This window comes from Hyperolius riggenbachi, chromosome 1, assembly GCF_040937935.1.
Source record: "Hyperolius riggenbachi isolate aHypRig1 chromosome 1, aHypRig1.pri, whole genome shotgun sequence".
Lineage (NCBI taxonomy): Eukaryota > Metazoa > Chordata > Amphibia > Anura > Hyperoliidae > Hyperolius > Hyperolius riggenbachi.
In genome coordinates this window covers 683,396,108-683,468,196 of record NC_090646.1, presented here as the reverse complement: position 1 = coordinate 683,468,196, position 72,089 = coordinate 683,396,108, and the positions used below count along the sequence as shown (strand labels likewise).

At 48.2% G+C, this 72,089-nt stretch overlaps 1 protein-coding gene across 1 annotated transcript; it reads right to left on the bottom strand.

Moving 5' to 3' along the window:
* Window positions 1-18,908: 18,908 nt before the first annotated feature.
* Window positions 18,909-70,035, bottom strand: LOC137544636 (tyrosinase-like). The gene is made up of 4 exons (XM_068265734.1): window positions 69,217-70,035; window positions 62,911-63,118; window positions 23,953-24,094; window positions 18,909-19,089 (listed from the first exon to the last, which is right to left on the bottom strand). Exons 1-4 carry the CDS (start codon window positions 70,033-70,035, stop codon window positions 18,924-18,926), a joined length of 1,335 nt encoding a protein of 444 aa, XP_068121835.1. The 3' UTR covers window positions 18,909-18,923.
* Between the last annotated feature and the right edge of the window lie 2,054 nt (window positions 70,036-72,089).

The following is a 72,089-nucleotide window of genomic DNA, read 5'->3' as shown; positions in this document are numbered from 1 at the left end:
ATCATTACTTTCACCACTCAACTTTCCTCAAATATCTGCTCCCACCACACCTGTGATTGTAACCCTAATATCTGGCCTCCAAGAAAGCACAGATTTACCATTAAATAAGCATTTCAATGACCACGGGAAGCTGTATCACTGCAATAATGGGATGCGTTTCCCTCAGAAGACAATAGAGCCCCCATCAGTACTGCCCCTGTGTGGCGTCATTGCTGAAACTTTGAGGAGGTTTTGGCGTACTTGAGGCTAGTGGGAGTTAAGGGCTCCCCTTGATGTGAGGTAGCAGGATTGGGAAGGTTGTTATGTTTCTGTCCCTATTGGAGAGATTTTGCCTTAATCCTTGTCCCTTGCAGCACTACGGAGCTGTCTCAGGAACAGGAAATGAGGATTGTCAGGATGGGGGATTCCAACTCTTCTCTCTTCAGTGATATATTTGTTGTCTGTCTGGACAGGAAGGGATGGACATTCTCACAGGAATGACACAAGGCAGCAATAAAAACCCAAAAGAAGTTCTAGCCCCTTACTACACTCTCCAATGCCACATGATTGTTTCCCCTAGAAGTAAGCTTTAGTGAGGGGGAAGTTATGAATAGAGATGATTAATGAGCAGTGATGAGCCAAAATGTCACGATTGCATGATTACGACACAGCATTTGCAATTACAACACAAAATCATGTTTTGTAATTATCAGAAAATCTGTATTTTGTAAATTTATAATTTGTAAATTTGTGTCATAATTCTGCATTAAATTGTAATTTTGTTACAGAAATAATCATAATTACGAAAATGATATCAATTGCAAAAATGTTGTGTGTAGTCATAATAACATGAAATTTCACTTATGTTTTCATGACTATGATTTTTCCATTATAATCGTAATCATGACAATTACACAAGATTTAGCAAAACGTAATTAGATGCTGGTCATCCAAGCTTGCATGCACATTACATGCAAAGTGTAGAAGCTTGGAACTGACCCTATCACAATCATTGGGAAATTAATTTAATTGGCCCAGTTCCATGCTGTATATACTTTGCATTATATTTGAATGCAAGATGGAAACATTAGCTTGTCTGCTTGTGATGAGTAGAGTTGGGCTGAACCTCTGATTTTAGGTTCGCGAACCTGGTTCGCGAACTTCCGCGGAAGGTTCGGTTCGCGTTAAAGTTCGCGAACCGCAATAGACTTCAATGAGGATGCGAACTTTGAAAAAAAAAAAAATTATGCTGGCCACAAAAGTGATGGAAAAGATGTTTCAAGGGGTCTAACACCTGGAGGGGGGCATGGCGGAGTGGGATACACGCCAAAAGTCCCGGGGAAAAATCTGGATTTGACGCAAAGCAGCGTTTTAAGGGCAGAAATCACATTGAATGCTAAATGACAGGCCTAACGTGCTTTCAAACATCTTGCATGTGTATATATCAATCAGGTAGTGTAATTAAGGTACTGCTTCACACTGACACACCAAACTCACTGTGTAACGCACCGCAAACAGCTGTTTGTGTAGTGATGGCCGTGCTGGACTGGTGCGCACCATGGCGAGAGTGCAGGTTTTGGTGGCTTTACAGCCCATATGGTCGCCTGGCTGATGTAGCTGAATGACAGAACAGTGACTGTCCAGCTGATCAAATTTGGTCTGACCACAATGAGGCAACGACCTTATTATCGTGGGTGTGCCCCCCGAGACACTCATCTAGGCGCCGGTCATTGCTTCATTGTGATACGCAAGCCCCTTCACCACGGCAAGGTAATGATCACGAAGGGGAATGGGCGCATGTACATGCCTTTTCTTTTGTTGTTGCAGCTGCCCGCAGTGCAGCCAGAAAAATTAGGCAGTCATGTACACGCACCAGAAAAATTAGCAGCGGCCTAAAAAATTCAGCAATCCGCCTGGAGTCCCGGACCCTGTTGGTGGTGGCGGAGAAGGTAGTCAAGCGGCCTGCAGGCAGACATGCTGTGTCGAGGGACTGGGAGCGACTTAGTCTTCTTGGGGCAGGCCAGGCAGCCAGTCACACGGCGTGCAGGCAGAGATGCTGTGTGTGCGGGGACTGACTTAGTCTTGGGGCGGGCAGCAGCCCTCCGGGATCCATGCCTCATTCATTTTGATAAAGGTGAGGTACTTAACACTTTTGTGACTTAGGCGACTTCTCTTCTCTGTGACAATGCCTCCAGCTGCGCTGAAGGTCCTTTCTGACAGGACGCTTGCGGCAGGGCAGGAGAGAAGTTGGATGGCAAATTGGGACAGCTCTGGCCACAGGTCAAGCCTGCGCACCCAGTAGTTCAAGGGTTCCTCATCGCTGTTCACAGCAGTGTCTACATCCACACTTAAGGCCAGGTAGTCGGCTACCTGCCGTTCCAGGCGTTGGTGGAGGGTGGATCCGGAAGGGCTACGGCGAGGCGTTGGACTAAAGAACGTCCGCATGTCCGACATCACCATGAGATTGCTGGAGCGTCCTGTCTTTGACTGCGTGGACACGGGAGGAGGATTAGTGGCAGTGGTACCTTGCTGGCGTTGTGCCGTCACATCACCCTTAAAGGCATTGTAAAGCATAGTTGACAGCTGGTTCTGCATGTGCTGCATCCTTTCCACCTTCCGGTGAGTTGGTAACAGGTCCGCCACTTTGTGCCTGTACCGAGGGTCTAGTAGTGTGGCCACCCAGTACAGCTCATTCCCCTTGAGGTTTTTTATACGGGGGTCCCTCAACAGGCAGGACAGCATAAAAGACGACATCTGCACAAAGTCGGATCCAGTACCCTCCATCTCCTCTTGCTCTTCCTCAGTGACGTCAGGTAAGTCAACCTCCTCCCCCCAGCCGCGAACAATACCACGGGAAGGTTGAGCAGCACAAGCCCCTTGCGATGCCTGCTGAGGTTGTTCTCCTGCCGCTGTCCCCTCCTCCTCCTCCTCCTCCTCCTCCCCCAAAGAAACACCTTGCTCATCATCCTCTGAGTCTGACTCGTCTTCTGCACACGACTTCTCTTCTTCCTCCTCCTCCCCCCTCTGTGCTGCCGCAGGTGTTGAGGAAACAGCTGGGTCTGATGAAAATTGGTCCCATGCCTGTTCCTGCCGTAACGGTTCCTGGTCACGCTCATTCACAGCTTCATCCGCCACTCTACGCACAGCACGCTCCAAGAAGTAAGCGTAGGGAATTAAGTCGCTGATGGTGCCCTCACTGCGGCTCACCAGGTTGGTCACCTCCTCAAACGGCCGCATGAGCCTGCATGCATTTTCCATCAGTGTCCAGTTGTCGGGCCAGAACATCCCCATCTTCCCAGACTGTTTCATTCTACTGTAGTTGTAGAGGTAGTGGGTCACGGCTTTCTTCTGTTCTAGCAGGCGGGAGAACATGAGCAGGGTCGAGTTCCAGCGAGTCGGGCTATCGCAAATGAGGCGTCTCACCGGCATGTTGTTTTTGCGCTGAATTTCCGCAAAGCGTGCCATGGCTGTGTAAGACCGCCTCAAATGCCCACAGAACTTCCTGGCCTGCTTCAGGACATTCGCTAAGCCAGGGTACTTTGCCACAAATCTTTGAACCACTAGATTCATGACATGTGCCATGCAGGGTATGTGTGTCAGCTTCCCCATATGCAAAGCGGCAAGCAGATTGCTGCCGTTGTCGCACACCACGTTGCCTATCTCCAGGTGGTGCGGGGTCAGCCACTCATCCACCTGTTTCTTAAGAGCAGCCAGGAGAGCTGCTCCAGTGTGACTCTCCGCTTTGAGACAAGACATGTCTAAGATGGCGTGACACCGTCTTACCTGGCATGCAGCATAGGCCCTGCGGAGCTGGGGCTGTGTAGCTGGAGAGGAGAACTGCCACTCAGCCAAGGAGGAGGAGGACAGCGAAGAGCATGTAGCAGGAGGAGAGGAGGTGGCAGGAGGCCTGCCTGCAAGCCGTGGAGGTGTCACAATTTGGTCCGCTGCGCCCTGCTTGCCATCGTTCACCACCAGGTTCACCCAATGGGCTGTGTAGGTAATGTAGCGGCCCTGCCCGTGCTTGGCAGACCAGGCATCCGTGGTCAGGTGTACCCTTGACCCAACGCTCTTCGCAAGAGATGACACGACTTGCCTCTCAACTTCACGGTGCAGTTGGGGTATGGCCTTTCTCGAAAAATAAGTGCGGCCTGGCATCTTCCACTGCGGTGTTCCGATGGCCACAAATTTATGGAAGGCCTCAGAGTCCACCAGCCGGTATGGTAACAGCTGCCGAGCTAACAGTTCCGCCACGCCAGCTGTCAGACGCCGGGCAAGGGGGTGACTGGCCGAAATTGGCTTCTTCCGCTCAAACATTTCCTTCACGGACACCTGACTGCTGCTGTGGGCAGAGGAGCAGGAACCGCTCAAGGGCAGAGGCGGAGTAGAGGAGGGTGCCTGTGAAGGTGGAAGGGAGAAAGCGGCAGAAGCAGATAATGCACCTGATGGAGGAGGAAGAGGAGAAGGAGGGTGGCTTTGCTTTTGTGTGCTGCTGCTGCTTTTGCTCAGGTGGCCATCCCATTGCTGTTTGTGCCTTTTCTCCAGGTGCCTTCGTAAGGCACTTGTCCCTACGTGAGTGTTGGCCTTTCCACGGCTCAATTTTTGTTGGCAGAGCGAACAGATGGCTTTGGTCCGATCTGAGGCACACACATTAAAAAATTTCCACACCGCTGAGCCACCCTGGGATGTGGGCACTATGGGGACCGTCACCTCAGCAGCTGATGCTGAAGGGCAAGTTGGCTGGCTGTACATAGGTGGCGATACATGGTGCCGGACTCTGCCACCAGCTGTTTCTGACGAAGAGCTGCCCCAGCTTCTTTCAGCAACTTCTCTCCTCCTACTACTCTCTGACTCCCCCTCTGAACTGTCCCCCTCTTCATCTCCTCTATTGGGAACATACAGAGGATCCCTATCATCGTCATCATCGTAATCATCCTGCCCAGCTTCGCTTGCCTCAGACAAATCCAAACATGCACCATCAGTAGGTCCTTCATCCTCCTTACACGTTACATCCATAGTGTTGCCGGGTAACTCAAATATATGAGCTGGTGAAAATTCATCTGGCTGTAACAACAATGGCTGTGCATCAGTGATTTCAACACTAAATAATTCTTGCGAAGTGTCAAATGCAGCGGAAGTGGTGCTAGTAGTAGCGCTGGTGGCTGAGCAAGATGAGGTGTTCTGTGTCGCTAAATACTCAACCACGTCCTGACAATCTTGGGAGGTGATGGGACGTGCCTTCTTCCGAGCACTGTACTGTGGGCCAGGTCCACACGAAATTACATTTACACGACCTCGCGCAGATCTGCCGGGTGGCCTTCCTCTGGCTCTGGCACTACCTCTTCCTCTACCTGTTTTGTCCATATCGGGTATGCACGGAGTGGTATATCACACTGCGTGCACTCACGTAGGTAGGTGGGTTCACTTAACTGCACAGGTATGCGCACTGATGCGGTGGGTTCACTGAACAGAACAGGTATACAGTGGCGGGTTCACAGAACAGGTATGCAGTGGCAGGTTCACTGAACACAACAGGTATGCATTGGCGGGTTCACTGAACAGGTATACAGTGGCGGGTCCACTGAACAGAACAGGTATGCAGTGGCGGGTTCACTAAACAGAACAGGTATACAGTGGCGGGTTCACTAAACAGAACAGGTATACAGTGGCGGGTTCACAGAACAGGTATGCAGTGGCAGGTTCACTGAACACAACAGGTATGCAGTGGCGGGTTCACTGAACAGGTATACAGTGGCGGGTCCACTGAACAGAACAGGTATGCAGTGGCGGGTTCACTAAACAGAACAGGTATACAGTGGCGGGTTCACTAAACAGAACAGGTATACAGTGGCGGGTTCACAGAACAGGTATGCAGTGGCAGGTTCACTGAACACAACAGGTATGCAGTGGCGGGTTCACTGAACAGGTATACAGTGGCGGGTCCACTGAACAGAACAGGTATGCAGTGGCGGGTTCACTGAACAGGTATACAGTGGCGGGTCCACTGAACAAAACAGGTATGCAGTGGCGGGTTCACTAAACAGAACAGGTATACAGTGGCGGGTTCACTAAACAGAACAGGTATACAGTGGCGGGTTCACAGAACAGGTATGCAGTGGCAGGTTCACTGAACACAACAGGTATGCAGTGGCGGGTTCACTGAACAGGTATACAGTGGCGGGTCCACTGAACAGAACAGGTATGCAGTGGCGGGTTCACTGAACAGGTATACAGTGGCGGGTCCACTGAACAGAACAGGTATGCAGTGGCGGGTTCACTAAACAGAACAGGTATACAGTGGCGGGTTCACTAAACAGAACAGGTATACAGTGGCGGGTTCACAGAACAGGTATGCAGTGGCAGGTTCACTGAACACAACAGGTATGCAGTGGCGGGTTCACTGAACAGGTATACAGTGGCGGGTCCACTGAACAGAACAGGTATGCAGTGGCGGGTTCACTGAACAGGTATACAGTGGCGGGTCCACTGAACAGAACAGGTATGCAGTGGCGGGTTCACTGAACAGGTATGCAGTGGTGGGTTCACAGAACAGGTTTGCAGTGGCGGGTCCACTGAACAGAACAGGTATGCAGTGGCGGGTTCACTAAACAGAACAGGTATACAGTGGCGGGTTCACTAAACAGAACAGGTATACAGTGGCGGGTTCACAGAACAGGTATGCAGTGGCAGGTTCACTGAACACAACAGGTATGCAGTGGTGGGTTCACTGAACAGGTATACAGTGGCGGGTCCACTGAACAGAACAGGTATGCAGTGGCGGGTTCACTGAACAGGTATACAGTGGCGAGTCCACTGAACAGAACAGGTATGCAGTGGCGGGTTCACTAAACAGAACAGGTATACAGTGGCGGGTTCACTAAACAGAACAGGTATACAGTGGCGGGTTCACTAAACAGAACAGGTATACAGTGGCGGGTTCACAGAACAGGTATGCAGTGGTGGGTTCACAGCACAGGTATGCAGTGGTGGGTTCAATGAACAGGTATACAGTGGCGGGTCCACTGAACAGAACAGGTATGCAGTGGCAGGTTCACTGAACAGGTATACAGTGGCGGGTCCACTGAACAGAACAGGTATGCAGTGGCGGGTTCACTGAACAGGTATGCAGTGGTGGGTTCACAGAACAGGTTTGCAGTGGTGGGTTCACAGCACAGGTATGCAGTGGTGGGTTCAATGAACAGGTATACAGTGGCGGGTCCACTGAACAGAACAGGTATGCAGTGGCAGGTTCACTGAACAGGTATACAGTGGCGGGTTCACTGAACAGAACAGGTATGCAGTGGCGGGTGCACTGAACAGAACAGGTATGCAGTGGCAGGTTCACTGAACAGGTATGCAGTGGTGGGTTCACAGCACAGGTATGCAGTGGTGGGTTCAATGAACAGGTATACAGTGGCGGGTCCACTGAACAGAACAGGTATACAGTGGCGGGTTCACAGAACAGGTATACAGTGGCGGGTTCACTGAACAGAACAGGTATGCAGTGGCGGGTCCACTGAACAGAACAGGTATGCAGTGGCAGGTTCACTGAACAGGTATGCAGTGGTGGGTTCACAGCACAGGTATGCAGTGGTGGGTTCACAGAACAGGTATGCAGTGGTGGGTTCACAGCACAGGTATGCAGTGGTGGGTTCAATGAACAGGTATACAGTGGCGGGTCCACTGAACAGAACAGGTATGCAGTGGCAGGTTCACTGAACAGGTATGCAGTGGTGGGTTCACAGCACAGGTATGCAGTGGTGGGTTCACTGAACAGGTATGCAGTGGTGGGTTCACAGCACAGGTATGCAGTGGTGGGTTCACAGCACAGGTATGCAGTGGTGGGTTCACAGCACAGGTATGCAGTGGTGGGTTCACAGAACAGGTATGCAGCCAGACAGGAACAAGTTAAGCCTAACTAATCTTTCCCTGAGAGACAGTCTGCAGCAGCTCGCCCTACTCTCACTAACGCAGGCAGCACACGAGTGACCGTAATGGCCGCCGCTGCCTGCCTTATATAAGGGGGGGTGGGGCTCCAGGGGCTAGTGTAGCCTAATTGGCTACACTGGGCCTGCTGACTGTGATGTAGAGGGTCAAAGTTGACCCTCCATGTGCATTATGGGGCGAACCGAACTTCCGCAAAGGTTCGCCTGCGGGACGCGAACGCGAACCACTGAAGTTCGCAGGCGAACCGTTCGGCCCAACTCTAGTGATGAGTGCTTTGTGCAAGGTGGGAGAATATAGATGATGTACTCAGGGGCATCAGTAAACTTAACAGGGCCCCCCCTGCAAAAATGGTAGCATGGGGCCCCCTTAGGCCCCAAACCCCATACAGGTCACGTAATCAGAGTCAGAGAATGGCAGCACAGAGTGTTCTGCTGGGAAGCAGTGTCTGGAAGCAGGTAACAATTACGCCGCTCCTGCGCACGGCATTTGTAAACAACCAGAGAGAGGGTTTTTTTGCTTATTGTTTGCACTAGTGGTTGAGGAGAAGGAGGAGGAGTGCCCCCCCCCCAAAAAAAAAAACCTCTGGGCCACTCCTCCTCAGAGGCCGCAGGGGTGATTGTTATGCCCATGGTTGGAGGGGAGAGTAAAACATCCTGTGGGATGAAGTGGTTCAAGGGAACCAGAGAGGAATGGAGCCTGGAAATAGAAAGAGCTTTTATACATAACTGGGGCTTCTTCCAGCCCCATAAGCCTGGATCGCTCCCACGCCGCCATCCTCCGCTTCCTAGAACCGCCGGTACCGGTCCCGTCACTTCCGGCGGACGCGGCCAATTGTCCGCTGCGCAGTAGGCAGCCTCATGCGTACTTGTATAGAGGGAGCTCCGTGTGATGCGGAGAATCGGCCACATCCGCCAGCCGACTGGCCGACTCGCGGCAATGACGGCACCCGGTACCGGCGGATCCAGGCAGCAGAGGACGGCGGCGTGGGAGCGATCCATGCGTATGGGGCTGGAGGAAGCCCCAGGTATGTATAAAACCTTTTTTTGATCCTCTCTGGTTCCCTTTAAAGAGATCCCGAGGTGGGTTTGTGACATCAATATTAGGACACAGAGGTACATTCTGCATACAATGCCCAACCTCTGTGTCCTTACAGTGTCCCCCCCAGCCTCCCCCCAAGCTCTGCAGTCCCCCATTATCAAAACACCCAGGCTAGTGACAGGCAGATTGTCGCTAGCTAGCTGTTTACCTTTTGGTTGCCACTCACTGCCGCTCCCCTGCCTCCTGCATATCGACGCTCCCCGCCTGCCTCCCTTCCCTCCCCGCCTCCTTAAAGAGACTCTGTAACAACAAAAACCTCCCCTGGGGGGTACTCACCTCGGGTGGGGGAAGCCTCCGGATCCTAATGAGGCTTCCCACGCCGTCCTCTGTCCCACGGGAGTCTCGCCGCAGCCCTCCGAACAGCCGGCGACTGTGCCGACTGTCAGTTCAATATTTACCTTTGCTGGTTCCAGCGGGGGCGCTGTGGCGACTTTCGGCACGGAAATAGACGGAAATACCCGATCTCCGTCGGGTCCGCTCTACTGCGCAGGCGCCGGAAACTTGCGCCTGCGCAGTAGAGCAGACCCGACGGCGATCGGGTATTTCCGCCTACTTCGGCGCCGAGAGGCATCAGAGCGCCTGCGCAGGAGCCATGAAGGTAAATATTGCGTCACCGCTGCACGGAGGGCTACAGCGAGACCCCCGAGGGACGCAGGACGGCGTGGGAAGCCTCATTAGGATCCTGAGGCTTCCCCCACCCGAGGTGAGTACCCCCCAGGGGCCGTTTTGTCGTTACAGTTCCTCTTTAAGCTTCCCCCAATCTGCTTAAAGAGGCGGGGAGGGAAGGGACGCAGGCGGGGAGCTGCGCTATGCAGAAGGCGGGGGAGTGGCAATCTGCGTGTCACTAGCCTGGCGGTGCCTCTGTGTCTTAATATTGATGTCACAAACCCAAATACTTACTGGGTGCTGTTAGGGCTGGTTGATGCTTTCAGGTTCCCTCCCATCACTCATTCTACAGAGGTTTTACACAGAGTAGCAAATGTTCATCAAGCTAAGAAGTTGCACATTTGAATTGTGCATGCGTTAGTTCTGTACTGTTCATGCCTAGTGATGGAAAGCGCTTGTGCCCTTCTTTTTTCCTCTTCTTTCCTTCAGGCACATACTGGACATGTGTGGTTCAGAACTCGCGCATGCCCCTTTGTATACATTATAACTGGACAGAACAGAGGGACGAGAGGCCAAGTAGCAGATCTCTAGTCCTTTGTCCACAAAAGAGGCCAGTTTAAACATCCCGAACTCCCCCGATTGTGGGGTACATGCCTTGGGCTTGATTCACAAAGCGGTGCTAATTGTTAGCATGGCTGTTTTTGCGCGAATTTTCGCATTGCGCTCGATCGCGAATTTTCGCGTGAAACTATAACGTTTTTGCGCGCTAACGCGAATTTTTGCGCGAAATCGAAAATTCGCGCGAAAACGGCCGTGCTAACAGCACCGCTTTGTGAATCAAGCCCCAAGTGTTTGAAGACCTGTTCACCAGGAACCTCATTGTTTGGCTAGTTTAAACATGTTTTCAATTGTTTCGGGGTTTCTATGAGAAAGATTTGTTATTGAAATAGCATACGTTTTATATCAGAGTGTAAAAGTAAAACCACTTTAGTGATATCTTATCTGTGCCATGCTGAGAATAGAAGCTGCATTATCACAGCAGTGGCAATAAAACAATACAAATTATTCAACTTTGTATGATAAACTCCAGCTGATGATATGCGCTTCAGGCTGAGTGAGTCGACACCAATCAGGAAGACCTCGGAGGAGAAGCACAACTGTCACAGCTACAGAATCTGTGTAAGACTCAGAGCTGTGATCGGGATAATGGAAAGCCACCTAAATGTAATGCAGGCGGTCCTCAACCTTCTAACACCTGGAGAGGTCAGGGAGTCCGTGTCCTGTGCTCCCCCAGCCCTGTTCGGCTTGCAGAATATGGGCAGCAGAAGCAGCAGCACTTGTCTCACCTTCTCTGGGGCACCTCCTGTGTTGAGCAACCTCTTCTCACCCTCACTGCTCCCCCTAGTTCCAGCTTCTCCTGCATGTCACGTGCAATTATGCACTCAGGAGAAGCCGGAACTAGGGGTAACAGTGAGAGTGAGAGGAGGTCACTCATGGATGGAGGCACCCCCGGAGCCGGTGAGAGAAGTGCTTCTACTTCATTCTGCTCTGTACCGTGCTGGGGGAACTCAGGAGGGGAGCAAGGACAAAAGGAGGCACAAAAACACACCCGTGTGAAACTTGCCCCATCGGGAAAGAGAGAGATGGTAACTTAGTAGTGTGACCATGTAGGCATGTGTAAAACGTGGTTGAGTATCTTCCTGTCATAAGTCATTCTTGAAGTCAGAAAGGACAACTATGGTAAAGGAAAAGTCATGTGAGGTAAGGAACAAAGTTACTGAGGTAAAGAATGAGTCAATGAAGAGAAAAGCAAGTCATGTGAGGTAAAGGACACGTTACTGAGGTATAGAATGAGTCAATGAAGAGAACAGCAAGTCATGTGAGGTAAGGAACAAGTTACCGAGGTAAAGAATGAGTCAATAATGAGAACAGCAAGTCTTGTGAGGTAAGGAACAAGTTACCGAGGTAAAGAATGAGTCAATGAAGAGAACAGCAAGTCATGTGAGGTAAGGAACAAGTCACCGAGGTATAGAATGAGTCAATGAAGAGAACAGCAAGTCATGTGAGGTAAGGAACAAGTTACCGAGGTAAAGAATGAGTCAATAATGAGAACAGCAAGTCTTGTGAGGTAAAGAACAAGTCACCAAAGTAGAGTCCATCAATGAGGTAAAAGACAACACTTGTTTACAGAGTTTAACCTTCCTGGCGGTTCGGGGTAAGCCACGCAGGAGGTTTTCTCAGGCCCTGCTGGGCCGATTCGCATAATTTTATTTTTGCTGAACGCAGCTAGCACTTTGCTAGCTGCGTCAGCACACCGATCGCCGCACGCCCCTTCCCCCCCTAGACCCCTGTGCTGCCTGGCCTATCAGCGCCAGGCAGCGCTAAGGGGTGGATCCCTTAGACGTCACCACGTCCATGACGTCGGTGACGTCATCCCGCCCCGTCGCCATGGCGACGGGGGAAGTTCTTTGAACGGGATTTCCTGATCGCCTATCGCCGGAGGCGATCGGCGGGGATGCCGCTGAGCAGCGGCTATCATGTAGCGAGCCCTAGGCTCGCTACATGATTTAAAAAAAAAAGAAATAAAAAAAACGGCAGCGCTGCCCCCTGGCGGTTTTTAATAGACCGCCAGGAGGGTTAATATTTTATTTCAAGAGCAGCATATGGCCAAAAGATAGGCAAAATGAAATGGATCACATACAATACCAACTCTCTCCTAGCCAGAAAAAAATATCATTCTAGATGCCTAACGGCAATCACATGAATCCCTGGATCAGAATTCTAAACATTTCTGAACTTCTGGTGAACAGATATTAAATCATTTTTATTTTTGTAATGTATAACTAATAATACTGTGATCCACCCTTGTCACCTGATCATCTAGTAGAGACCCACCACTTCTCCCTCCTCTTTCTGGAATAGGCAATTCCTGGACACCATGTTTATGAACTCCATAAGCATGGTGACCAGGACCTGCTGTACCCAGAAGGAGGAAGTGTCTGTCAGTCCCAGTAGCAGAGTGCTAGAGGATCAAGGCTACAGAAGCTTGTGGATCAGGACCTGCTGTATCCAGGTGGAGGAGGAAGTGTCTGCCAGTCTCAGTAGCAGAGTGCTAGAGGATCAAGGCTACAGAAGCTTGGGGATCAGGACCTGCTGTATCCAGGTGGAGGAGGAAGCGTCTGCCAGTCTCAGTAGCAGAGTGCTAGGGGATCAAGAGACTACAGAAGCATGGTGATCAGGACCTGCTTTATCCAGAAGGAGGAAGTGTCTGTAAGTCTCAGTAGCAGAGTGCTAGAGGATCAAGAGACTACAGAAGCATGGTGATCAGGACCTGCTTTATCCAGAAGGAGGAAGTGTCTGTAAGTCTCAGTAGCAGAGCGCTAGAGGATCAAGTCTACAGAAGCTTGGTGATCAGGACCTGCTGTATCCAAGGGGAGAAGGAAGCGTCTGTCAGTCTTAGTTGCAGAGTGCTAGAGGATCAAGGCTACAGAAGCATGGTGACCAGGACCTGCTGTATCCAGGAGGAGAAGGTAGTGTCTGCCAGTCTCAGTAGCAGAGCACTAGAGGATCAAGGCTACAGAAGTATGGTGATCAGGACCTGCTTTATCCAGAAGGAGGAAGTGTCTGTCAGTCTCAGTAGCAGAGCGCTAGAGGATCAAGGATACAGAAGCATGGTGATCAGGACCTGCTTTATCCAGAAGGAGGAAGTGTCTGTCAGTCTCAGTAGCAGAGCGCTAGAGGATCAAGGCTACAGAAGCTTGGGGATCAGGACCTGCTGTATCCAGGTGGAGGAGGAAGCGTCTGCCAGTCTCAGTAGCAGAGTGCTAGGGGATCAAGAGACTACAGAAGCATGGTGATCAGGACCTGCTTTATCCAGAAGGAGGAAGTGTCTGTCAGTCTCAGTAGCAGAGCGCTAGAGGATCAAGTCTACAGAAGCTTGGTGATCAGGACCTGCTGTATCCAAGGGGAGAAGGAAGCGTCTGTTAGTCTTAGTTGCAGAGTGCTAGAGGATCAAGGCTACAGAAGCATAATGACCAGGACCTGCTGTATCCAGGAGGAGAAGGTAGTGTCTGTCAGTCTCAGTAGCAGAGCACTAGAGGATCAAGGCTACAGAAGTATGGTGATCAGGACCTGCTTTATCCAGAAGGAGGAAGTGTCTGTCAGTCTCAGTAGCAGAGCGCTAGAGGATCAAGGATACAGAAGCATGGTGATCAGGACCTGCTTTATCCAGAAGGAGGAGAAGGAAGTGTCTGCCAGTCTCAGTTGCAGACTACTAGAGGATCAAGGCTACAGAAGCATGGTGTAACGATTGTATAATGTATTGGTGTAGCAACACAGATGTCTGATTATTGTGTTATCTGCAGAATCACCAATAATGCAGACTCTATACCTGATTATGTGGTGATCTGCAGTATCACCAATAATGCAAATATAGAAGGCAGAGATGTAGTAATAATAGTGTTTGGTGCAACAGTAGAGGGTAGATCTCACCAGAGGGGCTGGAGAGAGCTACCAGTGGAAATGGCAGATTAGTTTGACTTTGACTAAACCTCACCTCACCAGAGGAGCTGGTGGGTATTATCTGCAAACAATCTGTGCTAGGCCCCACCAGAGGAGCTGGAGGGTACTAGCCAAAATAGTAGCTGAGTAGCTAGGACCCCACACCAGAGGGGCTGGTGAGTGCTATCAGCAACAGTAACTAGATAGTTAAACTAGACCTCACCAGAGGAGCTGGTGGGTATTATCAACAAAAGTAACTAGATCAGGCATGGGCAAACTCGGCCCTCCAGCTGTTACGGAACTACGAGTCCCACAATGCATTTGCCTATGAGTCATGACTGTGGCTGGCAGACTCCTGCAATGCATTGTGGGACTTGTAGTTCCTTAACAGCTGGAGGGCCAAGTTTGCCCATGCCTGAACTAGATAGTTTAGCTAGACCTCACCAGAGGAGCTGGTGGGTACTATCAGAGCACCTCTCCAGTGACAAGGGCTTACTGGAGAGTAGAAGGGTCAGACAGGCAAGGTTCAGCAACAGAGAGGCAGGTACAGTACAAAATCAGAAGGCAAGAGAATAGTAATGATTCAGGCAGAGGTTCGGCAACTGGATCAGATGGGCAGAAGTACAGAAACGTTGAGCAGAAGCAGAGTCAGAGATAAGCCAGAGTCATACACAGAATATCAATAATACAATAAAGCAACAATCCTAGTCTTGTGTGAAATCCCTGGTTTCCTCCCAGATCAAAGCACACCGGAACTAGTCTAAGGTCTGAGCGCTAACACTGACGTATTTGCAACAGCAGACAGTTTGCAAGTGAGCGGAGAAAGCTTATGAAGCAGCGAGGAGAGCCCACAGCCACGCCCCTGCCAATCAGCCAATCCGCGCGCTGTGAGTCTCTCCTGACGCGCCTTCTTCCAGCATAAAGGTCCTTTCTCTGCGCGCGCCCGCGCGAGACAGCGACCCTATGAGCAACTGACAGTCCCGTCCCTGGCGTGCTAGACGCCAGCGGAACGGATGAGGCCTCAGTACCGAGAACAAAGGCGGCTGCAGAGGCATCCTGCGTACCCGCAGCCGCCATCATAAGGGATGTTACACATGGTGATCAGGACCTGCTGTATCCAGGAGGAGGAGGGTTTGCTAGTCTCAGTTGCAGAGTACATGAGGATCAAGAGACTACAGAATCTTGGTGATCAGGACCTGCTGTATCCAGGAGGAGGAATAATACTCTGTGGGCTTCAGTAGCCGAGCTCTAGAGGATCAGGTTGGACTTTTCAAGCATAGTGTGACCAGGATCTGCATTATCCACAAGGCATAAGTGTCTGTAGGTCTCAGTGGCTCTGCTAGAGGATCAGATTTGACTCTACAAGCCTGGTGATCAGGACCAGCTTTATCAATAAAGAGGAGGAAGTGTCTGTATGGGTCACTTCCTTTTTCCAGACATAATGCCATAATGCAGGTGTCACATTCTGAACATGCTATGCAAGCTCTGTATTCTGCTTAGTGTACAATACAATGGAGGAGGCACCAACAACATTTAACTTTTTAATAGTTGCAGCATTTAGTAGTAATGGGGAATTCTGAGGAACAAGATAACCTTTTTCATTCCATGTTTGTTATGTATAATGTAAAATGAAAATGTGGGGTTGGTGGCCATTTCTGAACCATAACCTCCTGTTTTCACAGCTCTTTTTGTTCTTGCTTCACATATTAGGGAAATCAATAAATGTGACTTCTGTGAAAGTCAGAGACTTCTTGGTGGGTGCTAAATATTCCATAAGGACAAGAAAGCTTTCTTTAGCACAGACAAATTCTTATTGTCACAGTCACATGCGTAGAAAGACGCACACTCTTTGCATACATGAGTGGCATAGTGGTTAGCGCCCCCACCTTGCAGCGTTGGGTCCCCGGTTCAAAACCTGGCTGGGGCACTATCTGCACGGAGTTTGTATGTTCTCCCTTTGTGTCTGTGTGGGTTTTCTCTGGGTACTCTGGTTTCTTCCCAAATCTCAAAAACATACAGTTAAGTTAATTGACTTCTTCCTAAAAATACATGATGGCCCTAGAATTGGATACACATAGGACTATGGTAGGGATAAGATTGGGGCCCCTCTGAGGGACAGTTATTGACACAACTATATACATATATACTGTGTACAGTGCTGCGGATGATGTTGGCACTATATAACTGCTAAATAACAATAATAATAATAAATATTACACATTTATGTGCCAATTTAAGCCTGAGGAGAATCATTAGCAATCGTTTGATGTGACCTGTTGTCTTTCCTGCTGACCCTGATCTGAGTACGAGATGTGTTGCCGTCCTCTGCTCCGTCCGTCCTACCCTCTCTGCTTCTGGCTTCTGAGAATCTGATCTGCTTTATCCAACAATCTGCTCTGTGTATGAACCTTGCCTGTAAAACTTCTCATACTGTTATAGACTCCTGCTTACCATACCTGACAAGTGCCTTGGAGTATCTAAGCCTCTGAAGGTGGATGCTGCCTCAGATGCTACTGCTGTTGCTGACGTTCTTCCAGCCTGTCAACTGGCCCATCGCCTTCGTCCTTCTCCATTTGCCACCCAGCCACGTGTTGTCCTGTGCCTTCTGTTCCAACTGTAGGGGTTACATTATGGTTTCCTAAGATACATGTACCGCTGACTACTGTGACAAAATACTACAGCATTTTGGTATTGATTCTCCTGAAGCTTACATTGGCCACATGATCAGGTACTCATATACAAAGCCTCGACACATGCACATAGAGCATGTGTCTTTCAATGCAGCACGCAATGCACCACCGCTGAATGAATGTGCGTGCACCACCATGCACCTCACCTCTCAGCAGTGGTGGGACGAAATTTTGCATTGAAATTTGCAATTATGCATTGTAATTGTAATGTGAAATTTCAGGGAGAATCGTAATTAATTTTTCCCATAATTTTCATGAAATTTTACATAATTTTGTGCCGACTTTAATAGCAAAGCCCCCATACATGCTGTTGCTACCAAAATTGCTCGTACAGTCATTCATACTTTCACGTAAAATTTAGCATAATTTACGCGTAATTTTGTGCCTACTTTGGCAGTGAATAGCAGAGTGCCCATACATGCTATCGCTACCATTGCTACATATGTTAAAGAGAATCTGTACTCTAATATTCTTACAATAAAAAGCATACCATTCTTTTCCTTATTTTCTCCTGGGCCCCTCTTTGCTGTTTCTGCCACTCTCTGCTGCAATCCTGGCTTGTAATGAACAGTTTTAGGCAGTGTTTACAAACAAATGACATGGCTTCTAACCAGAGTATCATAGGCTGAGAACTAGCTTACTGTGTGACTCATGCAGAGCTTGGAGAGGGTGTGTATAGCTTCTGCCAATGACAAGCAGTGCTGCACATTCCACACATTCCAGCCTCAGCCCGACAGACATGAGAGGAAAGGAGATAAGATTTATTACAGAGACAGTGCAAGTAGGAAAGGCTGCAGTAAGACAGACCACATTAGAACAAGCATAGGAACTTATAGGACAGAAGAAATAAGGCTCAAAATTTTGTTACAGAGTCTCTTTAAGGAGATTAGTTTTTACAAGTCAATAAAATCATTTTCCCCCAAAAAAACATGTCATTTTTGAGAAAATCAATTTTAAAAATGCAAATAAAAATGTTTTTTAAATTTTCTAAGTTTAAAAATTATTTTTTCTTTGCTTTTTTAACCTCTTGCCGACCGCGTCACGCCGGTAGGCGTGGCCGCGGCGGCAGCCCCAGGACCGCCTAACGCCAATTGGCGTAAAGTCCTGGGGCTCTGTTTTGCAGGAGATCGCGCGCAGGCTGCGCACGCATCTCCTGCTTGGGGGGTGGAGCTCCACCCCGCCTTCAGTCTCCGAGCAGCTATTGCCGCTCGGGAGACTGTTAGACGGCGTAATCGCCGTCTATTTACTCTGTGCAGCGCTGCGATCAGCAGCAGCGCTGCACTGGGGACAGCCGTGTGACACGGCTGTCCCCCTGGGGGACAAGAGAGCGATCGTCTCTCATAGGGTGAAGCCTATGACAGCCGATCGCCGTAATTGGCTGGCTGTGGGGAGGGAGGGAGCGAGGGAGGGAAGGGATTTAAAGGAAGAGGGTTTATTTTTAAAAAAGGGCAACACAAATATTTATTAAAAAAAAATAAACATGGGGGGAGCGATCAGACCCCACCAACAGAGAGCTCTGTTGGTGGGGAGAAAAGGGGGGGGGGAATCACTCGTGTGCTATGTTGTGCGGCCCTGCAGCTTGGCCTTAAAGCTGCAGTGGCCTTTTAAACTAAAAATTGCCTGGTCACTAGGGGGGTTTAGCCCTGCAGTCCTCAAGAGGTTAAGATCGATTTTCTCAAAAACTACATGGTCTTTTTGAAAAATTCTTTTTTAGACTTGTAATCACTACTCTTAACATATGCAGCAATTTTGGTGTAAATAGCATGTATGAGCACTCTGCTATTAACTGCCAAAGTCGGCACAAAATTACGCGAAAATTACGCAAAATTTTACGCGAAATTACAAATGACTGTACAAAATCAATTAAATGTACAATTCGTAATTACGTATAGGCGAAATTGTATGTGCATAATCGTAATTAGCTGATTACGATCATCCCTATCTCTCTGAATCGCGTCCCGGTGTGCCGACATACCGTGCATCAACACCCGTTCCTGCCAGCTGCTCGACCGGAGCATGTAAGTGACCGGGACAGTAATATTATGTCGCTCTTTATTCACAAGGCAGTTTTTAGGCATTCTCATGGTTGCTTTCTGCTGCTGTTTATTATTCATAGGAGTAGCCAAACACTAAGGAGGACTGTAAGAGATCCTTATTTCGGAGATAGGGGTAAAATGGCACAACAAAATCCAGGGGACCCTGTCCAGGGATATCATTTTCTGGATACATTTCTGGATTGCCACCGTAGCATGATGTCCACATTTCCAGGATGCTGAATAAGAAAAAACACACAGAAAGTTCTTGATGAGGCCCAACAAACCATCAACTGGTAAATCATTAAATCCACAACATTTACAGGTAGCAAGATGTGTCCGTCTTCCAGCCAGAAAATGCCAGTCTCTCACCAAATCCTCAACAGTCAGTGATAGCACCAACAATAGGTCTTCCAAATCATACCAATCTCTCACCAAATCATCAACCAACCATAGGTCTTCCAAACAACACCAGTCTCTAACCAAATCATCAACATTCTGAGATAACACCAACCATAGGTCCTTCAAACGACACCAATCTCTAACCAAATCATCAAAATTCAGTGACAGCACCAGCCATATATCTTCCAAACAACACCTATCTTTAACCAAATCATTAACATGCAGAGATAGTACCAACCATAGGTCTTCCAAACTACACCAATCTCTAACCAAATCATTAACATGCAGAGATAGTACCAACCGTGGGTCTGCCAAATGACACCAATCTCTAACAAATGCTCTACTTTCAGTGACAGTACCAGACATACATCTCTCCACCAGTGAACACCAATCACTTACCAAATCCTCAACATTGAGAGACAGCACAAACAATACATTATACATGTGTTGATTGTAGACTTTCCAGAACTCAAGCTCTGGCCATCAGTGTGAACAGCCCCAGTAACAGTAAAGGGGATCCCCAGTCAATGGTAGAGAAGATGATGGTGCCAAGTGATGTGTCAGACCCTGATGAAGTTGCAGGAGTGTGGATGCCTCAGACCCTGATGGGGTTGCAGGAATGTGGATGTCTCAAACCCTGATGGAGTTGCGGGAATGTGGATGCCTCAGTCCCTGATGAAGTTGCAGGAATGTGGATGTCTCAGACCCTGATGGAGTTGCGGGAATGTGGATGTCTCAGACCCTGATGGAGTTGCGGGAATGTGGATGCCTCAGACCCTGATGGAGTTGCGGGAATGTGGATGCCTCAGTCCCTGATGAAGTTGCAGGAATGTGGATGCCTCAGACCCTGATGGAGTTGCGGGAATGTGGATGTCTCAGACCCTGCTGGGGTTGCAGGAATATGGATGCTTCAGACCCTGATGGAGTTGCAGGAATGTGGATGTCTCAGACCCTGATGGAGTTGCGGGAATGTGGATGTCTCAGACCCTGATGGAGTTGCGGGAATGTGGATGCCTCAGACCCTGATGGAGTTGCGGGAATGTGGATGCCTCAATCCCTGATGAAGTTGCAGGAATGTGGATGTCTCAGACCCTGATGGAGTTGCGGGAATGTGGATGCCTCAGACCCTGATGGAGTTGCGGGAATGTGGATGCCTCAGTCCCTGATGAAGTTGCAGGAATGTGGATGCCTCAGACCCTGATGGAGTTGCGGGAATGTGGATGTCTCAGACCCTGCTGGGGTTGCAGGAATATGGATGCTTCAGACCCTGATGGAGTTGCAGGAATGTGGATGTCTCAGACCCTGATGGAGTTGCGGGAATGTGGATGTCTCAGACCCTGATGGAGTTGCAGGAATGTGGATGTCTCAGACCCTGATGGAGTTGCGGGAATGTGGATGTCTCAGACCCTGATGGAGTTGCGGGAATGTGGATGCCTCAGACCCTGATGGAGTTGCGGGAATGTGGATGCCTCAGTCCCTGATGAAGTTGCAGGAATGTGGATGCCTCAGACCCTGATGGAGTTGCGGGAATGTGGATGTCTCAGACCCTGCTGGGGTTGCAGGAATATGGATGCTTCAGACCCTGATGGAGTTGCAGGAATGTGGATGTCTCAGACCCTGATGGAGTTGCAGGAATGTGGATGTCTCAGACCCTGATGGAGTTGCGGGAATGTGGATGTCTCAGACCCTGATGGAGTTGCGGGAATGTGGATGTCTCAGACCCTGATGGAGTTGCGGGAATGTGGATGCCTCAGACCCTGATGGAGTTGCGGGAATGTGGATGTCTCAGACCCTGCTGGGGTTGCAGGAATATGGATGCTTCAGACCCTGATGGAGTTGCAGGAATGTGGATGCCTCAGACCCTGATGGAGTTGCGGGAATGTGGATGTCTCAGACCCTGCTGGGGTTGCAGGAATATGGATGCTTCAGACCCTGATGGAGTTGCAGGAATGTGGATGTCTCAGACCCTGATGGAGTTGCGGGAATGTGGATGTCTCAGTCCCTGATGAAGTTGCAGGAATGTGGATGTCTCAGACCCTGATGGAGTTGCGGGAATGTGGATGTCTCAGACCCTGATGGGGTTGCAGGAATGTGGATGTCTCAGACCCTGATGGAGTTGCAGGAATGTGGATGTCTCAGACCCTGATGGAGTTGCAGGAATGTGAATGTCTCAGACCCTGATGGAGTTGCGGGAATGTGGATGTCTCAGACCCTGATGGAGTTGCGGGAATGTGGATGCCTCAGACCCTGATGGAGTTGCGGGAATGTGGATGTCTCAGACCCTGCTGGGGTTGCAGGAATGTGGATGTCTCAGACCCTGATGGAGTTGCGGGAATGTGGATGTCTCAGACCCTGATGGAGTTGCGGGAATGTGGATGTCTCAGACCCTGATGGAGTTGCGGGAATGTGGATGCCTCAGACCCTGATGGAGTTGCGGGAATGTGGATGTCTCAGACCCTGCTGGGGTTGCAGGAATATGGATGCTTCAGACCCTGATGGAGTTGCAGGAATGTGGATGCCTCAGACCCTGATGGAGTTGCGGGAATGTGGATGTCTCAGACCCTGCTGGGGTTGCAGGAATATGGATGCTTCAGACCCTGATGGAGTTGCAGGAATGTGGATGTCTCAGACCCTGATGGAGTTGCGGGAATGTGGATGTCTCAGTCCCTGATGAAGTTGCAGGAATGTGGATGTCTCAGACCCTGATGGAGTTGCGGGAATGTGGATGTCTCAGACCCTGATGGAGTTGCAGGAATGTGGATGTCTCAGACCCTGATGGAGTTGCAGGAATGTGGATGTCTCAGACCCTGATGGAGTTGCGGGAATGTGGATGCCTCAGTCCCTGATGGAGTTGCAGGAATGTGGATGTGTCAGACCCTGATGGAGTTGCAGGAATGTGGATGTCTCAAACCCTGATGGAGTTGCAGGAATGTGGATGTCTCAGACCCTGATGGAGTTGCAGGAATGTGGATGTCTCAGACCCTGATGGAGTTGCAGGAATGTGGATGTGTCAGACCCTGATGGAGTTGCAGGAATGTGGATGTCTCAGACCCTGATGGAGTTGCAGGAATGTGGATGTCTCAGACCCTGATGGAGTTGCAGGAATGTGGATGTCTCAGACCCTGATGGAGTTGCGGGAATGTGGATGCCTCAGTCCCTGATGGAGTTGCAGGAATGTGGATGTGTCAGACCCTGATGGAGTTGCAGGAATGTGGATGTCTCAAACCCTGATGGAGTTGCGGGAATGTGGATGTCTCAGTCCCTGATGAAGTTGCGGGAATGTGGATGTCTCAAACCCTGATGGAGTTGCAGGAATGTGGATGTCTCAGACCCTGATGGAGTTGCAGGAATGTGGATGTCTCAGACCCTGATGGAGTTGCAGGAATGTGGATGTCTCAGACCCTGATGGAGTTGCGGGAATGGGGATGCCTCAGTCCCTGATGAAGTTGCAGGAATGTGGATGTCTCAGACCCTGATGGAGTTGCAGGAATGTGGATGTCTCAGACCCTGATGGAGTTGCAGGAATGTGGATGTCTCAGACCCTGATGGAGTTGCGGGAATGGGGATGCCTCAGTCCCTGATGAAGTTGCAGGAATGTGGATGTCTCAGACCCTGATGGAGTTGCAGGAATGTGGATGTCTCAGACCCTGATGGAGTTGCAGGAATGTGGATGTCTCAGACCCTGATGGAGTTGCAGGAATGTGGATGCCTCAGACCCTGATGGAGTTGCGGGAATGTGGATGTCTCAGACCCTGCTGGGGTTGCAGGAATATGGATGCTTCAGACCCTGATGGAGTTGCAGGAATGTGGATGTCTCAGTCCCTGATGGAGTTGCAGGAATGTGGATGTGTCAGACCCTGATGGAGTTGCAGGAATGTGGATGTCTCAAACCCTGATGGAGTTGCGGGAATGTGGATGTCTCAGTCCCTGATGAAGTTGCGGGAATGTGGATGTCTCAAACCCTGATGGAGTTGCAGGAATGTGGATGTCTCAGACCCTGATGGAGTTGCAGGAATGTGGATGTCTCAGACCCTGATGGAGTTGCAGGAATGTGGATGTCTCAGACCCTGATGGAGTTGCGGGAATGGGGATGCCTCAGTCCCTGATGAAGTTGCAGGAATGTGGATGTCTCAGACCCTGATGGAGTTGCGGGAATGTGGATGTCTCAGACCCTGATGGAGTTGCAGGAATGTGGATGTCTCAGACCCTGATGGAGTTGCAGGAATGTGGATGTCTCAGACCCTGATGGAGTTGCAGGAATGTGGATGTGTCAGACCCTGATGGAGTTGCAGGAATGTGGATGTCTCAGACCCTGATGGAGTTGCAGGAATGTGGATGTCTCAGACCCTGATGGAGTTGCAGGAATGTGGATGTCTCAGACCCTGATGGAGTTGCGGGAATGTGGATGCCTCAGTCCCTGATGGAGTTGCAGGAATGTGGATGTGTCAGACCCTGATGGAGTTGCAGGAATGTGGATGTCTCAAACCCTGATGGAGTTGCGGGAATGTGGATGTCTCAGTCCCTGATGAAGTTGCGGGAATGTGGATGTCTCAAACCCTGATGGAGTTGCAGGAATGTGGATGTCTCAGACCCTGATGGAGTTGCAGGAATGTGGATGTCTCAGACCCTGATGGAGTTGCGGGAATGTGGATGTGTGATCTATGATGCACTGTATGAGAGAAGCCCCCCTACCTACTCACCTGTCCACATAGCAATGGTGCAATATGAACATGGGGTCATTGGATGCCATTGAAGTATCAGCCATCATACCATTCAGGTAGTCGTGAAATGCATTGTGCAAGTAAATTCCATCGGTTTTACCATTTTTTGGACTTACATTTCCTGCAAGAAATATAGACAAATTATGATATGGGACACTTCTACAGAAGACATGTCCCTATTCAGCCACCATTATGTTCTCCGTGTTTGTGCGGCTGATAAAGTGTACCACTATTTTTGTATCCCCCCCACTATAATGCCACCATACCACCAAACCATCAAAGTACCTAGATGTAGACTCCCACACTATATAGTTTCCTCTATATAGTGACCTTCTATGTAGTGGCTCCAACTTATGGAGCTCCTGTTAAAGGCAGCCTGCTAGGGTTGATAGGATACTCCCTTTAGTGAGCAGGGAATTCCTTTGCCACAAGTGACAACCAGGTTGTGACTCCTTGGCCTTCCTCTTCCAGGTTGTGACCCCTTGGCCTACCTCATCCAGGATGTGACTCCTTGGCCTACCTCATCCAGGATGTGACTCCTTGGCCTACCTCATCCAGGTTGTGACTCTGTGACTCCTTAACCTACCTCACCAGGGATCCCCGCCATAGCAGATGCTGACCTCTCCAGGTTGGCATCTTCTGCACCTGCACAGAATGCTCCAAACCACTTGAGCATGATTACGAGCAGAGCAGCTGTAGAGATGTCGCAAACCGCCGATTTTCAGTTCGCGAACCGGGTTCACGAACTTCCGCAAAATGTTCAGTTCGCGGAAAAGTTCGTGAACCGCAATAGACTTCAATGGGGAGGCGAACTTTGAAAAATAGAAAATATTATGCTGGCCACAAAAGTGATGGAAAAGATGTTTCAAGGGGTCTAACACCTGGAGGGGGGCATGGCGGAGTGGGATACATGCCAAAAGTAACGGGGAAAAATCTGGATGTGACGCAAAGCAGCGTTTTAAGGGCAGAAATCACATTGAATGCTAAATTGCAGGCCTAACGTGCTTTAAAACATCTTGCATGTGTATACATCAATCAGGGAGTGTAATTAGAGTACTGCTTCACACTGACACACCAAACTCACTGTGTAACGCACCGCAAATAGCTGTTTGTTGTGTGTTGTGACGGCCGTGCTGGACTACTGCGCAACATGGCGAGATTGCTCTTCCTCACTCAGTGATGTCAGGTAATGTGTGACTTCCTTCTCAACTTTCCATGGCATTGTTAAAAAGCTTACGTTTTGTTTTTAAATTACATTTTCTAATTGCTGTGTACTTGTTCAGTACCGCTACAATGAGAATCCTGTGGAGGCGGGCAAGTCTGCCATTGTGACCCCGGGTAATGGCTGGGGAATGAGGGGTTTGAATCCGGTGTGGAGCCTGAGCAACGGCTACCACTACACATCCAAGGAGGGCAGCAGGCAGGCACGCCCGCCCGCCCCGAGGTAGTGACCAAAAATAACAATACAGGAGGAGGACTTTCGAGGCCCTGCTGTGTATTTGAAATAAATGTACTTTAAATCCTTTAACGAGAACCAGTTATGGCGTGCAAAGATGACACCACATTCCTTTCACGAGAATCATATGGAGGCGGGCAAGTCTGCCATTTGTGAGTGACCCCGGGTAATGGCCGGTGAATGAGGGATGGAATCCGGTGTGGAGCCTGAGCAACGGCTACCACTGCACATCCAAGGAGGGCAGCAGGCAGGCATGCAATACAGGACTTTGAGGCCCTAATTGTAATGAATCAACTTTAAATCCTTTTAATGGGAATCCGTTATGGAGGGCAAGTCTGCCATTGTCACCGCGGGGAATGAAGGTTAGATTCCGGCCCGAAGTGGGAGCCTGCTGAGACCCATGCTGTAGCTGCCCTGACCGTGCTTTGCAGACCAGGCATCTGTGGTCAGATGGACCCTTGACCCAGCGGAAGAAAAAACAAGTCGAAAGCATTTGCCAAGAATGTTTTACGGAGGGCAAGTTTTTTTGCCCTTTTTTTAAATTGTTTGAAAATGATAGATGGTTGTATTTTTAAATTGTTTGAAAGTTTAGATGGTTGTATTTTTAAATTGTTTGAAAGTTTAGATGGTTGTATTTTTAAATTGTTTAAAACTGTATCCATTCAAGTGCAAGTTATGCACTGACTGCCAGGTATAATGTGCAGTCACAGATGAAGTGAAAGGTATGCAGTGACTGCAAACAGCCGTTTGTGTAGTGACGGCTGTGCTGGACTGGTGCGCACCATGACGAGAGTGCAGGTGATGGTGGCTTTTCAGCCCATCTGCTCGCCCGGCTGATGTAGCTGAATGACAGAACAGTGACTGTCCAGCTGATCAAATTTGGTCTGACCACAATGAAGCAACGACCTTATTATCTTTTGTGTGCCACCGCCACCCGAGACACTCAAATAGCCGGCGGTCATTGCTTCATTGTGATGCGTAAGCCCCTTCACCGCGGCAAGGTAATGATCACGAAGGGGGATGGGCACATGTACACGCACTAGAAAAATTAGTGTAGAGGCCGCTGCTAGCAGCGGCCTTAAAAATTCAGGAATCCGCCTAGAGTCCTGGACCCTGTTGGTGGTGGCGGAGAAGGCAGTCAAGCGGCCTGCAGGCAGAGATGCTGTGTGTGGGGACTGACTTAGTCTTCGGTCGTGCAGTAGCCCTCCGTGATCCATTCCTCATTCATTTGGTAAAGGTCAGGTACTGAACACTGTCGTGACTTAGGCGACTTCTCTTCTCAGTAACTATGCCTCCAGCTGCACTGAAGGTCCTTTCTGACAGGACGCTTGCGGCAGGGCAAGAGAGAAGTTGCATGGCAAATTGGGACAGCTCTGGCCACAGGTCAAGCCTGTGCAACCAGTAGTCCAAGGGTTCATCGTCGCTTTTCGCAGAGTCTACATCCACACTCAAGGCCAGGTAGTTGGCTACCTGCCGGTCCAGGTGTTGGGGGAGGGTGGATCCGGAAGGATTATGGCGAGGAGTTGGACTAAAGAACGTCCGCATGTCCGACATCACCCTGAGATCGCTGGAGCGTCCTGTCCTTGCCTGCGTGGACTTGGGAGGAGGAGGGTTACTGCCAGTGGTACCTTGAATGCGTTGTGCAGCCACATCACCCTTAAATGCATTGTAAAGCATCATCGACAGCTTGTTCTGCAAGTGCTGCATCCTTTCCGCCTTTTGTTGAGTTGGTAAGAGGTCCGCCACTTTGTGCCTGTACCGAGGGTCTAGTAGCGTGGCCACCCAGTACAGGTCATTCGTCTTGAGTTTTTTGATATGGGGGTCCCTCAACAGGCTGGACAACATGAAAGAGGACATCTGCACAAAGCTGGATGCAGACGTACTCTCCATCTCCTCTTGCTCTTCCTCAGTGACTGGACGCAACTCCTCTTCCTCCCCTCAGCCACGAACAATACCACGGGAACGTGGAGCAGCAGAAGCCCCCTGTGATGGCTGCCGCGGTTGTTCTCCTTCCGCCGCCTCTTCCTCCTCCACAGAAACACCTCCCTCATCATCACCATCATCAGAGTCTGACTCCTCCCCTTCCCCACACGACTCCTCTTCTTCCTCCTCCTCCCCCCTCTGTGCTGCCGCCGGTGTTGTGGAAACATCGGGTTCATGTGTAAATGGCTCCCACGACTCCTGCTGCCCTAACTCTTCTTGTTCACGCTCCTCCACAGCTGTATCCACCACTCTACGCACGGCACGCTCCAGGAAGTAAGCGTAGGGGATCAAGTCGCTGATGGTGCCCTCATCGCGACTCACCAGTTTGGTCACCTCCTCAAAGGGCTCCATGACCCTGCATGCATTTCGCATCAGTGTCCAGTTGTTGGGCCAGAACATCCCCATCCTCCCAGATTGTGTCCTTATACTGTAATGATACAGGTACTGGGTGACGGCTTTATCCTGGTCTAGCAGGCGAGAGAACATCAGCAGGGTGGAATTCCAGCGAGTCGGGCTATCGCAAATCAGGCGTCTCACCGGCAAGTTGATTCTACGCTGAATCTCCGCAAAGCGTGCCATAGCCTTGTAAGAGCGCCTGAAATGCCCACACAACTTCCTGGCCTGCTTCAGGACGTCCTCTAAGCCTGGGTACTTGGACACAAATCTTTGCACGACCAGATTAAGCACATGTGCCATGCAGGGTATGTGTGTCAGCTTTCCCAAATTCAACGCAGCAATGAGATTGCTGCCGTTGTCACACACCACGTTGCCGATCTCAAGCTTGAGCGGGGTCAGCCATTGCTCCACCTGTTTGTAAAGAGCAGCGAGGAGAGCTGCTCCAGTGTGACTCTCCACTTTCAGGCAAGACATGTCTAACACTGTGTGACACCGTCGTACCTGGCATGCAGCATAGGCCCTGGGGTGCTGGGGCTGTGTAGCTGGAGAGGAGATGGCGGCACCAGCCAAGGAGGAGGAGGAGGAGGATGACGACAGCGAAGCGGTGATAGCAGGTGGAGAGGAGGTGGCTGGAGGCCTGCCTGCAAGCTGTGGAGGTGTGACAAGTCAGTCCTCTGCGCAGCCACGCACTCCCTGCTTGCTGCCATCGGTCACCAGGTTGACCCAATGGGCTGTGTATGTAATGTAGTGGCCCTGCCCGTGCTTGGCAGACCAGGCATCCGTGGTCAGGTGGACCCTTGACCCAACGCTGTGTGCCAGAGATGACACCACTTGCCTCTCAATTGCACGGTAGAGTTTGGGTATGGCCTTTTGTGAAAAATAATTGCGGCCTGGTATCTTCCACTGCGGTGTACCAATGGCCACAAACTTACGGAAAGCCTCCGACTCCACCAGCTTGTATGGTAATAGCTGGCGAGCTAATAGTTCCGCCACGCCAGCTGTCAGACGCCGGGCAAGAGGGTAACTGGCAGACATTTGCTTCTTCCGCTCAAATACTTCCTTCACGGACAGCTGGGTACTGCTGTGGGCAGAGGAGAAGGAACCGCTGAAGGGAAGAGGCGGTGTGGAGGAGGGTGGCTGTGAAGGTGCAAGGGAGAAAGTGGATGAAGACGATGCACCTGAAGGAGGAAGAGGAGAAGGATGGTGGCTGCTTTTCCTCAGATGTTCTTGTCATAGCTGTTTGTGCCTTCTCTCCACTCTCCAGGTGCCTTCTTAAGGCACTTGTCCCTACGTGAGAGTTGGCCTTTCCACGGCTCAATTTTTGCTGGCAGAGACAACAGATGGCTTTGCTCCGATCTGAGACACACACGTGAAAAAATTTCCAAACCGCTGAGCCCCCCTGGGCTGATGGCGCTACGGTGGCTTCAGCAGCTGACATTGAAGGGCATGTTGGCTGGCTGGCCATAGCTGGTGATACATGGCGCCGGACACTGCCCCCATCTGTTTCTGAGGACGAGCTCCCTCTGCTTCTATCATGGAGTCGTCTCCTCCTAGTCCTCTCTGACTCCTCCTCTGAACTGTCCCCCTGGTCATCTCCTCTACCAGGAACATATGTAGTATCCGTATAATCGTCATCATAATCCTCCTGGCCAGCTGCACTTTCCTCAGACACCTCCTCAACTGCACCAACTTCAGGTGTTTCATCAGCCCCCTCCTCACACGTTACGTCCATACTATCGCCACCTAACTCAGACATAGGAGGTGGTGTAACTGCGCCTTCTTCATGTTGTTGCAGTAGTGGCTGTGAATCGGTGATTTCACCACCACCACCAAATAACTCCTGCGAAGTGTCAAATGCAGCGGATGTGGTGCTTGTTGTAGCGCTGGTGGCTGCGGGAGATGAGGTGTTCTGTGTTAAATACTCAATCACCTCCTCACGATTTTGGGAAGTGATGGCACGTGCCTTCTTCTGAGCACTGTATTTTGGGCCAGGTCCGCACGAAATCACAGCAACACCACCTCGCACAGACCTGCCGGTGCCTGGTGGCCTTCCTCTGGGTCTGCCTCTACCGCTTCCTCTACCTGGTTTGTCCATTTTGTCCATCTCGGGGGGATGCTAGGTATATGCAGTGAGCTGGGTTCACTGAACAGTAAAGGTACTTGGATGCAGTGAGGTGGGTTCACTCAACACAACAGGTAGTATGATGCAGTGAGCTGGGTTCACTGAACAGTAAAGGTACTAGGATGCACGGTGGGTTCACTCAACACAACAGGTAGTAGGATGCAGTGAGCTGGGTTCACTGAACAGTAAAGGTACTTGGATGCAGTGAGGTGGGTTCACTCAACACAACAGGTAATAGGATGCAGTGAGCTGGGTTCACTGAACAGTAAAGGTACTTGGATGCAGTGAGGTGGGTTCACTCAACACAACAGGTAGTAGGATGCAGTGAGCTGGGTTCACTGAACAGTAAAGGTACTAGGATGCAGTGAGGTGGGTTCACTCAATACAACAGGTAGTAGGAAGCAGTGAGCTGGGTTCACTCAACACAAAGCTAGGTATATGCAGTGATGACGAGGTGGGTTAAGTCAACACAACAGGTAGTAGGTATATGCAGTGAGCTGGGTTCACTCAACACAACAGGTAGTAGGTATATGCAGTGAGCTGGGTTTACTCAACACAACAGGTAGTTATGTGCAGTGATGAGGTGGGTTAAGTAAACACAACAGTTAGTAGGTATATGCAGTGAGCTGGGTTCACTCAACACAACAGGTAGTTATGTGCAGTGATGAGGTGGGTTAAGTAAACACAACAGGTAGTAGGTATATGCAGTGAGCTGGGTTCACTCAACACAACAGGTAGTAGGTATATGCAGTGAGCTGGGTTTACTCAACACAACAGATAGTTATGTGCAGTGATGAGGTGGGTTAAGTAAAAACAACAGGTAGTAGGTATATGCAGTGAGCTGGGTTCACTAAACACAACAGGTAGTTATGTGCAGTGATGAGGTGGGTTAAGTAAACACAACAGGTAGTAGGTATATGCAGTGAGCTGGGTTCACTCAACACAACAGGTAGTAGGTATATGCAGTGAGCTGGGTTTACTCAACACAACAGATAGTTATGTGCAGTGATGAGGTGGGTTAAGTAAACACAACAGGTAGTAGGTATATGCAGTGAGCTGGGTTCACTAAACACAACAGGTAGTAGGTATATGCAGTGAGCTGGGTTTACTCAACACAACAGGTAGTTATGTGCAGTGATGAGGTGGGTTAAGTAAAAACAACAGGTAGTAGGTATATGCAGTGAGCTGGGTTCACTCAACACAACAGGTAGTAGGTATATGCAGTGAGCTGGGTTCACTTAACACAACAGGTAGTTATGTGCAGTGATGAGGTGGGTTAAGTAAACACAACAGGTAGTAGGTATATGCAGTGAGCTGGGTTCACTCAACACAACAGGTAGTAGGTATATGCAGTGAGCTGGGTTCACTCGACACAACATGTAGTAGGCATATGCAGTGAGCTGGGTTTACTCAACTCTACAGGTAGTTATGTGCAGTGATGAGGTGGGTTAAGTAAACACAACAGGTAGTAGGTATATGCAGTGAGCTGGGTTCACTCAACACAACAGGTAGTAGGTATATGCAGTGAGCTGGGTTCACTCAACACAACAGGTAGTTATGTGCAGTGAGGAGGTGGGTTAAGTAAACACAACAGGTAGTAGGTATATGCAGTGAGCTGGGTTCACTCAACACTACAGGTAGTTATGTGCAGTGATGAGGTGGGTTAAGTAAACACAATAGGTACTGGGTATATGCAGTACTGGGTAGTACAATGTGCAGCTCCCTGTCACACACACAGGTAGTCAGTAGAGTTGGGCCAAACGGTTCGCCTGCGAACGGTTCCATGCGAACTTCAGTGGTTCGCGTTCGCGCCCACAGGCGAACTTTTGCGGAAGTTCGGTTCGCCCCATAATGCACCATGAGGGTCAACTTTGACCCTCTACATCACAGTCAGCAGGCCCAGTGTAGCCAATTAGGCTACACTAGCCCCTGGAGCCACTCCCCCCCAATAAAAGGCAGGCAGCGGCAGCCATTACGTTCACTCGTGTGCCTGCGTTAGTGAGAGTAGGGCGAGCTGCTGCAGACTGTCTCTCATAGGGAAAGATTAGTTAGGCTTAGCTTGTTCCTGGCTGCATACCTGTTCTGTTCAGTGAGGCCACCATACCTGTTCTGTTCAGTGAGCCCACTGGATACCTGCATACCTGTTCAGTGAACCTGCCACTGCATACCTGTTCTGTGAACCCACCACTGCATACCTGTTCAGTGAACCCGCCACTGCATACCTGTTCTGTGAACCCACCACTGCATACCTGTACTGTGAACCCACCACTGGATACCTGTTCAGTGAACCCACCACTGCATACCTGTTCAGTGAACCCACCACTGCATACCTGTTCAGTGAACCCACCACTGCATACCTGTTCAGTGAACCTGGCACTGCATACCTGTTCTGTGAACCCACCACTGCATACCTGTTCTGTGAACCCACCACTGCATACCTGTTCAGTGAACCCGCCACTGCATACCTGTTCTGTGAACCCACCACTGCATACCTGTTCAGTGAACCCACCACTGCATACCTGTTCAGTGAACCCACCACTGCATACCTGTTCTGTGAACCTGCCACTGCATACCTGTTCAGTGGACCCGCCACTGCATACCTGTTTTGTGAACCCACCACTGCATACCTGTTCAGTGAACCCACCACTGCATACCTGTTCAGTGAACCCACCACTGCATACCTGTTCAGTGAACCCACCACTGCATACCTGTTCTGTTCATCAGCCAGGCGACCATATGGGCTGTAAAGCCACCAAAACCTGCACTCTCGCCATGGTGCGCACCAGTCCAGCACGGCTGTTTGCGGTGCGTTACACAGTGAGTTTGGTGTGTCAGTGTGAAGCAGTACCTTAATTACACTAAAAATGGAATAAATCACTTCAGCGCAGATTCACTTATGTCCACCACCGAGAACACCATAAAAACAGATGCGCTTACCAGATCCTTACAGACCTTAACTACAGGGTCTGTAATAAAGCTCTATGAGGTCAGCAGCAGGTATCTTCACAGCCGGCCTCCTCTCCAGAAGGACAGAATAATCAAATCCTCATATGCAGTGTTTCACCAAATAGAAGCATGCAAAAAAACAATGCACATCTAAGCGTGTCTGTAGCGTTTTAATATAGCTCAATAAAATCAGCATAAAAGATTTTAAAATATCACTTACATCTGGGCCCTTATGACAGGGACCCACAATGAAAATAGCACATAAATCATAGAACGCCGTCCAGCCACACGTCCGCCTCGTCCGACCGGTTTCACTGTCAAAGTTTCATCAGGGGCTAAAACCTGTAAATGTAAATGTAAATGTAAATGTAAATGTAAGTGATATTTTAAAATCTTTTATGCTGATTTTATTGAGCTATATTAAAACGCTACAGACACGCTTAGATGTGCATTATCTCTTTGCATGCTTCTATTTGGTGAAACACTGCATATGAGGATTTGATTATTCTGTCCTTCTGGAGAGGAGGCTGGCTGCGAAGACACCTGCTGCTGACCTCATAAAGCTTTATTACAGACCCTGTAGTTAAGGTCTGTAAGGATCTGGTAAGCGCATCTGTTTTTATAGTGTTCTCGGTGGTGGACATAAGTGAATCTGCGCTGAAGTGATTTATTCCATTTTTCACGTAAAACGCTGTACTGAGGTGTTGGACTTTGGCTGCGACACATATATTGTTCCACATAATATGACATTTTTTTGGCTGCGCTGATATTTTGTTTTGATTTTTAACCTTAATTACACTCCCTGATTGATGTATACACATGCAAGATGTTTTAAAGCACGTTAGGCCTGTCATTTAGCATTCAATGTGATTTCTGCCCTTAAAACGCTGCTTTGCGTCAAATCCAGATTTTTCCCGGGGACTTTTAGCGTGTATCCCACTCCTCCACCTGGGGGTCCAGGTGTTAGTCCCCTTAAAACATCTTTTCCATCACTTTTGTGGCCAGCATAATTTTTTTTTTTCAAAGTTCGCCTCCCCATTGAAGTCTATTGCGGTTCGTGAACTTTTACGCGAACCGAACCTTCCGCGGAAGTTCGCGAACCTAAAATCGGAGGTTCGGCCCCACTCTAGTAGTCAGTCACTGAATGTGCTGGGCTGCTGGCAGTGGCACACACACTACCAATTAGCAAGGCTGTGCATGCAACAAAAGTGTCAGTTTGACACACAGTAAAAAAAAAAAAAAGTACAGGTTGAGCTCTGAAAAGAGCTAGGGTGCTATAAAAGCAATAACAATCAGCCAGGAGCAAACTAAGCAGCCAAGAACCTAACTAATCTGTCCCTAGAAGAACAACTCTGCAGCAGCTTGCCCTAGTCTGTCTAATAGCAGGCACACGAGTGGGTGTAATGGCCGCCGGACCCTGCCTTATATAAGGAGGGGTCGGGCTCCAGGGCTTACTGTAGCCTGAATGGCTACAATGTGCCTGCTGACTGTGATGCAGAGGGTCAAAGTTGACCCTCATAGTGCATTATGGGGCAAATCGAACTTCCGTAAAAGTTCGCCTGGCGCAGGCGAACGCGAACCACCAATGTTCGCCTGGAACCGTTCGCCGGCAAACCGTTCGCTACATCTCTAAGCAGCTGTGCGTTCGCTCAGGCACAGTAGATGGACTGCTGGCAAGGTGACAGCCCACATGGGGGACAAGGTGTTAAAAGGCTATTTTCATATTTTATTGGCCACAGGTCAATTTTTTACATGTAGATTATTATTGAAGCTTTGTATTGATAAGACCTGATAAGACCTTTCCTGTCATAGTGATGAGCACAAATTGTCATTTTGCATCATATTTCACAATCACAATATGAAATTATAATGCAAAATTTAATGAAAAATCCTATACAATTCAGTTTGTAACCGTAATTAGGAACCAAGGATGCTCATCCGGATTCTGGGTACCGGAACTACCCAGATTATCCGAACTTTTTCAGCTATACGACCTCGGATCCTGATTCCGGATAGCTGGTCAAATCCGGGATCCGGATACGCATGCAATATCCGGAAAGAAATCTGGATATCTAGTTTGGCTATCTGAATCTGGGTAACACAGATGACGTCATTGAGCCAATCAGAGGGCTCCATGACCTCCATGAGCCAATCAGAGGGCTCCCAGCCGAAGCCCTAGCAACCAATCACAGAGGGGAACCCTGGCCAGCCCCTCCTGTTTATAAGGCAACAGCCATGATGAGAAAATCGTCCTTGCTGTGACTGCTCACTGAGAGACATCTCCAGTGGTTTTGGCTAAGCAAGTGCTGTATACTGTGATAAAGCCTAGCGTTTCTGCACATAAACACCTGTACTATACCACTATATTATTGTTTTTTAGTTACCTAGCTTGTGTCATTTTGTGATTTCAGTCAGTGACAGTCAGACTCTAGTTAGGTCCTGTGTGTGTGCAGGCCTGCTGCTGCTGGCCTCCTATTAGCCTTAACTACAGTATAGGTTAGGGAATAGGATTACTGTGTTATTGAGTAGTTAGTACTGCAGTGCTAGTTAGTTGTTAGAGTAGTACTGTGTTAGCTTACTACAGATTACTGCAGTGCTGCTGTGCTGAGCAGCAGGGCTGCTCAAATCCGATCCGGGAGATACCCAGATAGTTGCTATCCGGATATCTCCCAGTAAACCTGTGCGGCCTGGGCGGGGGGGTCAAGATTACCTGTCTGATGTCTTCTTCGGTCCGTCTCTGGCGCATCCCACGATGCGGTCCACGCGCATCATGTGACTACAAACACTTCCTCCTTCAACCCGGAAGGAGGAAGTGTTTGTAGTCACGTGACTGCCGTTTGGACCGCATCGTGGGAGGCACCAGGGACAGACCGACGAAGACGTCAGACAGGTAAGCTTGACCCCCCCGCCCAGGCCGCACAGATTTACTGGGTGATATCCGGATAGCAACGATCCGGGTATCTCCCGGATTGGATTTGAGCAGCCCAGCTGAGCAGCAGTGTCAGTGTGACAGTTAGACAGATAGTGTGCACTGTCTTCTACTCTGCTGTCTGTCACTCCGTGCTGATTTCCTTGAAAGTCCAACCCCGATTTTAATAAAGTACAAGTACCCCACATCATCTGGTGACATCATCATCACACATAAGTTGTACTATGTCTGCTGGCACTGGCAGCCGGGGGAGGGGCAGCAAGGCCAAGAGGAGAGGGAGCAACATTGCTGCCACCGATAGCAGTTCTGTCGCATCAGTGTCCATTCTGCTGCTAGCCACTGGCCATCCAGCTGTTAGGGGTAGTCACACTGCAGAGGCGCAGAAGCGTGTAGCGGCCATTTTCCAGCTGATGGTGGATGAGCAGGCCACCACCAGCTCTACAACAGAGACCCCCACCAGCACTCCTGTTCACAGAAGCAGCAGCAGCCGCCCAGCAGTTCCTGGGGACTCGGTCATCACGTCGACCCCAGCGGGCAGCCTACCCTCAGTGAGCAAGCTTTTCACTCCAGGCAACACGATCACAATCAGCAGGGCTGTTACCCACAGAGAGTTTGAGGAGGATATTCTGGGCGCATTGGGCTATGTGGAGGAGTCACAGATGCAGATGGTGTTTGTTGGGGGGAGCAGAAGAGGAGTTTGGGGGTCATCATCCCAGCAGCAGTTGTTTAAGGAGGGGGAGTATGATGTTGATGAAGGACCGTGACTACCATCCACAGGAGGGGGGTGTCAGCTCTGACTGAGGAGGAGAATGCGTCGGTGGGTCTGGCACGGAGGATCAGCATTGCAGACAGTGGCAGGAGCAGCAGTGGGCATGGAATGCGGGACCCAAAGCCTGCTGCTTCATCTTCTGCCACTACCACCAGCCGCACCACTCAAGCCCCAACCGCCACAGGGAGAAAAGCAGCAGCATCCAATTCAGGCTGCAGGGGAATCTTCACGTCCCCATTCTGGAGGTTTTTCACTCTATCCTCATTGTTCAGCAAGTTTGCCATATGCAATGTGTGCAAACTACAGATGAGCAGAGGTTGTGACCCCTCCAAGTATGGCACCTCCAGCTTCATCACCCATCTATCCAAAAAACATTTTGTGGAGCATGAGGAGTTCAAGAGGCTGCAGCAAGCTGGCGCTGGCAGTGGTCAGACTCAGAGCACCAGATCCCCCTCTGCCACTCCTGCCGACACTGAGGCCTGTTCAGGCAGCCAGTCCTCAGTGGCCTCCTCTGCTCCCTCCACCACTTCCCATGCAAGGAAAAAATGCTGCCAGACCGTGTTGGGCGAGTCTTTCCCTGTTGTTGGCAAGAGGGGGACATGAAGTGGCTGAAAATCACTATGCCTGCCTTACCACCCTTTACCACCACAACCTACTGGCTCCTCCTGATTGCTAACTATTACTAACTAAGCCTGGTTCACAATTTTTTTGCAGCTGTGGTACCAACGCCATGGTGCCATGGTACAATCTCCGGCATGCTCCTGGCACACGTTACACCTTCTGCTGCTACATTGCCCTGCTCCTGCTGCCTGTGCTGCTCCCACTGTCACGGTGCCACAGGCAGTGATGCTCATCCGGATTTCGGATATCCGGGTAACCCGGCTATCCGAACTTTTTTAATGCTATCCGATCGGATTCGGATTCCAGATAGTTGGGCCCAAATCCGGATAGCTATCTGCGGATATTTTGAGGCATGACCAGGATATTGTGGATATCCGGATCCAAAATACTGTAACTAAGGTGATAACGTCCTGGAGCCAATCAGCTCTCCCAGCAGAAGCCCTAGCAACCAATCACAGAGGGGAACCCTGGCCAGCCCCACCTGCCCTCATTGAGCCAATCAGAGGGCTCCCAGCCTAAGCCCTGGCACCCAATCACAGAAAAGAACACTGGCCAGCCCCCCTGCATAATAAGGAGAGCTGCCATGATGAGACATATCGTCCTGGCTTGCTGAAGGCACACTGAGAGACATGCTCCAGTGCTGCTAGGCTAGCAAGGGCTGTTCACAGTTATAAACCTAAAGCTGTTCAGTGATTAACCCCTTCACTATCACTACACTATTGGTGGTAATTCGTAAATTAGCTTGATTGATGTCATTGTATGACAGTCAGTGTGTGCTGCAGGCAGCTGCTATGTGTCTGTGTGTGTGCTTAGCACAGACCAGGCCAGCTGCTGCTTGCTGGCAAGCTATTAGCCTTAGGTATAGGTTAGGTAGGTTAGGGATTAGGGAATAGGATTACTGTGTTATTGTGTAGTTAGTTAGTACTGTAGTACTGCAGTCAGTGTGGTAGTAGTTGTTAGAGTAGTAGTACTACTGTGTTAGCTTTCTACAGAACTGCTGTGCTGTGAGCAGTGCCAGTGTGACAGTTAGTGTGCACTAGTGTCTTCTCCTCTGCTGTCTGACTGTCACTCGGCACTTGGCACGTGGCACTTGCCACATGTCACGTGGCACTTGGCACGTGGCACTTGCCAAGTGTCACGTGGCACTTGCCATGTGTAACATGGCACTTGCCAAGTATCACGTGGCCCTTGCCAAGTGTCACGTGACACTTGGCAAGTGCCACGTGACACTTGGCAAGTGCCACGTGACACTTGGCAAGTGCCACGTGCTACATCCGGCATGCTCCTGGCACACCTGCTGCTGCTTCATTGCCCTGCTCCTGCTGCCTGTGCAGCTCCCACCGCCAGGGTGCCACAGGCCACTGATACCACCTATATTTAACCCAAAACACAATTGCTGCGTAATTTTTTGGAGGTGTCTTGACTGAAAACTGTCATGTCCCAGTTGTGCGGTTGGACTTTGGACACAATGGGCTTTATTCACAAAGCCGTGCAAACTGTTTAGCATGGGTGTGCTAAACAGTTAGCACGTGAAGTGCCGTTCGCGGACTTTTGCGCGCGCAAAGTGCCGCGATTAGCGCGATCGCAGACTTTTGCGCCCGCAATTTACCGCGATTCACGCGAATCGCTGCACTTTGTGCGCGCAAAAGTCCGCGAACGGCACTTCACGTGCTAACGGTTTAGCACACCCGTGCTAAACAGTTTGCACGGCTTTGTGAATCGAGCCCAATGTGGGCTGCATGACCGCTGTATGGAACCTAGGCCTGATGTTAATTGACTGCCATTTTTTTGGGGGGGGGGATTTTAAGTCCCCACATCATCAATTAGTGTTCCCCTTTAAAAAATAATGATGCTACATGCCTCATTTACCCTTAAAAATGTTTTTAAAGCAATTTAAAGGGCACTTCCGGTTTTCTATTCAGATATCCGAATCCGCCCAGATAGCCCGGATAATGCGTCCGGATATCCGTGTTTACGCGGATATCTAAAAGTTTGGATTCGGATATCCGATCCGGATTTGGATATCGGATCAATTCGGATTTTAAAAAGGGTATCCAAGCACCCCTGGCCACAGGCCACTGCTGCCGCTACCACCTATATTTACCCCTAAACACAATTGCTGTGTAATTTTTTTGAGGTGTCTGGGCTGAAAACTGCCATGTCCCAGGTTGGACTTTGGGCACAATGTGGGCTGCACGACCGCTGTCTGGAACCTCCTGATGTTAATTTGCAGCCATTTTTTTTTGTATTATAACTCCCCACAAAAACAATTACTGTTTCTTAAAAAAAAAAAAAAAAACCCATGATGCTTCATGCATCATTTACTATAAAAGACGTTTTGGAAGCAATTTAAAGGCCACTTCTGGTTTTAACCCGGATAATGGGTTCGGATATCCAGATCTATTCGGATTCCGGGACAGTTCGAATTCGGATATCCGAATCTATCCAGATAGTTTACTATCCGGATTCAAATCAACCTGGATAATAATAAGGGGTATTCGAGCATCCCTGTTAGGAACCATGGTTTTGCAATTTTGTGTAATTTTTTGTGTAATTTTGTGCAGACTTTAGCAGTTAATATCAAAGCCCCCATAAATGCTATCGTCTTTACCAAATTTGATATGCATGTTAAGGGGAATAGTGGGAACAAGTCAAAAAGACCGTAGTTTTTGAAAAAAAATAATTTAAATAATTTAAATAATGCAAAGGAAAAATGTTTATTAATCACTTCACCCCTAAGGGTTTTTACCCTGACGGACCAGAGCAATTTTCACCTGTCAGCGCTTTGATCTGTCGGTGCTCCTCCCTTTTATTCGCCAATAACTTTATCAAAATTATCAAAATTATCTAAATCTTGTTTTGTTTTTTTTACCACCAATTAGGTTTCTTTGAATGGTACATGCTAAAAATTAATTGTATTCTAAATGCAGTTTAACAAGAAAATAGGAAGAAAAAAAAATAGTTCACAGTTTTCAGCCATTATAGTTTTAGAGGACTCGGCTCCCGAAGACTTCCGAAGTCCCCGCGGCAGGGTATTGGAACGGGGGAGCCAGTGCAGCACCGAGGGCACCGGGAGAGGAGAGGGAAGGCTCATTAGGACCCGAGCTTTCCCTCTCCTTAGGTGAGTATCTGACTTTTTTTTACTGAAGCGTGGATTCCCATTAGCTTTAATATACATGACAATTTTGGTGACGATAGCATTTATGGGGGTTTTGCTATTAACCACTAATATCAGCACAAAAGTGGCTGGATAGTGTACAGTGTAAGGGCTCTGCCTCTGACACGGGAGACCAGGGTATGAATCATGGCTCTGCCTGTTCAGTAAGCCAGCACCTATTCAGTAGGAGACATTGGGCAAGCCTCCCTAACACTGCTACTGCCTATATAGGGCCCTTTAGTGGCTGCAGCTCTGGTGTATTGAGTCCACCAGGAGAAAAAGCGTGATATTAATTTTTTGTGTCTTGTCAAAATTATGCGTAATTATGCAAAATAGATTTACCCAAAATAAATTGAGTTTCCAAATCTTAACTACATATGGCCATAATTGCTAAAATGAATGCAACATTTTAAATAATTGTAATATGCAGTTTACAATCATCACAGACTTTCCATGCATGTAGTGTACAAAGTTTTCCTATTGCTTTCAGTTAGGTTTTATCAAATCATTGCCAGAAGAGGGCAGTGGTGCGCTATTTGAAAGACTTTTTATCTGTAGAATAGGGCATGATGTTTGCACCCTCTGCACATTTAAAGGAAATGTTAAGTAAAAAATGTCTTTTCCCAGCCCCTCTGTATCCCTCCTGGTCCCTCTCTTAGTGATGAGCGCAATGACATTATTACGATTACGCAAAAAGTAAATAAGTAAAATATTGGTCATTTTTACCAATGCAGTCACAATCAGAAAAATCTTAATTTTTACGAAATTACGTGACATGTTGCATTAATGCACAATTTTGTAATTCAAATAGTTTTTCGTAATTACGATCGTTTTCGGAATGGAAAAGATTTGGAATTTAATGTTTAAAGCAGAAGTTTGTCCGTTCTTGAAATTGTGTTCCAGTCCAGAGCCTCCTGATACATTTAAAGCGACAGCACTTGCAGGGAATTTTGTGTAATTTTTTGTGTAATTTTGTGCAGACTTTAGCAGTTAATATCAAAGCCCCCATAAATGCTATCGTCTTTACCAAATTTGATATGCATGTTAAGGGGAATAGTGGGAACAAGTCAAAAAGACCGTAGTTTTTGAAAAAAAATAATTTAAATAATTTAAATAATGCAAAGGAAAAATGTTTATTAATCACTTCACCCCTAAGGGTTTTTACCCTGACGGACCAGAGCAATTTTCACCTGTCAGCGCTTTGATCTGTCGGTGCTCCTCCCTTTTATTCGCCAATAACTTTATCAAAATTATCAAAATTATCTAAATCTTGTTTTGTTTTTTTACCACCAATTAGGTTTCTTTGAATGGTACATGCTAAAAATTAATTTTATTCTAAATGCAGTTTAACAAGAAAATAGGAAGAAAAAGAAATAGTTCACAGTTTTCAGCCATTATAGTTTTAGAGGACTCGGCTCCCGAAGACTTCCGAAGTCCCCGCGGCAGGGTATTGGAACGGGGGAGCCAGTGCAGCACCGAGGGCACCGGGAGAGGAGAGGGAAGGCTCATTAGGACCCGAGCTTTCCCTCTCCTTAGGTGAGTATCTGACTTTTTTTTACTGAAGCGTGGATTCCCATTAGCTTTAATATACATGACAATTTTGGTGACGATAGCATTTATGGGGGTTTTGCTATTAACCACTAATATCAGCACAAAAGTGGCTGGATAGTGTACAGTGTAAGGGCTCTGCCTCTGACACGGGAGACCAGGGTATGAATCATGGCTCTGCCAGTTCAGTAAGCCAGCACCTATTCAGTAGGAGACATTGGGCAAGCCTCCCTAACACTGCTACTGCCTATATAGGGCCCTTTAGTGGCTGCAGCTCTGGTGTATTGAGTCCACCAGGAGAAAAAGCGTGATATTAATTTTTTGTGTCTTGTCAAAATTATGCGTAATTATGCAAAATAGATTTACCCAAAATAAATTGAGTTTCCAAATCTTAACTACATATGGCCATAATTGCTAAAATGAATGCAACATTTTAAATAATTGTAATATGCAGTTTACAATCATCACAGACTTTCCATGCATGTAGTGTACAAAGTTTTCCTATTGCTTTCAGTTAGGTTTTATCAAATCATTGCCAGAAGAGGGCAGTGGTGCGCTATTTGAAAGACTTTTTATCTGTAGAATAGGGCATGATGTTTGCACCCTCTGCACATTTAAAGGAAATGTTAAGTAAAAAATGTCTTTTCCCAGCCCCTCTGTATCCCTCCTGGTCCCTCTCTTAGTGATGAGCGCAATGACATTATTACGATTACGCAAAAAGTAAATAAGTAAAATATTGGTCATTTTTACCAATGCAGTCACAATCAGAAAAATCTTAATTTTTACGAAATTACGTGACATGTTGCATTAATGCACAATTTTGTAATTCAAATAGTTTTTCGTAATTACGATCGTTTTCGGAATGGAAAAGATTTGGAATTTAATGTTTAAAGCAGAAGTTTGTCCGTTCTTGAAATTGTGTTCCAGTCCAGAGCCTCCTGATACATTTAAAGCGACAGCACTTGCAGGGACCTTTGCATTATCAGATATTGCAAGGCCCGAAACCAAGTGTCTCACCATGCATGACCGTTAAGTGCACCTTTACAAAGAGCACCTGTCTTAGAAGTGGTTGTAGGTAAAGCCTCCTGATACATTTAAAGAGACAACACGTGCAGGGACCTTTGTATTCTAAGTAATTGCAAACAAAGAGTGACTTTCCTTAGTTTAGTATTTGCTTTACATTTGCATAATTATTATTAAAAACAAAATTACAACCATTTTTGTAATTACAATGACTTTCTTTCTATAGAAAACATGAAATTACGGATTTGCGCCGAAACAAGAAATAACGCAATGGAAATTATGTTTATGGAATTCCGAATTACGGTTTGTGTAGCAGTTACAAAATTACAAATTTGTGTTGTAGCGGCAAAATTTGCATCCGTAGTTATGGAAACTCAAAATTACGCAAATTTTGGCTCACCACTAGTCCCTCTGCATCATCACTCTGTGCTGATCCCTACTAGCCGTTATACCCCTCAGAAAGTTGCATGCGCAGCCCCGGGCCAAGTGCCTCCGCGATTGTGCTCCTGTAGTTGGGAGCATTCTGCACTTGAGTAGCTCATAAAAATTGCAACTGCACATGAGCTGAATGCTTCTCTGCAACCATAAAGCTCCCCTTCCTGATGCCTGGGAACAGGAAAAAAGGGCGCTTGGGGCTAATGGAGTATTTGGGCGGAGTGCAAAACATCAGCAAAGTTAAGGAAATTATGGGTGCCCAATAATTTTTTTTTTCATAATTTCTAAATTATTGGCTTACTTTTCCATATAATATTTCATTATTATAAATTATAAACTAGTGCTATAACTTTTTATATCATTATTATTCATTTGATAATTTGTAAATTATCATTTTCATGTTTTATATCATTTTTTTTTGTTTTTGTTTTTTTTGTTTACAAAAATGTGTAAATGATTGCTTACACTGATAATTTGTCAATTATCCTTTTAACTTTTCATATAATTTTTTCGATTTCATAATTTGTTAATTATCGTTTTAAATGTTTATATCATTATTTTTTGTTTTGAAAACGTGTACATTATCGTTTAAATTGCTGATTTGTAAAAAAAAAAAAAAATTGTTTTAACTTTTAATTTCTTTTTTTTTTTCGTTTTGATAATTTGTACATTATAATTTTAACTTATAATTTACTTTTCGTTTTGAAAATTTGTAAATGATCATTTAAACATTTTCTTTGCTTGTATTGACATTATTTGAAGCGCAGAAAGGGGGTTTTAGGGTTGGACATTAGGAAGTGGATTTTAGGGTTAGATACAAGCAGGTGGGTCTAAAGGTTAGGCACTACCAGGGAGTTTTAGGGTTAGGCACCATCAGCAGACGTTTAAGGTTAGGCACCACCAGCGGCGTGTTAGGGTTAGGCACCACCAGCGGCGTGTTAGGGTTAGGCACCACCAGCGGCGTGTTAGGGTTAGCACCCTACCAATATTCTACTACTGAATTCCAATAGTAAAATATTGGTCATTTTTACTGATATTTTACTATGACCTCAACTAACTCTACTCTTAAACAGAAGCCTCCCTCTACCGACGCTTAACCCTTAACCCTCCCTCTAGCCCTTAAACACCCCCCCCCCCCCCCACACCACCTATGCCTAACCTCTCTATCTATGCCTAAAATTTAAACCCTTTTTTGTGGTGAGTAACCCCCCCCCCTCCCCCCAGTGCCTAACCCTTAACCAACCTTCCTGCCACAAAGCCACAATTTGCAGCAATGTGAGGAGATGTCAAAGGCACCTGCAGCATGATTTTCACTGAGTTTGGACACAAGGGGGACAAAGGAGGACACGAGGATAAAGGAGGACATGGGGACTCAGTGTGACACAAGTGGCATGAAGGTCAAAAGAGGGCTAAAGGACAGAGGAGGACACATAAGGACAGAAGAGGGACAGAGGAGGACACAAGGGACACAGAGGAGGACACTTGAGGGCAGAGGAGGACATGGGGGGACATGGGGGGACTCCAAAGGTCTAAGGGGGACATAGTAATTGGGGGGAGAACACATCCACAAATGCCCCTGCACCATGGACACGCCTGGTTTATTTTACTATTATTTTTTACCTGTTTTTTGTCCTCTAAACCTTGGTGTGTCTTATGTTTACTACTAACATCTTATGGGCTGAAAAATACAGTATTTGAAAATAAATAATAGAGAATCATTGCGTCTTAAAATCCCGTCTAAAACCGAATCCACGCTGAGGCTGGGAGCAGACTTGTCTGTGCAGAAACGCCAGAGTGTTCTGCCATGCGTGTTTTTATGTTTTGCGACTTTGTTGCAGCTTTTTGTTTGTGTTTGTAATTGCGTTTCATGTTTGTGTTTTTCATGTGTTTTTGGTGATTTTGCTTTTTTATTTCAATATTCACCATTTTTCAATGGATAAAAATACAGTAGCATATTTATTTTGTACAGAATACACGTGAAAAGCCTGCATTTTTGTTGCCTATAGGAAAGCATTGTATGTGAATTGCATGTGATTTCCAGGCAGAATGTGGAGATCCGCTACATGTTGTGCATAAACAGAAATAAAAAAAAATGACAGTGCAAAACGCAGCTATCATTATGTGCGATCTCGCCTGCGTTTCCAACACTCCTGGGAAATACACGCCATTCAAACACGCTTTCCTCCAGCCTCAGTAATTGCTGTCTGGAGCAGGCCAGTAAAAAAGGGCGCACATGGTTAGTGGACCATAAGGGCGCCGCCATAGACTGCAAAATATTGGCTATTGGGCGCCCTACCGGAAAAAAGGGCGCCCGAGAAATAGCGTTTTACAGGGATCGTGTTAACAAAAGTTTTCGTTTACAGAATAAGGTTTATAGCAAATATTGTTTACAAGTTTGTTTTGACTTTGTGTTATACTTATTTTTCGATTTTAAACTTTGCTTATAGGAACTTTTACTTATTTTTCCCGTTTTTAAAAATTCGCTTACAGGACTGTAACAAGTAAATTTTTGTTTACACTTATTTTGTCATTTAAAATTAGTTTTTATACGTTTAATGCTTAAATATAGTTTTCAACCTTTTTCTATTAGAAATACATCACTTTTGTTTTTGTTTTTTACACATATAATGCGTCAATTACAGTTTTATTAACTTACTAATATATCGCCTTTAACCTCTTCACCTCAAAGGGTTTTTCCTCTCAAAAAACCAGAGCAGTTTTCACCCGTCAGCGCTCCTTCCATTCATTCATCTATAACTTTATTACTACTTATTACAGTGAAACAATCTATATCTTGTTTTTTTTTGCCACTGTATAGGCTTTCGTTGGGGGTACTTTTTGCTAAAAATTATTTTCTTCTAACTCAGTTTTAATAAGAAGAATAAGAAAAAAATTGAAAAAAAAACATTATTTCTCAGTTTTCAGCCATTATATTTTCAAAATAAAACATGCTACTGTAATTAAAACCCACACATTTTATTTTCCCGTTTGTATCGGTTATTGCAACGTTTAAACTTTTTCCCTAGTACAATGTATGGCGCCAATATTTCATTTGGAAATAAAGGTGCATTTTTTAAGTTTTGCGTCTATCCCCAATTACAGGCCCATAATTTATAAAGTAATTGTAGTATACAGTTTTTGTATACATATTAAAAAAGTTCAGTCCCTAAGGTAACTATTTATGTATTTTCTTTTTATTTATAATTTTTTTTTATTAAAAAAAATAAATAAATAAAAAAATGGTAACGTTAGGGGAGTGTGTGAGGTCAGGGGTTAATAATAATAATAATAATAATAATAATAATAAAAGGTAACTAGGGATAATAAACTGAAAAAAAAGGGGATGTAATATTACAATTTGGCCACAAGATGTCCTCAGTAGTGACTTCAGCTCCGTACTGTTTGTATGGAAACGGAAGCACTACGCGTACGGAATCGATGAATGGCAGAGCCGTCTGTATAGACGGCTGCAGCCTGCAGCCATTCACACGGGGAAATAGATCAATGAATGGGATTTGTTTTCCCATTCATTGATCTAGCGGCGGGCGATCGGCGGTAATGAGCGGCGGTACCGAGCGCGCGCGGGGGGGGGGGGGGGGGGGGCAAGCGGGGGGGCGTGGTGGGAGGGACGTAGTACCTACGTCCCTGCACAGAGTTATGACATTTTGCAGGGACGTAGTTACTCGTCCCGGGGAGGAGAAATGGTTAATATTACCGTTATTTTAAGAATTCTAATGCTTACATGATTGTAAGGCTATTTATTCTATTATATATCCTGTATGTATGTATATATATATATATATATATATATATATGTATATACACCTTTTTCTATGTATAAAATAATAATGTGTTCATTATTTTAAGGCTATTTATTATATTACAAATATATAAATTATTCTATTCATGTTATTTATAGTGAAGTATTTTAAGGATTAAATATATTATTGTTTATATGTGTGTAAGGGTGTTTGTGCAGTGGGGATGGTTAGGGTTAGGCACCACCAGGGGAATGGTTAGGAATAGGCACCACCAGGGGGGTGGTTAGGAATAGGCACCACCAGGGGGGTGGTTAGGGTTAGGCACCACCAGGAAGGTCTTAGGTAGTGTTGGGCGAACAGTGTTCGCCACTGTTCGGGTTCTGCAGAACATCACCCTGTTCGGGTGATGTTCGGGTTCGGCCGAACACCTGATGGTGTTCGGCCAAACTGTTCGGCCATATGGCCGAACTAAGAGCGCATGGCCGAACGTTACCCGAACGTTCGGCTAGCGCTGTGATTGGCCGAACGGGTCACGTGTAGTGTTGGGCGAACACGTGTAGTGTTGCCTCCCTATTTCACTTTCCAAAATCTCACATCTTTTCAAAGGGCAATGGCTCAGCAGTACCAAATTTTCTAGCATTGTAGGGACCCTTAGGGGGATCATGACTGGTGAGTTTTGCCACTGCTGAGCCATTGCCCTTTGAAATGGTGTGAGATTTTGGAACGGTAAATAGGAGGCCCAATGAAATCCTATGGGGGATTTTACCAATTTTGGACCCCTGTAACTCTGGTTTGCAGAGATGTAGGGACCCCATCTTTGGAATCCAAGTCTAACAATATGTCTTCTACCTGCATGAGACATTTCGTGAGATTCAGACGTTGCTAACGGCCATGGCTGAGATTTATGTACGCCACCATCACTACCATTGAAATAGCCCAAATAAACAGGTTTTTGTGACCCTAGGCTATGACCTCTTCGGCCTAGGGACCCGAAACTCACCAGTCATGTTCCCCCTAAGGGTCCCTACAATGCTAGAAAATTTGGTACTGCTGAGCCATTGCCCTTTGAAAAGATGTGAGATTTTGGAAAGTGAAATAGGGAGGCAATGAAATCCTATGGGGGATTTTACCAATTTTGGACCCCTGTAACTCTGGTTTGCAGAGATGTAGGGACCCCATCTTTGGAATCCAAGTCTAACAATATGTCTTCTACCTGCATGAGACATTTCGTGAGATTCAGACTTTGCTAACGGCCATTGCTGCGATTTATGTACGTCACCATCACTACCATTGAAATAGCCCAAATAAACAGTTTTTTGTGACCCTAGGCTATGACCTCTTTGGCCTAGGGTAGTGTTGGGCGAACAGTGTTCGCCACTGTTCGGGTTCTGCAGAACATCACCCTGTTCGGGTGATGTTCGAGTTCGGCCGAACACCTGACGGTGCTCGGCCAAACCGTTCGGCCATATGGCCGAACTAAGAGCGCATGGCCGAACGTTCCCCGAACGTTCGGCTAGCGCTGTGATTGGCCGAACGGGTCACGTGGTTCGGACCCGAACGCGCTCTGATTGGCCGAACTGTCACGTGGTTCGGGTAAATAAATACCCGAACCACGTCATATCTCCGCCATTTGTCTGTGGGTTTAGCTTTGGGTAGGCAGGCAGGGTAGTTCGCGCTCCAGCCACGCTAGCCAGGGTCCCCCCCAGTCATTGTGTGTCACTGCTGGGAACAGTAGTACACCGCTCGTTCAGCCACACTATATAGCATTCTGTGTACTGTTCTGTGTCTGCTGGGAACAGTGGTACACCGCTCGTTCAGCCACACTATATAGCATTCTGTGTACTGTTCTGTGTCTGCTGGGAACAGTGGTACACCGCTCGTTCAGCCACACTATATAGCATTCTGTGTACTGTTCTGTGTCTGCTGGGAACAGTAGTACACCGCTCGTTCAGCCACACTATATAGCATTCTGTGTACTGTTCTGTGTCTGCTGGGAACAGTAGTACACCGCTCGTTCAGCCACACTATATAGCATTCTGTGTACTGTTCTGTGTCTGCTGGGAACAGTAGTACACCGCTCGTTCAGCCACACTATATAGCATTCTGTGTACTGTTCTGTGTCTGCTGGGAATAGTGGTACACCGCTCGTTCAGCCACACTATATAGCATTCTGTGTACTGTTCTGTGTCTGCTGGGAACAGTAGTACACCGCTCGTTCAGCCACACTATATAGCATTCTGTGTACTGTTCTGTGTCTGCTGGGAACAGTAGTACACCGCTCGTTCAGCCACACTATATAGCATTCTGTGTACTGTTCTGTGTCTGCTGGGAACAGTAGTACACCGCTCGTTCAGCCACACTATATAGCATTCTGTGTACTGTTCTGTGTCTGCTGGGAACAGTAGTACACCGCTCGTTCAGCCACACTATATAGCATTCTGTGTACTGTTCTGTGTCTGCTGGGAATAGTGGTACACCGCTCGTTCAGCCACACTATATAGCATTCTGTGTACTGTTCTGTGTCTGCTGGGAACAGTAGTACACCGCTCGTTCAGCCACACTATATAGCATTCTGTGTACTGTTCTGTGTCTGCTGGGAACAGTAGTACACCGCTCGTTCAGCCACACTATATAGCATTCTGTGTACTGTTCTGTGTCTGCTGGGAACAGTAGTACACCGCTCGTTCAGCCACACTATATAGCATTCTGTGTACTGTTCTGTGTCTGCTGGGAACAGTAGTACACCGCTCGTTCAGCCACACTATATAGCATTCTGTGTACTGTTCTGTGTCTGCTGGGAACAGTAGTACACCGCTCGTTCAGCCACACTATATAGCATTCTGTGTACTGTTCTGTGTCTGCTGGGAATAGTGGTACACCGCTCGTTCAGCCACACTATATAGCATTCTGTGTACTGTTCTGTGTCTGCTGGGAACAGTAGTACACCGCTCGTTCAGCCACACTATATAGCATTCTGTGTACTGTTCTGTGTCTGCTGGGAACAGTAGTACACCGCTCGTTCAGCCACACTATATAGCATTCTGTGTACTGTTCTGTGTCTGCTGGGAACAGTAGTACACCGCTCGTTCAGCCACACTATATAGCATTCTGTGTACTGTTCTGTGTCTGCTGGGAACAGTAGTACACCGCTCGTTCAGCCACACTATATAGCATTCTGTGTACTGTTCTGTGTCTGCTGGGAATAGTGGTACACCGCTCGTTCAGCCACACTATATAGCATTCTGTGTACTGTTCTGTGTCTGCTGGGAATAGTGGTACACCGCTCGTTCGCCACTGTATAGCATTGTGCTCTGTGTCGCTGCTGGGAATAGTGGTACACCGCTCACCCGTCACTGTATAGCATTGTGCTCTGTGTCGCTGCTGGGAATAGTGGTACACCGCTCACCCGTCACTGTATAGCATTGTGCTCTGTGTCGCTGCTGGGAATAGTGGTACTGTATAGCATTTCTGTACTGCCACTGTACTGCTGCCAGTCAGCGTGTACTGTAAGGATAAGTGAAATGAGGAAGAAATCCGGTGAAAGAGGGAGGGGCAAGGGAAGAGGTGTTTCCCCTGACGGTTCACGTACAGGCCACAGGGGAGCACCCAAGAAAACCCACTCAATACCGCCCATGTTGTCCAGGACAACAACCCTCACAAATCCAAAAGAACAGGACCAGATAATTACTTGGATGACCTCTCAAGCGTCCAGCAGTGGGTTAAGCAGCACCAGCACATCACGCACGAGGTCCGAGTCCTCAGCCAGTTACAAGGAGCCAGTGGGCACAAAGCTGACACAACCGGCAGCGACACCACCAGATTGCGAAGATGTGGAGTCCGTTTGGGTAAATATTCATGGTGGAAATAAAAGTTGCCAATTGCTTATTGGGGTATGCTACAGACCACCTCATATTAATGAAGCTGCAGAACTGCAATTACTACAGCAAATTGAAAAAGCGGCAAGTAAAAATGAGGTCATAGTTATGGGCGACTTCAACTTTCCAGACATCGACTGGGGTATTGAGGCTACCCATTCTGGTAAAAGCAGCAGATTTCTGGCAGCACTACAGGACAATTACTTGACTCAAATGGTAACGGAACCAACTAGGGGGAATGCGTTACTGGATCTGATCATTTCGAATAGACCAGATAATGTATCAAATGTGCAGGTTCAAGAACATTTGGGAAATAGTGATCACAACATGATAACGTTTGATCTGGTGACTGATAGGCCACGGGGCAGCGGGACCACTAAAACTATGAATTTTAGAAAAGCAAAGTTCAATCAAATTAGGCAGGCACTAAGTTTGGTGAACTGGGATAATGTACTACAAGGGGAGGACACTGAAGGGAAATGGCAAGCTTTTAAACGTATTCTCAATCAATATTGTAGTATGTATATCCCATATGGAAACAAAATGTCTAGGAATAAAAAAAGGCCTCTATGGATGAATAGAAAGGTTAGAGATAAAATGAAGAGGAAAAAGAATGCCTATAAGGTCCTAAAACAGGAGGGGTCCGAGGCTGCACTCAGCAATTACAAGGAGTGCAATAAAAATTGTAAAAAAGAAATTAGGCTAGCAAAGATCGAAGCTGAAAATCAAATCGCTAGGGATATCAAATCTAACCCAAAAAAGTTTTACAAGTACATCAACTCTAAAAAAAGAAAGGTTGACTGTATAGGACTCCTAAAGGATGAAGGTGGAAACTCAATGGTGGATGACCAAGGTAAGGCAGAGTTATTAAATGCTTTCTTTGCTTCTGTCTTTACAAAGGAAACAGCACTGTTGCAAATTACAGAGGCGGAAGAGTCTCAATCTTCTAACTGTAATATTAAATACTTAACGCAGGAAGAAGTAAAGGCAAGACTAAATAAATTAAAAATAGACAAGGCACCTGGCCCGGATGGCATGCATCCTCGGGTCCTAAGGGAATTAAGTTCAGTTATAGATAAACCCCTTTATCTTATCTTTTGTGACTCTCTTGCAACTGGCAGAGTCCCAGTGGATTGGCGTACAGCCCACGTTTTCCCATTATTTAAGAAGGGCAAAAAATCAGATCCAGGAAATTATAGACCTGTAAGCTTAACATCAGTTGTATGCAAACTATTTGAGGGGTTACTAAGAGATACTATACATGACTTCATAGTAGAAAATAATCTTATTTCTCAGCATCAACATGGGTTTACTAAAGACAGGTCCTGTTTGACTAACATGCTCAGCTTTTATGAGGTAGTGAATGCTAATATGGATATTGGGAATGCTGTAGATGTGATATACTTAGACTTTGCTAAGGCCTTCGACACTGTTCCCCACAAAAGTCTGGTGCAAAAGATGAGGATGCAAGGACTGGGGAAGAGTCTGTGTGCTTGGATAGGGAACTGGCTAATGGACAGAAAACAAAGAGTTGTGGTCAATGGATCATACTCAAAATGGGAGACTGTTAGCAGTGGGGTCCCACAGGGGTCTGTACTGGGTCCAGTGCTCTTCAATTTATTTATTAATGACCTAGTGGATACAGTAGTGAGCAATGTTGCTATTTTTGCAGATGATACAAAATTGTGCAGAATCATCAACTCTAAGGAAGATAGTGTTATATTGCAACAGGATCTGGATAGGATGGCTATATGGGCACATACATGGCAGATGAAATTCAATGTTGACAAATGTAAAGTCATGCATTTTGGTCGTACCAATGGTCTAACACCATACAAAATAAATGGGATACAGTTGGGGACATCAAACTTGGAGAAGGACTTAGGAGTACTCATCGACAACAAGTTAAATAATCGTACTCAATGCCAAGCCGCTGCAGCTAAAGCTAACAAAATTTTGGGATGCATTAAAAGGGAAATAAAAACTCGAGATGCTAGCATAATATTGCCCCTGTTTAACTCTCTAGTAAGGCCACATCTGGAATATGGAATTCAGTTCTGGGCACCACATTACAAAAAAGATATTGCAGTTCTAGAGCAGGTGCAGAGACGAGCAACAAAATTGATACGTGGGATGGAAGGTCTCACTTACCAAGAAAGGTTAGATAAACTGGGTTTATTTAGTCTAGAGAAAAGACGCCTTAGAGGAGATCTAATTAACATGTATAAATACATCAGAGGGCAATATAATAGCTTGGCGGATGAGCTTTTTGTCCCTAGGCCTTCTCAAAGGACTAGAGGACATGATCTGCGCATGGAGGAAAAACGTTTTAGCCATTTATTTAGGAAAGGGTTCTTTACAGTAAGAGTGATTAAGATGTGGAATGCATTGCCACAGGAAGTCGTTATGGCAAACTCTATACCTGCATTTAAAGGGGGCTTAGATGCTTTCCTTGCGTTGAATGACATCCATGGCTACAATTACTAGGTAATGCCAATGATGTTGATCCAGGGATTTTATCTGATTGCCATCTGGAGTCGGGAAGGAATTTTTACCTTGTAAGGGTTTTTTCGCCTTCCTCTGGATCAACAGGGATATGTGAGGGAGCAGGCTGGTGTTGTACTTTGTACTGGTTGAACTCGATGGACGTATGTCTTTTTTCAACCAAAGTAACTATGTAACCACGCACACAACTGCCAGATAACCAGTCCGATGAATTACCTCAGGACACAATGGGGTATTCGCAGGAGCTATTCCCAGCCCAACAAACTTCCACCTTTCAAAGGTCAATGGAGGAACAGCCAGAAATGTTGTGCCTGGATTCACAACCGTTAACTGTGGGAAATGCACCGCGCACTGAAATACAAGGCGAGTCCGAAGAGGACTCGGAAACCCAAATCCCAGAGCAATTTGGGCAGGAGGGGTTGCAATTGCAGGAGGTCAGCCGACAAGATCTGGAAGACGACGTTGGAGTGTGCTGCGCAGAGGTTGTTGTGGGGAGCTCTACTCCACGGCGGTGGCCCACAATGACATATGACGAGTTTGAGGAGATGGAAGAGGAGGGTATGGACAATGTGGACAGAGACCCAGATTTTGTTTGTGAACGAGAACATCGCCGTCGTAGCAGCAGCACAGATGAGTCTGTTGAAGAACACACTGCTGCACGAGTTCGCCTTGTGCCACAAGGTAGGCGGCGCGCAATTTCAGGCACCACAAGCGTGGAAGTTCAAGTGAGAGGCAAAAGAGGAGCAAACAGAAATCGCCAGCAAGGAGGCAGGTGCTCCAAAGTCTGGGCTTTCTTTGAAGACTGCACTGAGGATGTTACCATGGCGATTTGCAAGGTGTGCAAGACCCGCCTGAGCAGGGGGAAAAATATTAACAACCTCTCCACCACCAGCATGAGCCGTCACATGCTATCCAAACATCCCACTCTTTGGGCAAACGCGTCAGGACAGGGTACCAGAAACAACACTGCCTCCCTTGGGTTCACCAGACTCACCACCAGACCCGCCTCAGCAGCAGCAGTAGCCCAGCCATTGCGTGGTTCACAACATTCACAAACATCAGACGACGCTGACACTGTCACTTTCCGGAGTAGTGCTCTTGAGGTCTCCCAGTGTTCATCAAACACAACAACCAACAGCCCTTCCGTGTGCAGCGCTACGGTTCAGTTGTCTGTGTCGGAGATGTTTGAGCGCAAGAGGAAATTGCCAGCAAATGACCCCCGGGCCGTGGCAGTAACAGCCAGCATAGCCAAGCTTCTGGCCTGCGAAATGCTGCCATATCGATTGGTGGAGACAAACAGCTTCAAGGGCATGATGTCAGTGGCCATCCCACGTTACGTGGTTCCCAGCCGCTACCACTTTGCACGCTCTGCAGTGCCTGAGTTGCATGAGCACGTGGTCAGCAAAATAACCCGAAGCTTGAAGAATGCCGTTGCCTGCAAGGTTCACCTCACCACTGACACCTGGACGAGTGCGTTCGGCCAGGGTCGATACATCTCCCTTACCGCGCACTGGGTGAACCTTGTGGAGCCTGGCAGCGATTCCTCACCTGCTACGGCACGGGTGTTGCCCACGCCACAAACAGCTGCACCGCCGTCCCTCCCACTGGATAACAGCAGCACCTACCTCTCTGACTCCTTCTCCTCCAACGCATCTCAAAGCTGTACCTCATCCGGAAACGCTAACCCAGCAGCAGTAGGATCGTGGAAGCAGTGCAGCACAGCTGTTGGCATGCGTCAGCAAGCGTTGCTGAAGCTAATCTGCCTTGGGGATAAGCAGCACACAGGGGAGGAAATTTGGAGGGGAATAAAGGAACAGACGGATTTGTGGCTGGCACCGCTGGACCTGAAACCGGGCATGGTTGTGTGTGATAATGGGAGTAATCTCATTCGCGCTTTAAGGTTGGCTAAGCTGACACACATCCCTTGCCTGGCGCACGTGATGAACCTAGTAGTTCAGCGGTTCCTGAGGACATACCCAGGCGTGCCCGATCTGCTGTTGAAGGTGCGTCGAGTGTCCAAACATTGTAGAAATTCCAGTACTGCTTCGGGGGCACTCGCCAAGATGCAGGAGCGCTTCAATCTCCCCCACCATCGCTTGCTGTGTGATGTCCCTACGCGCTGGAATTCTACGCTGCACATGCTAGCCCGCTTTTGCGAGCAGAAGAGTGCAGTGGTCCAGTACATGACGGCGCAGTACCGAGGCGCATCCGGCCAGCTGCCAAGCTTCTGTGGATCCGATTGGGCCAACATGTTGGACCTCTGCCAAGTCCTCCAAAATTTTGAGCAATCCACGTTGCTTGTGAGCAGTGACAACTCTTCAGTCAGCATTACCATACCACTGCTGTGTTTACTGAAGAGGTCGATGTTAAAAATCAAGGAAACAGCTGTCATGATGCAACTGGGGGAATCTGAAGGAGAAAACGATCAGCGTGATGGTACCAACATCAGGCCATCCGCCTCAGGGAACGCTGGCCCCAGCAGCTATGACGAAGAAGAGGAGGAGGAACAGCTGGAGTTGGAGCAGGAATTTCATGCCACCACTGACGAGGGCCAGAGCGGTGCACGTTGGACTTCCACAATTCAACGCGAATGGTCAGCAGAAGCAGACCAGGAGGAAGGTGACGACTATGATGCATCACAACAACTATCACAACGCTCACAAGAGGATGATGAGGATTCTGGTAGGACTCTGGCACACATGGCTCAATTCATGCTAGACTGCATTGAACGTGACCCACGCATTGTGCGCATTCTGGACAACACCAATTACTGGGTTTATACCCTTCTGGATCCACGGTACAAACACAATGTTCCAAAACTGCTTGAAGAAAGAGTCAGACAGGTCAAAATGGAAGAATACCAGCAGGCCCTTGTGGAGACTTTAGAGAGGAGATTGACATCCTCCCCCTCCTCTAGCCAGTTGTACGCAGCTAGACTGACTTCCGCAAACCCAGGACGACCAGGAGGGCAGCAAACAACGCAAGCCGCAGCTAGTACCCAAAAGGGAATGGTATCGGCAGTGTCCTTGGAGTGGGAAAATTTTCTGACACCCATGCAGCCGCAGCCCACTGAACAGCAAGCGTGCAGATCCACCTCCAACACCGATCGCCTGGAGAAGATGGTCAAGGACTACATGTCAGATGGCGTAGCTGTGTCGAACCATCCATCTGCACCCTTCAACTATTGGGTATCGAAGCTAGACACCTGGCACGAACTGGCAATGTACGCAATAGAGGTGCTGGCTTGCCCGGCAGCCAGCGTTATGTCGGAACGCTGTTTCAGTGCTGCCGGAGGCATCGTCACAGATCGGCGTATCCGCCTCTCTACAGAAAATGCAGACCGTCTGACTCAAATTAAAATGAATCAATCCTGGATTGGAAATGACTACGCAACACTCCAGGACCCCAACCAAGTAACATGACCAATGAACATCTGGGATGGTGTTGCGTTTCCGGGCCCTGTTTATTGAACCTCTCATCTGTATTACATTTATGACTGCATGGCGGCAAAAAGCATTGCTGCTATATCCGCACGCTTTTTGTCCACATGCAAGGCCTGGGTTGTTGTGTCTCACAAAGCGTGGCCTTCTCCTCCTGCGCCTGCTCCTGTTCCATCACGTCTGCTGCTGCTGGGTTAGCGTTGCCGCGTGGTCCCTGTTTATTGAACCACTTATCTTTATTACATTTATGACTGCATGGCGGTACAAAGCATGCTATCCGCACGCTTCTTGCCCTCATGCAAGGCCTGGGTTGTTGTGTCTCACAAAGCGTGGCCTTCTCCTCCTGCGCCTCCTCCTGTTCCATCACGTCTGCTGCTGCTGGGTTAGCGTTGCCGCGTGGTCCCTGTTTATTGAACCACTTATCTTTATTACATTTATGACTGCATGGCGGTACAAAGCATGCTATCCGCACGCTTCTTGCCCTCATGCAAGGCCTGGGTTGTTGTGTCTCACAAAGCGTGGCCTTCTCCTCCTGCGCCTGCTCCTGTTCCATCACGTCTGCTGCTGCTGGGTTAGCGTTGCCGCGTGGTCCCTGTTTATTGAACCACTTATCTTTATTACATTTATGACTGCATGGCGGTACAAAGCATGCTATCCGCACGCTTCTTGCCCTCATGCAAGGCCTGGGTTGTTGTGTCTCACAAAGCGTGGCCTTCTCCTCCTGCGCCTCCTCCTGTTCCATCACGTCTGCTGCTGCTGGGTTAGCGTTGCCGCGTGGTCCCTGTTTATTGAACCACTTATCTTTATTACATTTATGACTGCATGGCGGTACAAAGCATGCTATCCGCACGCTTCTTGCCCTCATGCAAGGCCTGGGTTGTTGTGTCTCACAAAGCGTGGCCTTCTCCTCCTGCGCCTGCTCCTGTTCCATCACGTCTGCTGCTGCTGGGTTAGCGTTGCCGCGTGGTCCCTGTTTATTGAACCACTTATCTTTATTACATTTATGACTGCATGGCGGTACAAAGCCTGCTATCCGCACGCTTCTTGCCCTCATGCAAGGCCGGGGTTGTTGTGTCTCACAAAGCGTGGCCTTCTTCTCCTCCTGCGCCACCCTCCTCCTGTTCCATCACGTGTGCTGCTGCTGGGTTAGCGTTACCGGTCCCTTTTCCTGGAACCTCTTATATGTATTACATTTATGACTGCATGCCGACAAAAAACATGTTACCTGTGCAAAGAAAACAGACATTTCCCGCATTTAAAAGACAGTTTTCCCTTTGAAACTTTAAAATCGATTTTCTCAAAAACTATAAGCTCTTTTTGCTAATTTTTTTTTCCTCTTGTACCCACTCCCAAGGTGCACATACCCTGTAAATTTGGGGTATGTAGCATGCAAGGAGGCTTTACAAACCACAAAAGTTCGGGTCCCCATTGACTTCCATTATGTTCGGAGTTCGGGTCGAACACCCGAACATCGCGGCCATGTTCGGCCTGTTCGGCCCGAACCCGAACATCTAGATGTTCGCCCAACACTAGCCTAGGGGCCCGAAACTCACCAGTCATGTTCCCCCTAAGGGTCCCTACAATGCTAGAAAATTTGCCACTGCTGAGTAATTGCCCTTTGAAAAGATGTGAGATTTTGGAACTGTAAATAGGAGGCCCAATTAAAGCCTATGGGGGATTTTACCAAATTTGGAGCCCTGTAACTCTGGTTTGCAGAGATGTAGGGAACCCATCTTTGGAGCCCAAGTCTAACAATATGTCTTCTATCTGCATGAGACATTTCGTGAGATTCAGACGTTGCTAACGGCCATTGCTGCGATTTATGTACGTCAGACTCGCCACCATTGAAATTGCCCAAATAAACAGGTTTTGTGACCCTAGGCTATGACCTCTTCAGCCTAGGGGCCCGAAACTCACCAGTCATGTTCCCCCTAAGGGTCCCTACAATGCTAGAAAATTTGGTACTGCTGAGCCATTGCCCTTTGAAAAGATGTGAGATTTTGGAAAGTGAAATAGGGAGGCAATGAAATCCTATGGGGGATTTTACCAATTTTGGACCCCTGTAACTCTGGTTTGCAGAGATGTAGGGACCCCATCTTTGGAATCCAAGTCTAACAATATGTCTTCTACCTGCATGAGACATTTCGTGAGATTCAGACGTTGCTAACGGCCATTGCTGCGATTTATGTACGTCACCCTCACTACCATTGAAATAGCCCAAATAAACAGGTTTTTGTGACCCTAGGCTATGACCTCTTTGGCCTAGGGGCCCGAAACTCACCAGTCATGTTCCCCCTAAGGGTCCCTACAATGCTAGAAAATTTGGTACTGCTGAGCCATTGCCCTTTGAAAAGATGTGAGATTTTGGAAAGTGAAATAGGGAGGCAATGAAATCCTATGGGGGATTTTACCAATTTTGGACCCCTGTAACTCTGGTTTGCAGAGATGTAGGGACCCCATCTTTGGAATCCAAGTCTAACAATATGTCTTCTGCCTGCATGAGACATTTCGTGAGATTCAGACGTTGCTAACGGCCATTGCTGCGATTTATGTACGTCACCATCACTACCATTGAAATAGCCCAAATAAACAGGTTTTTGTGACCCTAGGCTATGACCTCTTCGGCCTAGGGGCCCGAAACTCACCAGTCATGTTCCCCCTAAGGGTCCCTACAATGCTAGAAAATTTGGTACTGCTGAGCCATTGCCCTTTGAAAAGATGTGAGATTTTGGAAAGTGAAATAGGGAGGCAATGAAATCCTATGGGGGATTTTACCAATTTTGGACCCCTGTAACTCTGGTTTTCAGAGATGTAGGGACCCCATCTTTGGAATCCAAGTCTAACAATATGTCATCTACCTGCATGAGACATTTCGTGAGATTCAGACGTTGCTAACGGCCATTGCTGTGATTTATGTACGTCACCATCACTACCATTGAAATAGCCCAAATAAACAGGTTTTTGTGACCCTAGGCTATGACCTCTTTGGCCTAGGGGCCCGAAACTCACCAGTCATGTTCCCCCTAAGGGTCCCTACAATGCTAGAAAATTTGCCACTGCTGAGTAATTGCCCTTTGAAAAGATGTGAGATTTTGGAACTGTAAATAGGAGGCCCAATGAAAGCCTATGGGGGATTTTACCAAATTTGGAGCCCTGTAACTCTGGTTTGCAGAGATGTAGGGAACCCATCTTTGGAGCCCAAGTCTAACAATATGTCTTCTACCTGCATGAGACATTTCATGAGATTCAGACGTTGCTAACGGCCATTGCTGCGATTTATGTACGTCAGACTCGCCACCATTGAAATTGTCCAAATAAACAGGTTTTGTGACCCTAGGCTATGACCTCTTCGGCCTAGGACTGCATTGAACGCGACCCACGCATTGTGCGCATTCTGGACAACACCAATTACTGGGTTTATACCCTTCTGGATCCACGGTACAAACACAATGTTCCAAAACTGCTTGAAGAAAGAGCCAGACAGGTCAAAATGGAAGAATACCAGCAGGCCCTTGTGGAGACTTTAGAGAGGAGATTGACATCCTCCCCCTCCTCTAGCCAGTTGTACGCCGACAGACTGACTTCCGCAAACCCAGGACGACCAGGAGGGCAGCAAACAACACAAGCCGCAGCTAGTGCCCAAAAGGGAATGGTATCGGCAGTGTCCTTGGAGTGGGAAAATTTTCTGACACCCATGCAGCAGCACACAGAACAGCAAGCGTGCAGATCCACCTCCAACACCGATCGCCTGGAGAAGATGGTCAAGGACTACATGTCAGATGGCGTAGCTGTGTTGAACAATCCATCTGCACCCTTCAACTATTGGGTATCGAAGCTAGACACCTGGCACAAACTGGCAATGTACGCAATAGAGGTGCTGGCTTGCCCGGCAGCCAGCGTTATGTCGGAATGCTGTTTCAGTGCTGCCGGAGGCATCGTCACAGATCGGCGGCGTATCCGCCTCTCCACAGAAAATGCAGACCGTCTGACTCAAATTAAAATGAATCAATCCTGGATTGGAAACGACTACGCAACACTCCCGGACCCCAACCAAGTAACATGAACAATGAACATCTGTGATGGGTTAGCGTTTCCGGTCCCTGTTTATTGAACCTCTCATCTGTATTACATTTATGACTGCATGGCGACAAAATGCAAATTGCTATCCGCACGCTTCTTGTCCTCATGCAAGGCCTGGGTTGTTGTGTCTCAAAGCGTGGCCTTCTCCTCCTGCGCCACCCTCCTCCTGTTCCATCACGTGTGCTGCTGCTGGGTTAGCGTTACCGGTCCCTTTTCCTGGAACCTCTTATATGTATTACATTTATGACTGCATGCCGACAAAAAGCATGTTACCTGTGCAAAGAAAACAGACATTTCCCGCATTTAAAAGACAGTTTTCCCTTTGAAACTTTAAAATCGATTTTCTCAAAAACTATAAGCTCTTTTTGCTAATTTTTTTTTTCCTCTTGTACCCACTCCCAAGGTGCACATACCCTGTAAATTTGGGGTATGTAGCATGTAAGGAGGCTTTACAAAGCACAAAAGTTCGGGTCCCCATTGATTTCCTTTATGTTCGGAGTTCGGGTCGAACACCCGAACATCGCGGCCATGTTCGGCCTGTTCGGCCCAAACCCGAACATCTAGATGTTCGCCCAACACTAGTCTTAGGGTTAGACACCACCAGAGGGGGGGGGGGGTGGTTAAGGTTAGGCACCACCAGGGGGGTCTAAGGGTTAGGCACCACCAGGGGGTGGTTAGGGTTAGGCACCACTAGGGGGTGGTTAGGGTTAGGCACCACCAGGGGGGTCTAGGGGTTAGGGATAGGTACAGTGAGGGTTATGTGTGAGAGTAGGGTTAGGTATAGTTACAGTACAATATACACCACCAGGGGGGTGGTTAGGGTTAGGCACCACCAGGGAGATGGTTAGGGTTAGGCACCACCAGGAGGGTCTTAGGGTTAGGCACCACCAGGAGAGTCTAGGGGTTAGGGATAGGTACAGGGAGAGTTCTGTGTGAGAGTAGGGTTAGATATAGTTACTGTACAATATACACCACCAGGGGGGTGGTTAGGGTTAGGCACCACCAGGGGGGTCTTAGTGTTAGGCACCACCAGGTGGGTCTTAGGGTTAGGCACCACCAGAGGAGTCTAGGGGTTAGGGATGGGTACAGGGAGAGTTCTGTGTGAGAGTAGGGTTAGGTATAGTTACAGTACAATAATATACACCACCAGGGGGGTGGTTAGTGTTAGGCACCACCAAGGGGGTCTAGGGGTTAGGGAAAGGGAGAGATCTCCCCTCCCTCTCCTATGACCTCCCCTCTCTCTCCTCTGATCTCTACCTCCTCTCCTCTGACCTCCCCTCTCTCTCCTCTGATCTCTCCTCCTACTCCTCTGACCTCCCCTCCCTCTCCTCTGACCTCCCCTCTCTCTCCTCTGATCTCTCCTCCTACTCCTCTGACCTCCCCTCCCTCTCCTCTGACCTCCCCTCCCTCTCCTCTGATCTCTTCTTCCTCTCCTCTGACCTCCTCTCTCTCTCTCTCGTCTCTGATCTCTCCTTCCTCTCCTCTGACCCCCCCCCCCCCTCTCCTCTGACCTCCCCTCGCTCTCCTCTGATCTCTCCTCCCATTCCTCTGATCTCTCCTTCCTCTCCTCTGACCCCTTCTCCCTCTCCTCTGATCTCTCCTTCCTCTCCTCTGACCTCTCCTTCCTCTCCTCTTACCTCTCCTCCCTCTCCTCTGATCTCTCCTTCCTCTCCTCGACCTCTCCTCCTTCTCCTCTGATCTCTCCTCCCTCTCCTCCTCCCTCTCCTCTGACCTCCCCTCCCTCTCCTCTGACCCCCCCTCCCTCTCCTCTGACCTCCCCTACTTCTCCTCTGACCTCTCCTCTCTCTCCTCTGATCTCTCCTCCCTTTCCTCATCATCTCCTTCTGTCTTATCGGTTTTCTTTCAGTGACAGTTTTTTCCCTTCATTTACCTTCTAGTGTGTTTCGGAAGCTGCACCTTGCATTCATGTTGTACGGGGGCTTGTCATACACTTCCCATTGCAGAGAGTTTTGTACATCTTGGTAAGTAGGCATTCGTTTGTCTCCTCCATGGCCCGGGTCTCTCTGTAGATACATGGTGCTGTCCTCCAGGGCAGTGCTGCAGTATTGTTCTGGATCACCACTGTTGAAGCAGATAGTCTGCAGTGAAGAAGAAGTCATTTGCTAAGTTTTCCTATATCATTACAAGTCATTATCGTAACTGTTCATGCACGAGCATGGCTGTAGTGTGCCTGTGTGAGCTACTTCTCCAACAGCCACTCAAAAGCTGGAGCCACCATGAGTACAGCCACTCCTGCAACAGCCACCCCTAAGCTGGGGCCACGCCTGCGCAGTAAGCTGTAGCCACTCCTCCAAGATTACAGCCACGCCTGCGCAGTAAGCTGTAGCCACTCCTCCAAGATTACAGCCACACCTGCGCAGTAAGCTGGAGCCACTCCTCCATGAGTACAGCCACGCCTGCGCAGTAAGCTGAAGCTACTCCTCCATGATTACGGCCACACCTGCGCAGTAAGCTGAAGCCACTCCTCCATGAGTACGGCCACGCCTGCGCAGTAAGCTGTAGCCACTCCTCCATGATTACAGCCACACCTGCGCAGTAAGCTAAAGCCACTCCTCCATGAGTATGGCCATGCCTGCGCAGTAAGCTGGAGCCACTTCTCCATGAGTACGACCACGCCTGCGCAGTAAGCTGTAGCCACTCCTCCATGATTACAGCCACACCTGCGCAGTAAGCTAAAGCCACTCCTCCATGAGTACGGCCACGCCTGCGCAGTAAGCTGGAGCCACTCTTGCATGATTATGGCCACACCTGCGCAGTAAGCTGAAGCCACTTCTCCATGAGGATGACCACGCCTGTGCAGTAAGCTGGAGCCACTCCTCCATGAGTACAGCCACGCCTGCGCAGTAAGCTTGAGCCACTCCTTCATGAGTACAGCCTTGCCTGCGCAGTAAGTTGGAGCCACTCATCCATGAGTACGGCCACACCTGTGCAGTAAGTTGGAGTCACTCCTCCATGAGTACAGCCACGCCTGCACAGTAAGCTGTAGCCACTCCTCCATGAGTACAGCCACGCCTGCGCAGTAATCTGGTGACACTCCTCCATGAGTACAGCCATGCCTGCGAGTAAGCAGGAGCCACTCCTCCATGAGTACAGCCACGTCTGTGCAGTAAGCTGGAGCCACCCATCCATGAGTACAGCCACGCCTGTGCAGAAAGCTGGAGCCAATCCTCCATGAGTGCAGCCACACCTGCGCAGTAAGCTGGAGCCACTCCTCCATGAGTATGGCCACGCCTGCGTAGTAAGCTGTAGTAAGCTGGAGCCACTCCTCCATGAGTATGGCCACGCCTGCACAGTAAGCTGGAGACACTCCTCCATGAGTACGGCACAGCCTGCACAGTAAGCTGGAGCCACTCCTCCATGAGTATGGCCACGCCTGCACAGTAAGCTGGAGACACTCCTCCATAAATACGGTACAGCCTGCAAACTAAGCTGGAGCCACTCCTCCATGATTATGGCCACACCTGCGCAGTAAGCTGAAGCCACTCCTCCATGAGTACGACCACGCCTGCACAGTAAGCTGTAGCCACTCCTCCATGATTACAGCCACACCTGCACAGTAAGCTAAAGCCACTCCTCCATGAGTACGGCCACGCCTGCGCAGTAAGCTGGAGCCACTCTTCCATGATTATGGCCACACCTGCGCAGTAAGCTGAAGCCACTGCTCCATGAGTATGACCACGCCTGCGCAGTAAGCTGGAGCCACTCCTCCATGAGTACAGCCACGCCTGCGCAGTAAGCTTGAGCCACTCCTCCATGAATACAGCCATGCCTGCGCAGTAAGTTGGAGCCACTCATCCATGAGTACGGCCAGGCCTGTGCAGTAAGCTGGAGCCACTCCTCCATGGGTACAGCCACGCCTGTGCAGTAAGCTGGAGCCACTCCTCCATGATTACAGCCACGCCTGCGCAGTAAGCTGGAGCCACTTACCCATAAGTACAGCCACGCCTGTGCAGTAAGCTAGAATCACTCACCCATGAGTACAGCCACGCTTGCGCAGTAAGCTCGAACCTCTCACCCATGAGTATGGCCACGCCTGTGCAGTAAGTTGGAGTAACTCCTCCATGAGTACAGCCATGCCTGCACAGTAAGCTGTAGCCACTCCTCCATGAGTACAGCCACGCCTGCGCAGTAATCTGGTGACACTCCTCCATGAGTACAGCCACGCCTGCGCAGTAAGCAGGAGCCACTCCTCCATGAGTACAGCCACGTCTGTGCAGTAAGCTGGAGCCACTCCTCCATGAGTACGGCCACGCCTGCGTAGTAAGCTGGAGCAAACGATCCATGAGTACAGCCACGCCTGTGCAGTAAGCTGGAGCCACTCCTCCATGAGTACAGCCACACCTGCGCAGTAAGCTGGAGCCACTCCTGCATTAGTACGGCCACGCCTGCGTAGTAAGCTGGAGCCACTCCTCCATGAGTACGACCACGCCTGCACACTAAGCTGGAGCCACTCCTCCATGAGTACAGCCACGCCTGTGCAGTAAGCTGGAGCCACTCCTCCATGAGTACAGCCACGCCTGCACACTAAGCTGGAGCCACTCACCCATGAGTACAGCCACGCCTGCGCAGTAAGCTGGAGCCACTCCAACATGAATACAGCCACGCCTGTGCAGTAATCTGGTGACACTCCTCCATGAGTACAGCCACGCCTGCGCAGTAAGCAGGAGCCACTCCTCCATGAGTACAGCCACGTCTGTGCAGTAAGCTGGAGCCACCCATCCATGAGTACGGCCACGCTTGTGCAGTAAGTTGGAGTCACTCCTCCATGAGTACAGCCACGCCTGCACAGTAAGCTGTAGCCACCCCTCCATGAGTACAGCCACGCCTGCGCAGTAATCTGGTGACACTCCTCCATGAGTACAGCCACGCCTGCGCAGTAAGCAGGAGCCACTCCTCCATGAGTACAGCCACGTCTGTGCAGTAAGCTGGAGCCACCCATCCATGAGTACAGCCACGCCTGTGTAGTAAGCTGGAGCCACTCATCCATGAGTACAGCCACACCTGCGCAGTAAGCTGAAGCCACTCCTCCATGAGTATGGCCACGCCTGTGCAGTAAGTCAGAGCCACTCCTCCATGTGTACAGCCACGCCTGCGCAGTAAGCTGGATCCACTCATCCATGAGCTTCTCCATGCTACTGCCCATCCTCCATAGCGGGGAGCATGGAGGCCAACTTCAAGAGGGTTCCAGGCAGCAGCAGTGGTCTTGAGGAGGATGCACGGTGATGCAAAATGATGGTGCAGTGTGAAGCTGGTAATGATATCTTGTAAGTAACGTTATTTTACATTTTAGGACATTTCTAATACCTTACATAAAGTAAGAACAAGGTGACATTACCGGCATCTAGCATCATTTACATTACCTGGCCCCGTGCGATCATGTCTCCTCCACTTCCTGGTTAGTTTGTAGGAGTCCTGCAGCCAGCCAATCATCATGCAGGGACTGAAGCCGGATGGTGATCGGCTGGCCACAGAACAGCTGCAAACTACCCAAGAAGTGGAGGAGACCCGATAGCCGGGACCAGGTAATGTATAAATACACCCTTGCCTACTCTCACACTGACCCCTCCCTCTACCTATGCCTAACCCTAATACCCCCCACTTGGTGCCTAACCACTCGACCCCCCCTCCTAATCTTACCCACTCCACCCTCATTACCTAACACTCGATCACTCCATTCCCACTGCTTTAAGCCACATACACAAGCTCAACAGAAGTCTTTTAAATGCACAATTATCAAACAACTTGAAGAAGTTGGACAACTTTTGTCAAGTTGACAAGGTGTTATCACTGATAAGAGGCGACCAACGACTGATAAGACACAGCTCAAGTCAATCCAATGTCTTATCAGTTGTTGGTCGCCTCTTATCAGTGATAACACCTTGTCGTCTTTACAAAAGTTGTCCAACTTCTTCAAGTTGTTTGATAATTGTGCATTTAAAGGACTTTTGTTGAGCTTGTGTATGAGCCATAACACTTAACCACCCTACCCCTGTACCTAACCTTAACCACCCCCCTGCCTAAACTTAACTACCCCTTCCTAACCTTAAAGAGGCACTTAAGCCAAACTTTTTTTTAAAAAATGACAGTTTGCTAAATAGATGAGGCAGATAAAAGACTTACTGCATTTTTTTTTTCTTCTGTAGTCCTCCGTGTCCCACTAATCCTCCCTGACAGCAAGCCCTGTCGGCGCCTGACGGCGAATGACCCAGGAATGTAAATAGATAACTCTTCCCTTCACTCGCTGGGTCCTGCTGCCGCCGGCGCCGCAGCCTATACTGCGCTGTGCTAGTGCCATAACTTCAGAGACGTGCGTGCACGGGGCGAGCGCGCGTGCACGGCGCGGGGGTGCGCGTGCACGCCACGATTAGCATACAATACAAGCGTGCACTGCACAGCTTTATAAATATCTTGTCCAGCAGAGCAGTCCTTATTTAAAACTGTGCCGGACACTAAACTAAGTGTAAGCGCATGCTCCAGCAATTCCTCGGGAGCAGCGCTTAGATGTCTCTACACTCGTGCACTGAAAGAGACAACTCAGTGCACCAGCCAGCGTAACTAGGAGACCGGAGACGCAGGAAGCGAAGAAGCCCTGGCTGACCCGGAAATAGTTCCGGCCAGCAGCGCCATTTTGAATAAATTAAAAATATTACTTCTGCCGGTAACAACAGAACTGAAGGCTCCGCAGCAGCGCAAAACCGGCGAAATTGCAGCAATAGAGGAAAGGAGTAAGGTAATACCCTTACATTAAAAAACTATCCTGGCTTAAGGTTCACTTTAACCTTCCCCGCCTAATCTTAGCTCCCTAAACTACCAACTGCCACCGGTAAATTGCAGCTATTACTATTGCAGCCCATGGTTGGGCCATTTTATCTGCTCCGTCTGGAGGAATCAGAGGCTCCTGTCTTCATAGGTAAGTATGTCATTTTTCCGTTTAGGTTGGCTTGGGGTTTGCTGTACGCTACAGAGAATTGTACATTTGAAATGACATAGCAGAAATTCTTCAAACTTGTAACATAAAAATGCAAGCTGTGTGTGGCCAGCCTCTCGTCAGGAAGAGCCGTCCTCACATTGCACCTCCTCCTCTCATAATATTACATAATACAGTCATGGCCACAAGTTGTAAGAATGGCACAAATACTGCTCCTCACAACGTCTGCTGCTTCAGCTTTTATGAGGGCAATGTTCATAGGCTCACCATCTAGAACAAATAATGTCCGCTGCATTATTTCAGTCCTACCACAACGTCAGCTGCTGAGATAATTTCAAGGTTAAAGTTGATTTTCTCAAAGACTATAAGGTCATTAAAAATTGATGCGTTGACAAACATACCAAATTTGGAGTTGATATCATGTATGGAGGTTTTACAATCGACCACAAACATTGGACCCATAGACTGCAATGCACATGAGACAAAAGGGCGACTTTTGACTGTATTTTCAGGAATTTGCCCTGCTCATCCCTAATCACCAGTGCAGCCACTCCTACCTGAGCTCTGTAGAAACAGTGCAGGATATTGGGGCGCAACCAGCGCCACCATAGGCCATAATAGGAATTACAGCTATAGCGGCGCTCAGTGAGTAATTTGGGTGCTCTCAAAAGACAGAGCACAAATTACTACAAAAATAATGTAATTCTGGAAGCTGAGTTACATTTTAGCCCCACTATCCATGGCAGCCTGGAGGGGGAATAGTAATGAATGCCGCTGGGACTTGTGCAGGAGCTGGGTGAGCCATTTATCGGCTATATCCTGTGAAAAAAATCTCCCGGTGGCTGGTTCATAAGTACCCATCCTCTCTAGAAGGAGTGACAGATGCTGGCCATTACATTGGCAGGGAGCGGGAAGAGACAGACGGCTGCTTTACATTGAGGAGCGGCTGGCCATCCACGCTCTGTTTCATTAAGAACTTTACATTTTTACTTTGCACAAGCTGAACATTTTGTGGTGTCAATTTAAATGCACAGTTTTTCATTGCATCTCTATAAACTAGGGCTTCATTTTAATCCAGGGCAGGTTTTCTGGACCTCTTCTGTTCTCCGGCTCAGGAAAATCACAGTGAATTAGGATCAGTACCTGGGATAGACATAGTTTTCAAGAAAAACCAAAGACTTTGCCTCGAAATATTTCCCTACTCACAATGAGAAATAGTTTTACTTGGGGAACAATACATATACTCACTTCCCAGGATGCAAGGAAGTTGCTGTTAGCGATCATGCCATTCTTGTCACTGCTGCCCATAAAGGAATTGGTGCAGATTTTGCAGGTGGCATCATTGCTCCAGTTATAGTACGGCATGGCGAACCAGTCGTCTCCGGTCAGGCGCTGGATCTCTCTCTCTATGTACATGACGGACATACGGTGCCAGGTGAGGAACCCAGGACCATTGTGGGCAAAGTTAGTCTCCATGAAAGAGCAATTTATCAGAATCGGCTTGGTTGCGTAATGGTGAATCCATACAAAGATATCGTAGACTGAAGCATTCTTGTAGCCGAAGGTCTCTGGGCGGGTCCGGTTCTCTGATACTAGAATGACAAAATCTCGGCTTGTCGTGGTTTTGGCCATCTTCAAGTATCTGATAAACTTCATTCTTTCCTTTGAGTGGAGACTCCGGATCTCTCTCCGGATCAGTGTTTTCCGTTGGTCACATTTATCTCCATAATGTCCATATTTGCACTGACCACAGTTGTAGCCACTGTAGTTGCCATAGCACTGACAGTAATGTTTAAAGTGACCATGTGGCCAGAACATGCGGTCATCCATGCATGAAGGATCATATAAACTATGGTGGTAATCCTCTGGAGCTGAGCTGTGCTCTGAACTGGTATTAATGGAGCATTTCCCATGGCCAGCGAGTTCCCCGCATGGACTTCCATCCCACGCGGGGCAACAAACCTTCTCCCTCAGAGCTTCTGAAGTGACACACTCTCTGTGGAACTGACCAGACACCTGGCTGAGATACAGAAGCCATATGGCCAGCACAAGCCCTCCTGGAATCATGCTTCTGCAGGAAACACATCCAAAACGGTCTAAAAAGAAGAGAAACGGTGATAAAAGAAGAGAAAAAATGTGTAAAGTAGCACTAAAGTCAAACATCATGCATATTGCATATTGTAAAATTTCAAACATAACGTGTTACATTTTATCTACTACAGTATATAAATAATAATAATAAGTTGAACATCCTTATCTATGTCCTTATCTTTTGTTTTGTGTCTTTCTTATGGTGGTCATACATGGTACAATTTTTCATTTTTTTCAATTAGATAATTTAGTTCGATTATTCCGTTAGATCGAATATAAAGATTTTTCCAGCATGTCCGATCAGATTTTTCTCGAAAAAACAGGATAATCCTTCGAATTGCTTGATCGGAAAAAAAAAAATATTTTCAACTTTCATTCGATTTGATCCTTTAGATCGAATAAACAGGAAAATTGAACGTTTTTATTGTATCATGTATGGGCACCATAAGACTGATAAAGATTGATGGCCTTGTTTTGGAAGCTGAAATAGTTTTTACTATTGTTGGATTATGTATTCTAAACGGAGAAAAGAAACTTTACAGAAATGGATGGGAACTTCAATGGCAAATTCAAAGATGCTTTTGCTGGGGTTCCCCAACAGTTCATCGGTGGACTGTCTGCAATGAGCACGGGGGCTAGAGAAAAAGACCCTGCGTCTTATATGCCAAATACAGGGAGTTCCCAATCCCAATTTACAAACACCTGCTGATACGAACCACCGACATGCCACGATGTTGGGTCTACATGTATTGTCCCTGTGTCTCCTCCACTCCTCCTTGTGTGTCCTCCTGCACTTCCCGTGAATAAGCAGAAAGCAGCAGCAGCACAGCTCACATAATTCATTGCCTACAGCGGCATTTAATAATAATAGCCCAAACTTTTATATAGCGCTTTTCTCCTGTCGGACTCAAAGTGCTCAAGAGCTGCAACCACTGGGACGCGCTCAAGGGGGCCACCCTGCAGTGTTAGGGAGTCTTGCCTTGAACTCCTTACTGAATAGGCACTGACCCTAGCCAGGATTTGAACCTTGGTCTCCCATGTCAAAGGCAGTGCCCTTAACCAGTACTCTATTCAGCCACTTTAGAGACCTCTCCTCTCCCTCACGGCTCCCTTAGTGCCGGCTTCTGCTGATGACACAATCAGCAGAAGCCGACACTAGGGGAGCAGTGAGGAAGAGGAAAGGTCTCTGATCACTGCTGGAGCTGATGGATGAAGTGAGCTAGCAAAGCACATCCATCTGTTCAAGCGGCGACCAGAGACCACTGCTGCTTATACTGTAATTAAACATGGGGGCATTGGAGGACACAGGGAGTGGAGGGAGTCATGGAGGAGACACACATGGGGTACAAAAGGGGACACATGGGGAGCAGAGGAGACACATGTGGACAGGAGGGGACAGATGGGGACATAAGGAGATACAAGGGGATAGAAGTGGACACGTGAGGACAGAAGGGGGCAGAAGGAGATACATGGGGACAGAAGGGGACACATGAGGACAGAAGGGGGCAGAAGGAGATACATGGGGACAGAAGGGGACACATGAGGACAGAAGGGGGCAGAAGGAGAAACATGGGGACAGAAAGGGACACATGAGGACAGAAGGGGGCAGAAGGAGATACATGGGGACACATGGAAACAGAAGGGATAAAAGGGAACAGATGGGGGACAGAAGGGGACACATGGGGACAGAAGGGGACACATGGGGACAGAAGGAGATACATGGGGACTGAAGGGGAACAGAAGGGGGCACATGGGGACCGAAGGGGGCAGAAGGAGATACATGGGGACTGAAGGGGAACAGAAGGGGGCACATGGGGACAGAAGGGGGCAGAAGGAGATACATGGGGACTGAAGGGGGACAGAAGGAGATACATGAGGACAGAAGGGGACACATGGAGACAGAAGGGGGACAGAAGGAGACACATGGGGACAGAAGGGGGACAGAAGGAGATACATGGGGACAGAAGGAAGACAGAAAGGGACACATGGGGACTGAAGGGGGACAGAAGGAGATACATGGGGACAGAAGG

What these genes read in the sequence shown, in the direction of transcription:
- LOC137544636 (XM_068265734.1), bottom strand. Translation starts at nt 70,035, where the DNA reads ATGATTCCAGGAGGGCTTGTGCTGGCCATATGGCTTCTGTATCTCAGC. An exon ending in ACTTCCTTGCATCCTGGGAA is followed by an intron (nt 63,119 to 69,216) that starts GTGAGTATATGT and finishes TCTTCACTGCAG; the next exon opens with ACTATCTGCTTCAACAGTGG. An exon ending in CTTCCGAAACACACTAGAAG is followed by an intron (nt 24,095 to 62,910) that starts GTAAATGAAGGG and finishes TATTTCTTGCAG; the next exon opens with GAAATGTAAGTCCAAAAAAT.